The sequence below is a fragment of the Salmo trutta genome, chromosome 6 (assembly GCF_901001165.1).
Source record: "Salmo trutta chromosome 6, fSalTru1.1, whole genome shotgun sequence".
In the NCBI taxonomy this organism is placed as follows: domain Eukaryota; kingdom Metazoa; phylum Chordata; class Actinopteri; order Salmoniformes; family Salmonidae; genus Salmo; species Salmo trutta.
In genome coordinates this window covers 2,427,038-2,499,126 of record NC_042962.1, presented here as the reverse complement: position 1 = coordinate 2,499,126, position 72,089 = coordinate 2,427,038, and positions in this window count along the sequence as shown.

Sequence of the window (72,089 nt, the reverse complement as noted above, 5' to 3'; positions counted from 1 at the left end):
GGGCAATAGGTAGTAAGCTGGTGGAAGATGGAGGGAGGTCTGTTTTTAGCCACCTCGTGTGTTTCCGTCTGTGGGTTAGTGGGGTTCCGTGTGGAAGGGGGGACCTGTCCAAGTTGGAAAAATAGTTAGTTATAGTGGCCCAAGAAAAGTGTCCGATAGACCTATTCAGATCGCAGCCAATAAGACAGCTAACGATTAGCCGGCCGCAGATGGGCGATAAGGTTACGTCGCAACGGAGGGGCCAGTTGGATAACTCCTTCGGGCAGATAACGTCGGTGGTCCAGTCGTGAAGGCCCGATGGGGCTCCGCATCGGCAGTAAAAAGGGTCAGGATAGGGGATTGTAGCCCAGGAGACACTTCAGCTGGCTAGCTCAGGAAAAGCCCACGAGTGGCTGACGGAACTCTTCAGCTGGCTAGCTCCGGAATAATGTGTGTTAATTCCGGGACCGACGTTGCCAATAGTCACTCAGGTAGCAGCTAGTTAGCTGCAAGGTCCAGGTGTAAATGTCCAGAGCCTGCGGTAGAAATCGGGGAAAGGAGAGAGAATAGGTCCGGTATGCTCTGGTCTGAGTCGCACTGTACAAAAACTGGCGATAGCTTTTCGAGCTAATGGATAGCTGAGGACAGCTAACCGTGGCTAGCTGAACTCCAACGTTAGCCAATGAAAATGGCTAACCTCTGGCTAGCTTCTGTTGTGGATTTCAGATGAGGTAAATAATACTTTCTTTTTTAAATTGGTGAGGCGGGTTGCAGGAGAGGCTTTGAGGTTGAGTTTTTAGAAGAAAAAAATGTAAAAAGATAAGTGAAGAAAAATATGTATATATATATATACACGGGACACGACAAGAGGAGGGTAGAGGACGTCTGAACTGCTACGCCATCTTGTAAGGTGGGGGTTTTTGGTTATAGCTTAGATGGGTGTATTAGTTTATGTATTCCGGGGTTTTGTATTTCTTTTCTATGTTTGTGTTTCTATGGGTTTTCTATCTGTTCTGTTTCTATGTTAGTTAATTGGGGTATGGACTCTCAATTGAAGGCAGGTGTTTCTAGTTGCCTTTGATTGGGAGTCCTATATATTAGGGTGTGTTTGGTCTTGTTGTTTGTGAGTAGTTGTATGTTAGCACTGCTTTTGTTTAGCCTGCTACACTGTTCCTGTCGTGAGTTTGTGTTCTTGTTTTGTTCGTGGTGTTCACATTAAAATAAATGATGATGAGCACGCAATCCGCTGCATATTGGTCCACTTTTTCCGACAGCGATTTCAACATATCTTCAGACGAAGGAGAATATTGTGACACATAGCTTCCAGCAAATTAAATGTCTGGATCAAATTAATCAGCTCATAAATTATGACAAGAAAGACCGACATTAATTATGCTATGTGAAAACCAATAAACACATTTCCCCTCCAAAAAGACTCACACTATCCATCAAAGCAAAGACAGTGTGAGCCCAGGCATACTGAACTAGTCAATCATATCCCACTATGCACAAACTAGTTCAATCAAAGTTGTTTTAACGTCATTTATCAACTTATTGGAATCTACATTGAAAATACATTGGATTGAAAAAAATCTATGTAAACTGTTGTTTTGCGGGTGAAATTTCAACCACAGCATTATGGTCTCATTATAGCAAATTTTCAATATACACAAACCTTATATAAAATATGTTCATGTCACAACGTCCACAGAAGGTGGCGCCTCTCTCCGGTCGGGCGGCGCTCGGCAGTCGTCATTGCCGGTCTACTAGCTGCCACCGATCCATGTTTCAGTGCCTGTTGGTTATGTCTGTTTTAGTCTGCACCTGTTCCTTGTTTGTCATTAGTGGGGGGTATTTAGTTTGTTTCGTTTGGGATTCGTGCGGAATTGTTGCTTGTTACGTTTATTGTAGTGGGCAGGTTTACTGTATGTATTGGACTGCGCAACGTATTTTTGTTAGGCATTAGGGTTGCCGGGCTGCGCCCCGTCTATTTGGATTTTGGAGCTGTTCTCCTTCCTTTTGTTGATTGTGCACCCTGCCTTGTTGCTGTGTTTGCTCTTGGCTGTATTAAAAGTCTATTCAACGGACCTCAGTCTCCTGCGCCTGACTTACCCCTGCTATCTTGGAGAATGTGACAGTTCAATTTGAACTTTTGAAACAACTTCAGATCTTTAGATATTCACTATGACACTAACAACATCCTGGGCAGCACCTCCTACTGAAAAGTTGATCTATCTACAGCTATTCATACAGTCTCCCATCCTGTCACGCCCTGATCTGTTTCACCTGTCCTTGTGCTTGTCTCCGGTTCTCTCCAGGTGTCGCCCATCTTCCCCACTTATCCCCTGGGTATTTATACCTGTGTTTTCTGTCTGTCTGGGCCAGTTCGTCTTGTTTGTCAAGCTTACCAGCGTTCGTCCTGTCAGCTCCTGTCTTTTCCCAGCCTCTCTTTTTCTCGTCCTCCTGGTTTTTGACCCTTTCCTATCTTGACCCTGTACCCACTCGCCTGACCGCTCTGCCTGCTGTTTAACAGTGTCACGGGTACTTAGGGCAGGAGGAAGGTATAGAGTCAAATGCAGGAGATATCGTCCAGTAGCTCGAAGTTTATTCACACCCAAACACTAGGTGATCAAAAGGCACTGGGAGTGCACAATACCCAAAAGGGAAACAGGTAATCCACAAAGGGAAAATCACGCACGGGGTGCAGCCCGGCGAGAAAATAAATCCTCCAATATAAAAACGATAGAGAAGAGACGGCCACAGCGTAAACCCGCTGACAAACAAACAATCCCGCACAACACACAACCCCAAAGGAACAAACTAAATACCCCCCCACTAATGACAGAAATGACAACAGGTGCGGACCTAGACAGACAAAACACAATGAACACAGAAACACAGATCGGCGGCAGCTAGTAGACCGGCGACGACGACCGGCGAGCGCCACCCGGCCGAGGAGGGGCACCATTTTCTGTGGATACTGTGACAAACAGCAAATAAAATGTAACCATACTCTATAAGTCGTATATATTCGGAAAGTATTCAGACCCCTTTAACTACGTTAAAGCCTTTCTAAAATGGATTACATTGTTTTTTTTTCACGTCATCAATCTACAAGAAAAATGAATAAATAAATGGAAATATCACATTTACATAAGTATTCAGACCTTTTACTCAGTACTTTGTTGAAGCACCTTTGGCGGTGAATACAGACATGAGTCTTCTTGGGTATGACGCTAGAAGCTTTGGCACACCATTGTTCTTTGCAGAACCTCTCAAGCTCTGTCAGAATGGATGGGAAGCGTCACTGTACAGCTATTTTCAGGTCTCTCCAGAGATGTTAGATTGGGTTCATGTCCGGGATCTGGCTTGGCCACTCAAGGACAATCAGAGACTTGACCCAAAGCCACTCCTGCGTTGTCTTTGCTGTGTGCTTAGGGTCGTTGTCCTGTTGGAAGGTGAACCTTTGCCCCAGTCTGAGGTCCTGAGTGCTCCGGAGCAGGTTTTCATCAAGGATCTCTCTGTACTTTGCTCCGTTCATCCTTCCCTCGATCCTGACTAGTCTCCCAGTCCCTGCTGCTGAAAAACATTCCCACAGCATGATGCTGCCACCACCATGCTTCACCGTATGGGTGGTGTCAGGTTTCGTCCAGACGTGACGCTTGGCATTCAGGCCAAAGAGTTCAATCTTGGTTTCATCAGACCAGAGAATCTAGTTTCTCATGGTCTGAGAGTCCTTTAGGTGCCTTTTGGCAAACTCCAAGATGTCTGTCAGATGCCTTTTACTGAGGAGTGGCTTCCGTCTGTCCACTCTACCATAAAGTCCTGATTGGTGGAGTACTGCAGAGATGGTTGTCCTCCTGGAAGGTTCTCCCATCTCCACAGAGGAATTCTGGAGCTCTGTTAAAGTGACCATCAGGTTCTTGGTCACCTCCCTGACCAAGGCCCTTCTCCCCTGATTGCTCTGTTTGGCCGGGCGGTCAGCTCTAGGAAAAGTCTTGGTGGTTCCAAACTTCTTCCATTTAGGAGTGATGGAGGCCACTGTTTTCTTGGTGACCTTCAAAGCTGCACATTTTTTGGGGGACACTTCCCCAGATCTGTGCCTCGATACAATTCTGTCTCAGAGCTCTACGGACAATTCCTTCAACCTCATGGCTTTGTTTTTGTTCTGACATGCACTGTCAACTGTGTGACCTTATATAGACAGGTGAGTGCCTTTCAAAATAGTTTTATTTCAAATAAATTCCCACAGGTGGACTCCAATCAAGTTGTAGAAACATCTCAAGGATGATCAATGGAAACAGGATGTACCTGAGCTCAATTTCGAGTCTCATATCAAAGGGTCTGAGTACCTACAGTATGTAAATAAGGTTAAAAAAGTAAAACAATTATACATTTGCAAATATTTCTTAAAACCTGTTTTCACTTTATCATTATTTGGTATTGTGTGTAGATTGAAGAGATCTTAAAAAAAATGAATAAGGCTGTAATGTAACAGAATGTGGAAAAAATCAAGTGTTCTGAATACTTTTCGAATGCACTGTATCATCAATGGCCTACATAGCATTTGCAAAGTCATCAACAGCTATTGTTTTAATTCAGCCCAGGATTCAAGAGAAATAGACAATACATATAGACAATACATATAGACAATACATATAGACAATACATATAGACAATACATATTGGCCTAAGATTTCAAGCTTTGGTAAATTTAAAATGTCATCTTCAAATTAATAATTGATATGTTGCATTCACATTTCCATTTCCATTTCCATTTCAAACCAAAAACCTAAAACAAACTTTATTTAAATCAAATTAAACTTAATTTAAATTAAATCAAACTTTAAATGCACTTTAAATAAAGTTTGATTTGATTTAGTCCTATTATTTAACTTAGATTCTTGGTTGCGATGGAGACATCCATCCAGCACAAAATGGAGGCGTGGCACAAAATATACATCTCTTTCAAATGTTGATATTTAGTTGTGTTGGCAACCAAACACAATTCAAGGCCACTTTTTCATTACAATAAGTAGCCTATTAATCTGTCGACAAATTAACAAATTATATGTTAAATACACGTCTCCAACTAAACCAAAAATAAAAGTTCAAGAACAGTATTAAGCCAGTGGAACTATCAAAGCATTAGATATTCTTTAAACGTTGATGTTTGGTATGCGTTGATAGCCAAACACAATTCAATATTACTTTTGGAAAACAGTAAATTGCCTAAAGTTAACCCTTGTGTAGTGTTCATGTTTTTGTTATTCACCCAAAGTTCGCGGGTCTGATGGACCCACAACATTATTGGGTTTTTAAAACAATACAGCCGTAACAATTTACGTAAAAATACTTCATTCTTAGATGCTGACTTATGTAAATTACAAGCAATATAGACAGCATGCATGGTTAATATAGAGAGTATACAGTATACATTGTTAATATAGACAGTATACAGTATACATGGTTAATATATACAGTATACATGGTTAATATAGACAGTATACATGGTTAATATAGACAGTATACAGTATACATGGTTAATATATACAGTATACATGGTTAATATATACAGTATACATGGTTAATATAGACAGTATACAGTATACATGGTTAATATAGAGAGTATACAGTATACATGGTTAATATAGACAGTATACATGGTTAATATAGAGAGTATACAGTATACATGGTTAATATAGACAGTATACATGGTTAATATAGAGAGTATACAGTATACATGGTTAATATAGAGAGTATACAGTATGCATGGTTAATATAGACAGTATACATGGTTAATATAGACAGTATACATGGTTAACATAGACAGTACACATGGTTAATATTTGCCGTTTACCCGCTAGATCACATTAATCAATAAAAGCGCTATTCGTTTTTTTTTTATGTGATTTTTGTAAATTAGAAATCAATTATAATCAACACATGGGTGGAATAAATCCTGTTTATCTTGAACAAACATAAATGAAACCAGGCTTTCATCACTAATCATGTTTATTACTTTCAACTGAACAAAATGGAAGGAACATTTTTAAAAACAGTAATTTATGGAAATGATAAGTGATCCCAATTGAACACAAATTAAGTCCATTCCTCACACCACATGAGGTAGAGTTTTACTGTGTGTCTGTTGCAAATGTATTTCTGCCACTTTTTGCAGGTTCCCGCAAGACATTGTGTTGTTTCACACACTACAAAGGGTAAAGAGTGCAAGAAAAGCAGGAGACAGACAGACAGGCAGGGAGACAGGCAGACAGGCAGGGAGGGAGACAGACAGGCAGACAGGCAGGGAGACAGACAGGCAGACAGACAGGCAGGGAGACAAACAGGTTGTTGGTGCTATGTTGAAACAGCAGGTCCAGGGAGGAGGAAGACAGAGTGAAGGCACACATCAAACCTTTTTCTTTCAACCCAAACATCTGACATTGTTTTTCCTTTGGAATTTGGTTGAAAGCATAGTTATAACACACTGGGTAATTCAGCAAACTTCTGGCTGACTTTTTGAGTAATGATTTCTAAGGAACTGGATTTTCTAAGGAACTGGAATCAGGCCAGTCCCATAATGATTTCTAAGGAACTGAATTTTCTAAGGAACTGGAATCAGGCCAGTCCCATAATGATTTCTAAGGAATTGGAATCAGGCCAGTCCCATAGTTTGTTCTCGGTCGCATGGCGCTACAAAAGCTGGTGTGGATAACCCAGTACATCACTGGATTCTAAGGAACTCTCTCCATGATGTCTTTCCCAATGATGCTCATGTGTCTTAGTGTCGGTCATTTACTAAATGTGTTTAGTCATCTGGGTGTGATGTGTTGTTTATTGTCTGTCATCTGGGTGTGATGTGTTGTTTAGTCATCTGGGTGTGATGTGTTGTTTAGTCATCTGGTTGTGATGTGTTGTTTAGTCATCTGGATGTGATGTGTTGTTTATTGTCTGTTATCTGGGTGTGATGTGTTGTTTAGTCATCTGGGTGTGATGTGTTGTTTAGTCATCTGGGTTTGATGTGTTGTTTAGGGTGGGTGTGATGTGTTGTTTAGTTATCTGGGTGTGATGTGTTGTTTAGTCATCTGGGTGTGATGTGGTGTTCAGTCATCTGGGAGTGATGTGTTGTTTAGTCATCTGGGTGTGATGTGTTGTTTAGTCATCTGGGTGTGATGTGGTGTTCAGTCATCTGGGAGTGATGTGTTGTTTAGTCATCTGGGTGTGATGTGTTGTTTAGTCATCTGGGTGTGATGTGTTGCTCAGTGATCTGGGAGTGATGTGTTGTTTAGTCATCTGGGTGTGATGTGTTGTTTAGTCATCTGGGTGTGATGTGTTGTTTAGTTATCTGGGTGTGATGTGTTGTTTATTGTCTGTTACCTGGGTGTGATGTGTTGTTTATTGTCTGTTATCTGGGTGTGATGTGTTGTTTAGTCATCTGGGTGTGATGTGGTGTTTAGTCATCTGGGTGTGATGTGTTGTTTAGTGATCTGGGTGTGATGTGTTGTTTAGTTATCTGGGTGTGATGTGTTGTTTAGTCATCTGGGTATGATGTGTTGTTTATTGTCTGTCATCTGGGTGTGATGTGTTGTTTAGTCATCTGGGTATGATGTGTTGTTTAGTCATCTGGGTGTGATGTGTTGTTTAGTCATCTGGGTGTGATGTGTTGTTTATTGTCTGTTATCTGGGTGTGATGTGTTGTTTATTGTCTGTTATCTGGGTGTGATGTGTTGTTTAGTCATCTGGGTGTGATGTGGTGTTTAGTCATCTGGGTGTGATGTGTTGTTTAGTGATCTGGGTGTGATGTGTTGTTTAGTTATCTGGGTGTGATGTGTTGTTTAGTCATCTGGGTATGATGTGTTGTTTAGTTATCTGGGTGTAATGTGTTGTTTATTGTCTGTCATCTGGGTGTGATGTGTTGTTTAGTCATCTGGGTGTTATGTGCTGTTTAGTCATCTGGGTGTGATGTGTTGTTTAGTCATCTGGGTGTGATGTGTTGTTTAGTCATCTGGGTGTGATGTGTTGTTTATTGTCTGTCATCTGGGTGTGATGTGTTGTGTATTGTCTGTTATATGGGTGTGATTTGTTGTTTAGTTATCTGGGTGTGATGTGTTGTTTATTGTCTGTCATCTGGGTGTGATGTGCTGTTTAGTTACCTGGGTGTGATGTGTTGTTTATTGTCTGTTACCTGAGTGTGATGTGTTGTTTAGTTATCTGGGTGTGATGTGTTGTTTAGTTATCTGAGTGTGATGTGTTGTTTAGTTATCTGGGTGTGATGTGTTGTTTAGTTATCTGGGTGTGATGTGTTGTTTAGTCATCTGGATGTGATGTGTTGTTTAGTGATCTGGGTTTGATGTGTTGTTTAGTCATCTGGGTGTGATGTGTTGTTTAGGGTGGGTGTGATGTGTTGTTTAGTCATCTGGATGTGATGTGTTGTTTAGTGATCTGGGTGTGATGTGTTGTTTATTGTCTGGTGTGATGTGTTGTTTATTGTCTGTCATCTGGGTGTGATGTGTTGTTTATTGATCTGGGTGTGATGTTTTGTTTATTGTCTGGTGTGATGTGTTGTTTATTGTCTGTCATCTGGGTGTGATGTGTTGTTTATTGTCTGTCATCTGGGTGTGATGTGTTGTTTATTGTCTGTCATCTGGGTGTAATGTGCTGTTTAGTTACCTGGGTGTGATGTGTTGTTCATTCATCTGGGTGTGATGTGTTGTTTAGTCATCTGGGTGTGATGTGTTGTTTAGTTATCTGAGTGTGATGTGTTGTTTAGTCATCTGGGTGTGATGTGTTGTTTATTGTCTGTTATCTGGGTGTGATGTGTTGTTTAGTCATCTGGGTGTGATGTGGTGTTTAGTCATCTGGGTGTGATGTGTTGTTTAGTCATCTGGATGTGATGTGTTGTTTAGTGATCTGGGTGTGTTGTGTAGTTATCTGGGTGTGATGTGTTGTTTAGTCATCTGGGTATGATGTGTTGTTTAGTTATCTGGGTCTGATGTGTTGTTTATTGTCTGTCATCTGGGTGTGATGTGTTGTTTAGTCATCTGGGTGTGATGTGTTGTTTAGTGATCTGGGTGTGATGTGTTGTTTAGTCATCTGGGTGTGATGTGTTGTTTAGTCATCTGGGTGTGATGTGATGTTTAGTCATCTGGATGTGATGTGTTGTTTAGTATTCTGGGTGTGATGTGTTGTTTATTGTCTGTCATCTGGTTGTGATGTGTTGTTTATTGTCTGTTATCTGGGTGTGATATGTTGTTTATTGTCTGTTATCTGGGTGTGATGTCTTGTTTAGTCATCTGGGTGTGATGTGTTGTTTATTGTCTGTTATCTGGGTGTGATGTCTTGTTTAGTCATCTGAGTGTGATGTGTTGTTTATTGTCTGTTATCTGGGTGTGATGTCTTGTTTAGTCATCTGGGTGTGATGTGTTGTTTAGTCTTCTGGGTGTGATGTGTTGTTTATTCATCTGGGTGTGATGTGTTGTTTATTGTCTGTCATCTGGTTGTGATGTGTTGTTTAGTCATCTGGGTGTGATGTGTTGTTTATTGTCTGTTATCTGGTTGTGATGTGTTGTTTAGTCATCTGGGTGTGATGTGTTGTTTAGTCATCTGGTTGTGATGTGTTGTTTAGTGTCATAGACCCCCAGGCCGTAGCCATGCCTCTCTGGGTATCATTCCATTGAATGGCAGTTTTAATGTCACATACAGTACACAACTACAATGAAATGCCATTTTACCCAGCTTGAACCCCAACGATGCAGTAATCAATATCAATGTAATACTAAAATAACAAGGTAGAACAAAAACACCCAATAAATAAAAATAAGAAATAAGATGAACACAGAAAGTAAGAATCTATATACAGGGTCAGTTCCAGTACCATATTAACAATGTACAGAGATACTGGAGTGATGGAGGTAGATATGTATAGGGGGAAGGAGACAGGGATACTGGAGTGATGGAGGTAGATATGTATGGGGGAAGGAGACAGGGATACTGGAGTGATGGAGGTAGATATGTATAGGGGGAAGGAGACAGGGATACTGGAGTGATGGAGGTAGATATGTATAGGGGGAAGGTGACTAGGCATCAGGATATATGATAAACAGAGTAGCAGCAGATTGTATGTGAGTGGGGGTGTATGTTTGTGTGTGTGGAGTCTTTGTAAATGTACAGTATGTGCAAATTATGCGTGAGTGATGAGATGATGGAGTGAGTGTTTGTGTGAGTGTGTTGGAGTGACAGTAGGATAAGTAGGGCCCCGTGAGTGTGTTGGAGTGACAGTAGGATAAGTAGGGCCCTGTGAGTGTGTTGGAGTGACAGTAGGATAAGCAGGGCCCCGTGAGTGTGTTGGAGTGACAGTAGGATAAGTAGGGCCCTGTGAGTGTGTTGGAGTGACAGTAGGATAGGTAGGGCCCCGTGAGTGTGTTGGAGTGACAGTAGGATAAGTAGGGCCCTGTAAGTGTGTTGGAGTGACAGTAGGATAAGCAGGGCCCCGTGAGTGTGTTGGAGTGACAGTAGGATAAGTAGGGCCCTGTGAGTGTGCATAGAGACAGGGCAGAAATAATAATAAAATACAGACTTGATGCAACGGAACAACTTGTCGTGCTCGGGTCTGCCTTTCACACCACCTGGTATAGAGGTCCTGGATGGCAGGGAGCTCACACCGCCTGGTATAGAGGTCCTGGATGGCAGGGAGCTCACATCACCTGGTATAGAGGTTCTGGATGGCAGGGAGATCACACCGCCTGGTATAGAGGTCCTGGATGGCAGGGAGCTTGGCCCCAGTGATGTACTGGGCTGTCCGCACCACCCTCAGTAGTGCCAATGCAATCGAGGGCGGTGCTAATGCCATACCAAGCATTGATGCAGCCAGTCAAGATGAATAAAAATAAATCAAAATCTCCAATTTGGACTCCAGACCAAAGGACAGATTTCCACCGGTCTAACGTCCATTGCCCGTGTTTCTTGACCCAAGAAAGTTTCTTCTTCATATTGGTGTCCTTTAGTAGTGGTTTCTTTGCAGCAATTCAACCATGAAGGCCTGATTCACGCATTCTCCTCTGAACAGTTGATGTTAAAATGTGTCTGTTACTTGAACTCTGTGTAGCATATATTTGGGCTCCAATTTCTGAGGCTGGTACCTCTATTGAATTTATCCTCTCCAGCACAGGTAACTCTGGGTCTACCATTCCTGTGGCGGTTCTCATGAGAGCCAGTTTCATAGTGCTTGATGGTTTTTGAGACAGCACCTGAAGAAACTTTCAAAGTTTTTGAAATGTTCCATATTGACTGACCTTCATGTCTTAAAGTAATGATGGACTGTCATTTCTCTTTGCTTATTTGAGCTGCTATTGCCATAATATGGACTTGGTCTTTTACCAAATAGGGCTATCTTCTGTATACCCCCTTACTTTGGCTCAAACACATTAGGAAGGAAATCAATTCCACAAATTAACTTTTAAGAGGGCACACCTGTTAATTGAAATGAATTCCTGGTGACTACCTCATGAAGCTGTTTGTGAGAATGCCAAGAGCGTGCAAAGCTGTCATCGAGGCAAAGGGTGGCTATTTGAAAACACTTTTTTGTTTACTACATGATTCCAAATGTGTTATTTCATAGTTTTGATGTCTTCACTGTTATTCTATAATGTAGAAAATAGTAAAAATAATGAAAAACCCTTGAATGAGTAGGTGTTCTAAAACTTTTGACCGGTAGTGTAGGTGGGTGAGGGCAGGGTGGAGTGCAGTTGAGATTGCGTCTTCCTTGGATCTGTTGGGGCAGTATGCAAATTGAAGTGGGTCTAGGGTGTCTGGGATGATGGAGTTTATGTGTGCCATGATTACAGATGTCAGTGCTTCAGGGCGGTAGCAATTGTGGCAGGAAATCGTAGAGTTCTTGGGAACAGGAATGATGGTGGTCATCTTAAAACATGTGGGGATTACAGACAAGGACAAGGAGAGGTTGAAAATGACCGTGAATATGCCTGCCAGCTGTTCTGTGCATGCTCTGAGAATGCGCCCTGGAATCCCCTCGGGCCTTGTGGGTGTTGACCTAATTAAAGACTTTACTCACGTTGGCCTCGGAGAGCGAGATCACCCGATGATCTGGGTCGGTGGCAGCCCTCACACCCGGCACGATGTTGTTATTGTCAAAGCATGCATGAAATGCATTGAGTTGTCTGGTAAAGAGGTATCGTTGGGCAGATCACGGTTGGTTGTTCCTTTGTAATCCGTAATGGACTGTAGCCCCTGCCACACATGTGGCAGACGTCAGAGCCTGTGTTATATGATTTCACCTTATTCCAATATTGTCCTTTTGCTCGTTCGATGACTCTGCTGAGGTCATAGCGCAACTTATTTTACTGGTTCCTGTCCTCAGCCGCAGCCTCGGGGTTATGATGACTGTCAGGGGTTTTCAGGCTCTCCTTAGCCTGAAAGACCAGGCACCCTGTAGACCTATAGAGGTAGCCTAGACAGAGGAAATGGTTTATGAGTGAAATTATTTAAGCCTCCAAGGTGCCTGGTAAAATAAGAGGGAGGGAAATGGTTTATTCTCCAAGGTGCCTAGACAGAGGGGAGGGAGGGAAATGATTTAGCCTCCAAGGTGTCTGGTAAAATCCTGAGAATACATAGCTGAAGTGCAATGCCAAGACATCCATATGCTTCACTTGAACTGGGACCATGCAGTGTTTTGATTATAGCTTTAATGTAAGAGTATGAACCTCTAGAAAGGCCATAAAAGGTGTTGTCGAGGCTAGAGGAGGTGTTTTCAAGGCTAGAGGAGGTGTTGTCAAGGCTAGAGTAGGTGTTGTCAAGGCTAGAGTAGATGTTGTCGAGGCTAGAGTAGGTGTTGTCAAGGCTAGAGTAGGTGTTGTCAAGGCTAGAGTAGGTGTTGTCGAGGCTAGAGGAGGTGTTGTTGACAAGGCTAGAGGAGGTGTTGTCAAGGTTAGAGGAGGTGTTGTCAAGGCTAGAGGAGGTGTGGTCAAGGCTAGAGGAGGTGTTGTCAAGGCTAGAGTAGGTGTTGTCAAGGTTATAGGAGGTGTTTTCAAGGTTATAGGAGGTGTTGTCAAGGCTAGAGGAGGTGTTGTCAAGGCTAGAGGAGGTGTTGTCAAGGCTAGAGTAGGTGTTGTCAAGGTTATAGGAGGTGTTTTCAAGGCTAGAGTAGGTGTTGTCAAGGTTATAGGAGGTGTTTTCAAGGCTAGAGTAGGTGTTGTCAAGGTTATAGGAGGTGTTGTCAAGGCTAGATTAGGTGTTGTCAAGGTTATAGGAGGTGTTGTTAAGGCTAGAGTAGGTGATTTCGAAGTTAGAGGAGGTGTTGTCAAGGTTAGAGGAGGTGTTGACAAGGCTAGAGTAGGTGTTGTCAAGGTTATAGGAGGTGTTGTCAAGGCTAGAGTAGGTGATTTCGAAGTTAGAGGAGGTGTTGTCAAGGTTAGAGGAGGTGTGGTCAAGGTTAGAGTAGGTGTTGTCAAAATTAGAGGAGGTGTGGTCAAGGTTAGAGGAGGTGTGGTCAAGGTTAGAGGAGGTGTGGTCAAGGTTAGAGTAGGTGTGGTCAAAATTAGAGGAGGTGTGGTCAAGGTTAGAGGAGGTGTTGTCAAGGTTACAGGAGGTGTTTTCAAGGCTAGAGGAGCTGCTGTCAAGGCTAGAGGGTGTTGTCAAGGCTAGAGGAGGTGTTGTCAAGGCTAGAGGAGGTGTTGTCAAGGCTAGAGGAGGTGTTGTCAAAGTTAGAGGAGGTGTTGTCAAGGTTAGTGGAGGTGTTGTTAAGGTTAGAAAAGCTGTTGTCAAGGTTAGAGGAGGTGTTGTCAAGGCTAGAGGAGGTGTTGTCAAGGTTAGAGGAGGTGTTGTCAAAGTTAGAGGAGATGTTGCCAAGGCTAGAGGAGGTGTTGTCAAGGTTAGTGGAGCTGTTGTCAAGGTTACATTGAGGTGTTGTCGAGGTTAGAGAAGCTGTTGTCAAGGTTAGATAAGGTGTTGTCATGTTAGATGAGGTGTTGTCAAGGTTAGAGGAGCTGTTGTCAAGGTTAGAGGAGCTGTTGTCAAGGTTAGAGGAGCTGTTGTCAAGGCTAGAGGAGGTGTTGTCAAAGTTAGAGGAGGTGTTGTCAAGGTTGGATGAGGTGTTGTCGAGGTTAGAGAAGCTGTTGTCAAGGTTAGATAAGGTGTTGTCATGTTAGATGAGGTGTTGTCAAGGTTAGAGGAGCTGTTGTCAAGGTTAGTGGAGCTGTTGTCAAGGTTAGATGAGGTGTTGTCAAGGTTAGAGGAGCTGTTGTCAAAGTTAGAGGAGGTGTTGTAAAAGTTAGAGGAGGTGTTGTAAAAGTTAGAGGAGGTGTTGTCAAGGTTAGATGAGGTGTTGTCAAGGTTAGAGGAGCTGTTGTCAAAGTTAGAGGAGGTGTGGTCAAGGTTAGAGGAAGTGTTGTCAAGGTTAGAAAATATGTTTGGGAACAGACTTTTTCTCTTGGCCCAACTGTTGGAGGAAATAAAATAAAGTCATACGCTTTTGAATGCATGCTCTCAACATCAGTTGTATGGACAAGCAGACGGGTGAACAGACAAAAAGACAGACAGAAGTAGCATGTCATCATACCCGAGTGGCGCAGCGGTCTAAGGCACTGCATCTCAGTGCAAGAGGCATCACTACAGTCCTTGGTTCAAATCCAGGTGGTATCACATCCGTCCATGTTTGGGAGTGCCATAGGGCGGCGCTCGTCCAGGTTTGGCCAGGCTAGGCTGTCATTGTAAATAAGAATGTGTTGTTAACTGACTTGCCTATTCAAAATAAAATAAATATTTTAAAAAATCCTGAGGGTATGCTGACGACATGACGGTGGTGGGCCTGATCGCCGACGGTAACGAGACAGCTTAAAGGGAGGAGGTTAAAGCCCTGGCAGAGTGGTGCCAGGAAAACAACCTCTCCCTCATCGTCAGTGAGACCAAGGAGCTGATCATGGACTACAGGAAACACAGGGGAGTAGCACTCCCCTGTTGTCGTCGACGGGTCTGCAGTAGAGAGGGTCAAAAGCTTCTATTTCCTGGCCGTGTTAATTCACAGAGAACCTGACATGGTCCAATCACACCACCACCTTGGTGAAGAAGGCACATCAGCGCCTCTTTAACCTCAGGCATGGGCCCTCGGGTCCACAAGAAGTTCTACAACTGGACTATCGAGAGCATCTTGACAGGTTGCATCACCGCCTGGTACAGCAACTGCACCGCCCTCAACTGGAAGGCTCTACAGAGGGTGGTGCAGCCATACCAAAGTGAGTTCCCTGCCCTCCAGGACATCTACACCAGGCGATGTCTGAGGAATGTCCAAAAGATCGTCAAGGATTCTTTTCACCCAATCCATGGACTGTTCACTCTGTTTCCATTTAGCAAGCGGTATCGGAGCAACGGGTCTCAAACCAGCAGGCTCCGATACAGCTACTACCACCGGGATATCTGACTAATGAACAGGTAACCCTAGATGTCCCCTAGACAGACCTGCACTTCATAGACCATCTGCACCTCAGAGACCATCTGAATCCCAGAGACTATCTGCACCTCAGAGACCATCTGCAACTCAGAGACCTTCTGAGGTTCAATGACAAGGTAGCTGTTCTGGAAAGAGCCAAGAACTTGATAGAAACGTATATATCTTCCTCAAAGAGGACTATCCTGAAGCTGTGCGCCAGAAGAGGAAAGAACTGATCCCAGCCATGAAAGCTGCCAGAGCGCTTGGAGACATTTCTTACATCCGCTATGACAGGCTCATTGTCCACCCTCCCTCCCAGAGGAGATGAGAGAGCGAAGCCCACGGGTTCACAGCACATGCACACACACACACACACACCAATTGATTAATGGACTGCTGAATGTACGTATATCTTTTGTATCTTCCTTTGTTTGCTTTGAAAAGCTACCCAGGAAAGGGATGAAAATAGCCCATATTAATATATGTATCCTTAGAAGTAAGGTTCATGAAATCAATAACTTGCTAACATCAGATAACATTAATATGTTAGCCATTTCTGAGACTCACTTAGATAATTAGGTTGATGATACAGCAGTAGCAATACAAGGAAATAACATCTATAGAAGAGACAGAAATGCTTATGGGGTAGGTCTTGCTGTATATATTTAAAACCATATCCCAGTAATGCTTAGAGAAGATCTTATGTCCAGTGTTATTGAAGTGTTGTGGTTGCAGGTTCACTTGATATATCTAAAGCCTTTTCTTTTGGGGTGTTGCTATAGGCCACCAAGGTCGAACAGTCAGTATCTAAATAATATGTGTGAAATGCTTGATAGTGTATGTGATGTAAACAGAGGTCTACTTTTTTTGGGACCTGAATATTGACTGGTTTTATTCAAGCTGTCTGCCAGTGCCTGTAATCTGATTCAGGTTATTTATCAACCTACCAGGGGGATTACAAACACTTCAGGAACAATATCATCCACATGGATCACATTTTTCCTAATACTGTAGAACTTTGTTCTGAAGCTGTATCCGTACCCATTGGATGCAGTGATCACAATATAGTGGCTATATCCAGGAAAGCCAAAGTTCCAACAGCTGGGCCTAAAATAGTGTATAAGAGATCATACAAAATATTTGGCTGTGACACTTATGTTGATGGTGTTAAAAATATTTGTTGGTCTGATGTGATTAATGAGGAACATACAGACGTTGCACTTGATGAATTTATAAAATTGCTTCTTCCAATTATTGATAAACATGCACCTGTTAAGAAACTGACTGTTAGAACTGTTAAGGCCCCATGGATTGATGAGGAATTAAAAAAACTGTATGGTTGAAAGAGATGGGTCAAAAGGAGTGGCAATCTCGGATTCCTCCGGTACTGCTGCTCATTCCGTGCACCAGGTCTACGTCACCGGCCTTCTGAACTGGATCAGTACCACCAATGATTACTTCATTGGCAAAGTGCGCAAACGTAGGCAGGAAATGCCAACAACGAACAGTGACTCATCATATTCATGCATAAAAAATAAAAAAATATTGAAAGAAAAGCATCTCGAGTTTGAATCCTGTAAAGTTAGTGTGGGAGAGGTGAAAAAGTATTGTTATCAATAAATACTGACAAACATCCTGGCATTGAAAACTTAAATGGAAAGCTACTGAGGATGGTGGCTGACTCTATTGCCAATCCTATCTGTCATATCTTTAACCTGAGACTAGAGGAAAGTATTTGTCCTCAGGCCTGGAGGGAAGCCAAAGTAATTCCGCTACCCAAGAGCAGTTCTAACAGCAGACCTAGAAGCTTGCTGCCAGCTCTTAGCAAACTGTTTGACCAAATACAATGCTATTTCTCTGTAAGCAAATTAACAACAGACTTATACAGCGTGCTTATAGAGAAGGGCACTCAACATGTACTGCACTGACACAAATGACTTATGAAATAAATTGATAATAAGAAGATTGTGGGAGCTGTACTGTTAGATTTCAGTGCAGCCTTTGATATTATTGACCATAAACTGTTGTTGAAAAAACTTGTGTGTTATGGATTTTCAAACTCTGCCATTACATGGATTCAGAGCTATATATCTTATAGAAGCTTCTCTAATGTCAAACATGTAGTGTCGTGTACCACTGGGCAGCTCTCTAGGCCCCCAACTCTTTCTATTTTTACCAATGACCTGCCACTGGCATTAAACAAAGCATGTGTGTCCATGTATGCTGATGATTAAACCATATATGCATCAGCAACCACAGCTTATGAAGTCTGTCACACACTGATCTGTTTCACGTGTCTTTGTGCTTGTCTCCACCCCCCTACAGGTGTCGCCCATCTTCCCCATTATCCTCAGTGTATTTATACCTGTGTTCTCTGTTTGTCTGTTGCCAGTTCATTTTGTTTTGTCAAGCCTACCAGCGTGTTTTCCCGTTGTCATGATGTTGCCCTGTTGGTGAGGTTTATGACCCCCATAAATACATTTCCCCCTTTTCTCTCTCTACTCTACAGATTTGACTCTTGGAAAACCCCTTGTTAACATAGAGAGAGTCTGGTAACACCAAAAGTTTGGAAACTGAACCATATTTTGGTAATCCAACCAGTTGAAAATATCCGTTGGTACTTAAAGAATATGATGTCAGATCAGTTGTCGTCAAAGACATTATTATAAAGACAATAGGACGACATAAACTGTATCTTGGAAAGTTATCAGATTCACATGTTATCAGATTCACATGGAATTGTTGTGCAATTTAAATGTTTAAATATGAAACTATTTGTGAAAAGATTAAATTTAATTTTACCTTCTAAATGAGATAATTGTTTTCATAAGTGAACTATGCTCACTCAGTGGCCCCGCCCAAGTGAACAGGCATTGGTTGTAAACTATAAAACACTCCCTTCTCTCCACAACTACAAAAGCACATTTACAAAAGTCAACCTTGTGTTCCCGATGACGTGAGGACTGCTGTCCATACGTTTAAAAGGGTGAATTTCAATGTGGAGGTGACGATCGACTTGCTGGAAGGATGAATTTCGACTATACTAGCCAGAATATAGCATGAGTTTATAGTATGAGAACTTGGTATGAACTTTGAACTCTTATTCACTAAAGAAATGATACATCCTAGACGTCGAGTTAGCAACAGCAGCTGTAAACGTGGGCTAGGAAAGGAAAAACAATCTCTTCAGAAAGACAGGGTACTACTACGTATCCGTTCTACCACACGACGACGGTACTACAACATATCCGTTCTACGACAAGACATATTCTTCAAAGGACAAGGGAGATCTCTGCTGGGCAACCCAGCCTTCCATCTTCGACCAATCAAACAAAGCGCAGCTCAGAGTAAATATTTCTTGCATTTTCCTTTTCCGAATGGCCGATTATTTCGATTACATAATATTCTGTATTTACAATAGCATATCTTCATAAGGTCCGATAGAGACCTAATCCTTTTGTTCCTTAGTCTTCCTGCGCTTTCATTCAAACCCATCCCCATTTCTTTGTGTAACCAGCCTTCATATCGGTTCCGTCCGTTAGGGATGTTTTCTTGTATGACATAATTAGTTAACAATGTATGATCCATCCTGTGTATATGTAATTCTGTATGTTTGTTTAGGGATTTAGTAAATAAATAATTAAACCAAATGTTGTATTGCTGATTCAACTTGTTAGCCAGGGTTCGTGAAGATAACCAAGAATTTTAAGACGTTCAGATGAGACTGAATAATGTGACGATTAATAATTGACTGCTATTGATATAAAAGATTACCAGGTCTTTCAGAGTTTATTCGGAAGAGAACAGCTCTATAAACATTCTTCCGTGGTGCGCCGACTTCCTAGTTAATTACATTTACATGATTTGTTTAATCAGGTAATATTAATTACAGAGAAATTATTTTATAAAATAGCATGTCATATCACTTAATTCATAGCAAAGACACGACACTGTGCTGTCTTTCTCTAGTTCCTGTTTTCTAGCTTTCCCCGTTTTTGACCATTCTGCCCTGAGCCTGCCTGCCATTCTGTACCTTGTCACACCACCCTGGATGACTGACCTCTGCCTGCCCTGGCCCTGTCATTTGCCTGCCACCCTGTTTTTGTAATAAACTTTTGTTACCTCGACACTGTCTGTGTCTGGGTCTTCTCCTGAGCCTTGACAAAGTCACTGAAACCCTTAATAAAGAGTTGCAGTCAGTTTTGGAATGGGTGGCCAGTAATAAACAGGTCCTGAACATCTTTAAAACTAAGAGCGTTTTATTAGGTACAAATCATTCCCTAAGTTCTAGACCTCAGCTGAATATGGTGATAATAAGGTGAGGTGGAGATGGTCACCTCAGAGACCAATACCATCTGCACCTCAGAGACCAATACCATCTGCACCTCAGAGACCAATACCATCTGCACCTCAGAGACCAATACCATCTGCACCTCAGAGACCAATACCATCTGCACCTCAGAGACCAAGACCATCTGCACCTCAGAGACCAAGACCATCTGCACCTCAGAGACCAAGACCATCTGCACCTCAGAGACCAATACCATCTGCACCTCAGAGACCAATACCATCTGCACCTCAGAGACCAAGACCATCTGCACCTCAGAGACCAAGACCATCTGCACCTCAGAGACCAAGACCATCTGCACCTCAGAGACCAATACCATCTGCACCTCAGAGACCAATACCATCTGCACCTCAGAGACCAATACCATCTGCACCTCAGAGACCATCTGCACCTCAGAGACCAATACCATCTGCACCTCAGAGACCAATACCATCTGCACCTCAGAGACCAATACCATCTGCACCTCAGAGACCATCTGCACCTCAGAGACCATCTGCACCTCAGAGACCATCTGCACCTCAGAGACCAATACCATCTGCACCTCAGAGACCAATACCATCTGCACCTCAGAGACCAATACCATCTGCACCTCAGAGACCAATACCATCTGCACCTCAGAGACCAATACCATCTGCACCTCAGAGACCAATACCATCTGCACCTCAGAGACGAAGACCATCTGCACCTCAGAGACCAATACCATCTGCACCTCAGAGACGAAGACCATCTGCACCTCAGAGACAAAGACCATCTGCACCTCAGAGACCAAGACCATCTGCACCTCAGAGACGAAGACCATCTGCACCTCAGAGACAAAGACCATCTGCACCTCAGAGACCAAGACCATCTGCACCTCAGAGACCAAGACTATCTGCACCTCAGAGACTATCTGCACCTCAGAGACTATCTGCACCTCAGAGACCATCTGCACCTCAGAGACCATCTGCACCTCAGAGATCAAGACCATCTGCACCTCAGAGACCAAGACCATCTGCACCTCAGAGACCATCTGCAACTCAGAGACCATCTGCACCTCAGAGACCAAGACCATCTGCACATTAGAGACCATCTGCACCTCAGAGACCATCTGCACCTCGGAGACCATCTGCACCTCGGAGACCATCTGCACCTCAGAGACCATTTGCACCTCAGAGACCATCTGCACCGACTACACACACATCCAACCCTTACTTACACACACACACACACACACACACACACACACACACACACACACACACACACACACACACACACACAGTCAGAGCTGTTAAATTGGTAAATCCTGTGTAAATCCAGTCTCTTCTTCCTTTCCATATTACTCTTACTTATAGAGCCATTCCGTCTCATATTGCTCAAATAGTTGATATTACTTGATATTACTTTGCATATTACAAGCATTTTGCTACACCCGCAATAACATTTGCTAAACATGTGTATGTTTTTTTTTTTTTTTTTTTTAATCTTTATTTTAACAGGGAAAACAGACTGAGACCTGGATCTCTTTTACGGCTGTGCCTTGTGTAAACATGTTGACATGTACAGTTTTAGGCATACAGACAAGAACATTTCAAACATACAAAACAAAGACACAATTCAACAGAAACAATCACAGACAACATCATATTGATCCTCCATAACATTTTTAAAATGGGCAAGGGACACCAGAGTGTCTAACTTAAATTGGATCTGCAGTTTGTTCCATAAATAAGGTGCAAAGGAACTAAAGGCAGTCCTACCCAACTCTGTGGAGACCGCAGGAGTCTCTAATGTAATCCACATCTATGATCTGGTTTTAAAATTTGTATATCTGGTGGAAATTAATGATGATATATATGGAGGTAGTTTTAAAAGAAGCGCTTTATAAATAAACAAGAGAGCATGTTGCTCTCGCCTCACAGATAGAGAGGCCCAACCCACATGTTGATATAGGATACAGTGATGAGTTTTGTAACTATCACCCGTGATAAACCTGAGTGCACAATGGTAAATAGCATCCAGTGGTTTTAATGTGTTTGCCGATGCATGCATATAGATAATATCACCATAATCCAAAACGGACATAAAAGTAGCCTGCACAATTTGTTTTCTATTTACAAAGGACAGACAAGCCCTGTTTCTGTAAAGGAACCCTATCTTGAATTTGAGCTTTTTTCCCAATTCAGTAACATGTTTTTTAAAAGAAAGCCTATCATCTAACCATACCCCTAAATATTTATATGCAGAGACCTGTTTGATTTGAGTACCATCCAAGCTAGTGATTACAAAAGTGTTTCTAACTGAGAGTTTAGACCTAGAAAAAAACATGACATTTGTTTTCTTAGTGTTTAAAACAAGTTTAAACTGTAAAAGAGACCCCTGTAGTATCCTAAAATCAGACTCCAACTGCATTAAAGCTTGGTCCGCTGTTGGAGCAATAGAGTACATCACTGTGTCATCTGCATATAAATGGAATTTACAATATCTGACATCATCACCAATGTGACAAATACAATTTGATTTGATTTATTACTATGCATACTGCCTCTATTACTTGATATTGGTAAATCCAGTGTAAATCCAGTTTATTATTACTATGCATACTGCCTCCTTTATTACTTCCTCTCTCTCTCTGTCTCTCTCTCTGTCTCTGTCTCTGTCTCTGTCTCTGTCTCTGTCTCTGTCTCTGTCTCTGTCTCTGTCTCTGTCTCTGTCTCGGCCCAGCTAGCAGGCTCTGTTCTGTGTTGACGACACACAGACACCATACAGCCTCTCGCTCTCTCTCTCTCTCTCTGCCCAGCTAGCAGACTCTGGTCTGTGTATCATGAACACACAGACACCATACAGCCTCTCTCTCTCTCTCTCTCTCTCTGCCCAGTTAGCAGACTCTGGTCTGTGTACCATGAACACACAGTAAATCATTTTGAAAAGCAGCTAGACCTAAATGTTTAGCTTTTTTTTCTGAACATAATTCCATCCAATTGAGTTCAGAATTGTAGAGATAAAATCCATGTGAAATCAGAACATCCAGAAGTTTACTGGAAAATGGGATAAGCATTACCCAACACACACAGTAAATATCCCTTAGAAACACAGGTTTTATTGTCAATGGGCAACGAATTCACGTTCCTGGTGTTAAAGCGTAACTGCAATGAAATACAGAGTCAGAGAAGCTGAATGAAACTGTGGTTAAAGTCAACAGAAGTAACAGGCTGCTCTGTTTGGAATATTGTTATAGAGACCTAGGGAGACAAAGTGATTTTACAGGCTTTCAAAGCTTTATATTGAAGTTGAATGATTCCCGAGACCTTGTAGTTGGTTGTAATGATGTGATCTGAGAACTGGGTTGTTATGATGGTAACATGTTCACGGATTTGTCTTCATTAGAGAGATAAAACATTACAGATGTCCAACATGAGACATGTTACCACATTTCCCTGTATAAGTCAGACTTAGGTACAGGATAATAGAATGAAACATATTACCACATTTCCCTGTATAAGTCAGACTTAGTTACAGAATAATAGAATGAAACATATTACCACATTTCCCTGTATAAGTCAGACTTAGGTACAGGATAATAGAATGAAACATTTTACCACATTTCCCTGTATAAGTCAGACTAAGGTACAGGATAATAGAATGAGACATAAGTCAGACTTAGGTACAGAAAAATTGTCAAGTGAAAATGAATGAGCGACCTCACAATTAAAATAGAATACAATAGAATGGGGTTTAATGGGATGGAGTGGGGGGGTGGGGTGGGATGGAGTGGGGGGGTGGGGTGGGATGGAGTGGGGGGGTGGGGTGGAGTGGGGGGGTGGGGTGGGGTGGGGTGGGGGGGTGGGGTGGGGTGGGGGGGGTGGGGGTGGGGTGGGGGGTGGGGGGGGGGGTGGGGGGTGGGGTGGGGTGGGGGGGGTGGGGTGGAGTGGGGGGGGTGCGTCGAGGGGGCGGGGCATAAATCCAGTTGGAATAAACTCCTGATTGAGACTCTTAAATAATTGCCTCACGACTCCTTGAAAAAAATACTTTTATTTCAATTTTAAAATAGTCTTTGCTTTGATCATTCAGCTGTTAGTTGAATTACTAGTTAAAAATAAATGGAAAACCAAATCACTCCTTTTATTCTCTCTGTCAGATAGACTTCTTGGCAATTAATCTTTCCGTCATCGCTGACCAACCGCTGTTGACGTGGCTCCCTCTTACAAGGCTACAGGCCACCGTTGGCTCACCCCACCCCCCACCCCACCCCCCCACTCCACCCCACCACACCCTGAAGCAGGCACGGAGGGATTGGTACGAGGGGCAGGGGGGAGGAGGGGCGAGGAAAAAGGGGTATTGCCATCCGGATCGACAGACCAAGCCTGTGTTTAAACTAAGATCATAGGATGCCTACCGACTACAGGAAGTTCCTAATCCAGGGTGAGATGGTGGGATGATATAGGTTATGGTGAGGTGGGGTGGGGGGGTGGGATATGGGGGTGGGTGATGTAGGTTATGGTGAGGTGGGGTAGGGGTAGGGGGGGTGGGATATGGGGGTGGGTGATGTAGATTATGGTGAGGTAGGGTGGGGTAGGGTGGGATGGTGTCCGTTGGGGTAGTGGGGTGATGTAGGGTGAGGTGGGGTGATGTAGGGTGAGGTGGGGTGATGTAGGGTGAGGCGGGGTGATGTAGGGTGAGGTGGGGTAAGGTGATGTGGGGTGAGGTGGGGTGAGGTGGGGTGATGTAGGGTGAGGTGGGGTAAGGTGATATGGGGTGAGGTGGGGTGATGTAGGGTGAGGTGGGGTGATGTAGGGTGAGGTGGGGTAAGGTGATGTGGGGTGAGGTGGGGTGAGGCGGGGAGATGTAGGGCGAGGTGGGATAGGGTGATGTAGGGTGAGGCGGGGTGATGTAGGGGGAGGTGGGGTGATGTAAGGTGAGGCAGGGTGATGTAGGATTAGGTGGGGTAGGGTGATGTAGGGTGAGGTGGGGTGATGTAGGGGGAGGTGGGGTGATGTAAGGTGAGGCAGGGTGATGTAGGATTAGGTGGGGTGGGGTGATGTAAGGTGAGGCGGGGTGATGTAGGGTGAGGCGGGGAGATGTAGGGTGAGGTGGGGTAGGATGATGTAGGGTGAGGCGGGGTGATGTAGGGTGAGGTGGGGTGATGTAGGGTGAGGTGGGGTAGGGTGATGTAGGGTGAGGTGGGGTGATGTAGGGTGAGGTGGGGCGGGATGATGTAGGGTGAGGTGGGGTAGGGTGATGTAGGGTGAGGTGGGGTGATGTAGGGTGAGGTGGGGTGGGATGATGTAGGGTGAGGTGGGGTAGGATGATGTAGGGTGAGGCAGAGTGATGTAGCGTGAGGTGGGGTAGGTTGATGTAGGGTGAGGTGGGGTAGGGTGATGTAAGGTAAGGTGGGGTAGGGTGATGTAGGGTGAGGTGGGGTGATGTAGGGTAAGGTGGGGTGGGGTGATGTAGGGTGAGGTGAGGTGATGAAGGGTGAGGCGGGGTGATGTAGGGTGAGGTGGGGTAGGGTGATGTAGGGTGAGGTGGGGTGGGGTGATGTAGGGTGAGGTGGGGTGATGTAGGGTGAGGTGGGGTAGGGTGATGTAGGGTGAGGTGGGGTGGGGTGATGTAGGGTGAGGTGGGGTGATGTAGGGTGAGGCAGGGTGATGTAGGGTGAGGTGGGGTGGGGTGAGGTGGGGTGGGGTGATGTAGGGTGAGGTGGGGTGATGTAGGGTGAGGTGGGGTGATGTAGGGTGAGGTGGGGTGATGTAGGGTGAGGCAGGGTGGGGTGATGTAGGGTGAGGCAGGGTGGGGTGATGTAGGGTGAGGAGGGGTAGGGTGATGTAGGGTGAGGTGGGGTGATGTAGGGTGAGGCGGATGATGAAGGGTGGGGTGAGGTGGGGTGATGTAGGGTGAGGTGGGGTGATGTAGGGTGAGTCGGAGTGATGTAGGGTGAGGTGGTGTGATGTAGGGTGAGGTGGGGGGATGACCATATGGGAATGTTTTACTAGACAGTTATAGATGACCATATGGGAATGTTTTACTAGACAGTTATAGACAGTTATAGATGACCATATGGGCTTGTTTCTGTAACTGTTAAGCTACCTGCCGCCTTGCTAGCACTGTGCCGCTTAACGGTAGACTGTGTTGAGTAGGATAGAACTCCAGGATCAGTGAGATTCAATCTACAAGAATTATGGAGAATAATATCTCATGTATCTTTGGACTGCACATCCCATAAACCAAGTCGCATGGCCACGTGTTTACCATCCTGCCTGCACGCAAATTCACCCAGTCAGGGATGGAGGGGTGTTGGGTTACAGAAGATGGTGACCAGACCAGCTCAGACCAGCTCAGACCAGCCCAGATCAGCCCAGACCACCTCAGACCACCTCAGACCAGACCAGCCCAGACCACCTCAGACCAGACCAGCCCAGCTAAGACCAGCCCAGGCAAGCTCAGACCAGCCCAGGCAAGCTCAGACCAGCTAAGACCAGCCCAGACCAGCCCAGACCAGCCCAGACCAGCCCAGACCAGCTCAGACCAGCCCAGACCAGCCCAGACCAGCATAGACTGCTCTTAAACGCTAGTAAAACTAAATGCATGCTCTTCAACCGATCGCTGCCTGAAATAGCCTCCAACACTCTACTCAGCAAACTGAATGCAGTCTATCACACTGCCATCCGTTTTGTCACCAAAGCCCCATATACCACCCACCACTGCGACCTGTATGCTCTCGTCGGCTGGCCCTCGCTACATATTCGTCACCAGACCCAATGGCTCCAGGTCATCTATAAGTCTTTGCTAGATAAAGCTCCACCTTATCTCAGCTCACTGGTCACCATAGCAGCACCCACCCGTAGCATGCGCTCCAGCAGGTATATTTCACTGGTCATCCCCAAAGCCAACACTTTCTTTGGCCGCCTTTCCTTCCAGTTCTCTGCTGCCAATGACGGGAATGAATTGCAAAAATCACTGAAGCAGGAGACTTATATCTTCCTCTCTAACTTTAAACATCAGCTATCTGAGCACTGCACCTGTACACAGCCCATCTGTAAATAGCCCATCTGTAAATAGCCCATCTGTAAATAGCCCATCTGTACACAGCCCATCTGTAAATAGCCCATCTGTACACAGCCCATCTGTAAATAGCCCATCTGTAAATAGCCCATCTGTAAATAGCCCACCCAACTACCTCATCCCCATCTAGTTTTTATATACATATTTTGCTCTTTTGCACACTAGTATTTCTACTTGCACATCATCATCTGCACATCTATCACTCCAGTGTTCATTTTGCTAAATTGTAATTACTTCACTACTATAGCTTATTTATTGCCTTACCTCCTCACGCCATTTGCACACACTGTATATAGATTCTTCTATTGTATTATTGACTGTACTTTTGTTTATCCCATGTGTAACTCTGTGTTGTAGTATTTTTGTCGCACAGCTTTGCTTTTGTCACGACTTCCACCGAAGTCGGTTCCTCTCCTTGTTCGGGCGGCGCTCGGCGGTCGGTGTCAACGGTCTTCTAGCCATCATCGATCCACTTTTCATTTTCCATTTGTCTTGTCTTCTCACACACCTGGTCTCAATTTCCCTCATTACATGTTGTGTATTTAACCATCTTTTCCTCCCATGTCTTTGTGCGGAATTGTTTATTGTAAGTGCACGTGCACGTTTTCTCTGGTGCGCGACGGGTTTTGTACCCATTTGCTTGTGGTTCTGGTTACCGGTGGTTTTATGAATAAAACTGCTCCGTTGATTACCAAATTTTGCTCTCCTGCGCCTGACTTCCCTGCCGCCAGTTACGCACTGCCTTACAGAATTCCGCACCACTGATGGAGTCAGCAGGAGGAGGTGCCCCTTGTATAGGGGTGGAGGAGCGCGTCCTGGAGCACACGGCGATGCTCCACCATCTTGGCACCGCCATGGACTGCGTTGTCCAAACAATGGACCACTGGGAGAGACAGGGAGTTCTTCCAGCGCATCCACCAGCACAACCGGGGTCTCCACTACTCATCCCCCCTTCTCCTGGTCCCAGTGGGATTCGTCGCGCCCTTCCCCGGGAATACGACGAGACGGCTGCAGGCTGCTAGGGGTTCCTGTTGCAGCTCAATCTATACCTGGCAACCATCCACCTGGCTCCTTTGGGCTGTGAGAGGGTGTCCGCCCTCGTCTCGTGCCTCTCTGGGAAAGCCCTGGAGTCGGCCAACGCCGTGTGGGAAGAGGGAGATGCGGCATTGGACCATTTCGAGGAGTTCAGCCACCACTCCCGGGCAGTCTTCGACCACCCGCCCGAGGGTAGAGTGGCGTGTGAGCAATTCTTCCATCTGAGGCAGGGGACGAGGAGCGCCCAGGAGTTTGCCCTGGAGTTTAGGACCCTGGCTGCCGGAGCGGGATGGAACAACAGGGCCCTGATCGACCATTATCGCTGCAGTCTGCGCAAGGACGTCCGTCGGGAATTGACCTGCAGAGACACCACTCTCACCTTCGACCAGCTGGTGGACCTGTCCATCTGGCTGGATAACCTGCTGGCTACCCGCGGACGTCCAGATCGGGGTCTGTCGGTTCCATTCCCCCCATCACCTCCCCGATACCCATGGAGCTGCGAGGGGCGGTGCGCAGGGAGACCGGAGGAGGTTCCAGCTCGAGCACCATCTGTGGCCACAGAGGTCACACTGCCGGTCGGTGCCATGTTGGTTCCTCTGGGGATCGAGGCAGCAGGCAAGGCGCTCTGGCGTCACCCCAGGTGAGCCGGCACCATTCTCAGCCAGAGCCCTCTGTTGCACATATGTTTGTGTCTGTCACTTTCCCTGAGTTTTCCCTGCATTCCCAGCATAAGGCGCTCGTTGATTCAGGTGTGGCTGGGAATTTTATAGATAGAGCGTTAGCTCATAGTTTAGGGATCCCCATTGTTCCTGTGGATGTGCCCTTCCCAGTTCATGCATTACACAGTCGACCATTAGGGTCAGGGTTGATTAGGGAGTCCGCTCCCCTGGGCATGGTGACGCAGGGGGGTCACAAGGAGAGAATTAGTCTCTTCCTCATTGCGTTTCCCGTGGTGCTAGGCCTACCCTGGTTAGCTTGTCATGACCCCATTGTTTCTTGGCAACGGAGGGCTCTTACGGGGTGGCAGCGAGAGTGCTCGGGGAGGTGTTTAGGGGTTTCCGTTGGTGCTACTATGGTGGAAAGTCCAGACCAGGTCTCCACCGTGCGCATTCCCCCTGAATATGTCAATTTGGCTCTCGCCTTCTCCAAAAAGAAGGCGACTCAATTACCTCCCCATCGACGGGGCGATTGTGAGATAAATCTCCTGGTAGACGCTGCACCTCCCAGGAGTCACGTGTATCCTCTCTCACAGGCGGAGACGGCAGCTATGGAGACATATGTCTCCAAATCCCTGCATCAAGGGTACATTCGGTCCTCCACTTCACCCGTCTACACTTCACCCGCCTCCTCGAGTTTCTTTTTTGTGAAGAAGAAGGAGGGAGGTCTGCGCCCGTGTATTGACTATCGAGGCCTGAACCAGATCACTGTGAGGTATAGTTACCCGCTACCGCTCATAGCCACAGCGATTGAGTCAATGCACGGGGCGCGCTTCTTCACCAAACTAGATCTCAGGAGCGCTTACAACCTGGTGCGTATCCGGGAGGTAGACGAGTGGAAGACGGCTTTCAGTACCACCTCAGGGCACTATGAGTACCTCGTCATGCCGTACGGGTTGATGAATGCGCCATCAGTCTTCCAAGCCTTTGTAGATAAGATTTTCAGGGACCTGCACGGGCAGGGTGTAGTGGTGTATATTGATGACATTCTGTTATAATCCGCTACACGCGCCGAGCATGTGTCCCTGATTCGCAGGGTGCTTGGTCGCCTGTTGGAGCATGACCTGTATGTCAAGGCTGAGAAATGCCTGTTCTTCCAGCAGTCCGTCTCCATCCTAGGGTACCGCATTTCCCCCTCAGGGGTGGAGATGGAGAGTGACCGCATTTCAGACTCCCACCACGGAAAAGGAAGTGCAGCAGTTTCTAGGGTTTGCCAACTACTACCGGAGGTTTATACGGGGTTTTGGTCAGGTAGCGGCACCCATTACCTCACTGCTGAAGGGGGCCCTGTACGTTTGCAGTGGTTGACTGAGGCAGACTGTGCTTTTGGTCACCTGAGGGCTCTGTTTACCTCGGCTCCCATGCTGGTCCATCCGGATCCCTCTTTGGCGTTCATAGTGGAGGTGGACGCATCCGAGGCTGGGATAGGAGCTGTGCTCTCTCAGCGCTCGGGTACGCCACCGAAGCTCCGCCCCTATGCCTTCTTCTCGAAGAAGCTCAGCCCGGCGGAGCGAAACTATGACGTGGGGGACCGGGAGCTGTTGGCTGTCATCAAGGCCTTGAAGGTGTGGAGACATTGGCTTAAGGGGGCTAAACACCCTTTTCTCATTTGGACTGACCACCGCAATCTGGAGTACATCCGGGCAGCGAGGAGACTGAACCCTCGTCAGTCTGATCGAGGTCCCCAGTTCACGTCGAGGGTCTGGAAGGCGTTAATAGAACGTCTGGGGTCTCGATCACCCAGGGTCTCAGGGTTTCACCCCGAGAGTAATGGGCAGGTGGAGAGAGTAAACCAGGATGTGGGCAGGTTTCTGCGGTCTTATTGCCAGGACCGGACGGGGGAGTGGGCGGCATTCGTGCCCTGGGCCGAGATGGCACAGAACTCGCTCCGCCACTCCGCCACTCCTCCACTAACCTCTCCCCCTTCCAGTGCATACTGGGGTACCAGCCGGTTCTGGTGCCTTGACATCAGAGTCAGACCGAGGCTCCTGCGGTGGATGACTGGTTCAGGCACGTGGAGGAGACATGGGAAGCTGCCCGTGTTCACCTTCAGCGGGCCATGCTGCGCCAGAAATACAGCACCGACTGTCACCGCAGTGAGGCCCCGGTGTTCGCACCGGGGGACCGGGTCTGGCTCTCGACCCGAAACCTGCCCCTCCGCCTGCCTTGCCGGAAGCTGGGCCCGTGGTTTGTGTGGCCATTTATAGTCCTGAGGAGACTGAACGAGGTGAGTTACAGGTTACTGCTTCCCCCCGATTACCGTATTAACCCCTTGTTCCATGTGTCTCTCCTCAGGCCGGTGGTGGCTGGCCCGCTCCAGGAGTCTGAGGTGCGGGAGGTTCCTCCCCCCCTCTGGACATCGAGGGGGCCCCGGAGTACTCCGGCCGAGGGGCCTTCAGTACCTCGTGGACTGGGAGGGGTAAGGTCCGGATGAGAGGTGCTGTGTTCCGGTTGAGGACGTGTTGGACCCTTCAATGCTGCAGAAGTTCCACAGTCTCCGTCCGGATCGCCCTGCGCCTCGCCCTCCCTGTTGTCCCCGAGGCTGGTGTCGGCGCGCTGCTGGAGCCGCGCGTCAAAGGGGTCACTGTCACGACTTCCATCGAAGTCGGTTCCTCTCCTTGTTCGCCGATCTTCTAGCCATCATCGATCCACTTTTCATTTTCAATGTGTTTTGTCTTGTCTTCTCACACACCTGGTCTCAATTTCCCTTATTACATGTTGTGTATTTAACCCTCTGTCCCCCCCATGTCTTTGTGCGGAATTGTTTATTGTAAGTGCATGTGCACGTTTTCTCTGGTGCGCGACGGGTTTTGTACCCGTTTGCTTGTGGTTCTGGTTACCGGTGGTTTTATGAATAAAACTGCTACATTGATTACCAAGTTTTGCTCTCCTGTGCCTGACTTCCCTGCCGCCAGTTACGCACTCCCTTACAGCTTTATCTTGGCCAGGTCGCAGTTGTAAATGAGAACTCAACCGGCCTACCTGGTTAAATAAAGGTGAAATAAAATAAAAATGAAAAAATAAATAAAAAAAGACCAGCCCAGTCCAGAGCAGGCGAGCCCAGACCATCCAAAACCCGACCAGACCAGACCAGCTCAGACGAGAGTAGACTAACACAGAGCAAACCAGAGTATAAATAGCTGTGTTTTACGAGACTATGATTCTAGTCTGGCCGCCTTAATGATCCAAGCATTGAAACTAGCATGAACTCCTACTGATGATTTTTGGTAGTACGTTAACGAGAGGCCGGTCATAGAGCACATCCCGTGTAATCTAAAGGCTGAGGGACACTCCCATGCTGTGGTCATCTCTAACTGTCCAGTAATACATTCCCACATGGTCATCTATAACTGTCTCTAATTGTCTAGTAAAACATTCCCATATGGTCATCTATAACTGTCTATAACTGTCTAGTAAAACATTCCCATATGGTCATCTATAACTGTCTATAACTGTCTAGTAAAACATTCCCATATGGTCATCTATAAATGTCTCTAACTGTCTAGTAAAACTTTCCCATATCAACATAATTGTCCTGCCTTGTGATGCCATCTATTTTGTGAAGTGCACCAGTCCCTCCTGCAGCAAAGCACCCCCACATCATGATGCTGCCACCCCCATGCTTCACTTTTGGGATGTTGTTCTTCTCCTTGCAAGCGTCCCCCTTTTTCCTCCAAACGTAACAATGGTCATTTTGGCCAAACAGTTATATTTTTGTTTCAACAGACCATAGGATATTTCTCCAAAAAGTACTATATTTGTCCTTATGTGCAGTTGCAAACCGTAGTCTGGCTTTTTTATAGTGGTTTTGGAGCAGTGGCTTCTTCCTTGCTGAGCTGCCTTTCAGGTTATGTCGATATAGGACTCGTTTTACTGTGGATATAGATACTTTTGTACCTGTTTCCTCCAGCATCTTCACAAGGTCCTTTGCTGTTGTTCTGGGATTGATTTTCACTTTTCGCACCAAAGTACGTTCATCTCTAGGAGGCAGAGCGCGTCTCCTTCCTGAGCGGTATGATGGCTGCGTGGTCCCATGGTGTTTATACTTGTGTACTATTGTTTGTACAGATGAACATGGTACCTTGTGGAGGTCTACCATTTTCTTTCTGAGGTCTTGGCTGATTTCTTTTGATTTTTCCATGATGTCAAGCAAAGAGGCACTGAGTTTGAAGGTAGGCCTTGAAATACTTCCACAGCTACACCTCCAATTGACTCTAAAGATGTAATTTAGCCTACCAGAAGCTTCAAAAGCCATGACATAATTTTCTGGATTTTTCCAAGCTTTTTAAAGGCACTGTCAACTTAGCGTATGTAAACTTCTGACCCACTGGAATTGTGATACAGTGAATTATAAGTGAAATAATCTGTCTGTAAACAATTGTTGGAAAAATTACTTTTGTCATGCACAAAGTAGATGTCCTAACCGACTTGCCAAAACTATAGTTTGTTAACAAGAAATTTGTGGAGTGGTTAAAAAAAAAAGAGTTTTAATGACTCCAACCTAAGTGTATGTTAACTTCCCTACTTCAACTGTATGTACAGTATGTACGTCTTTTTGGAAGGGTTGGGATATAGAGGAAGTCAAATTTCTGTTGGACATTGTGTACAGTTGATTAATAAACAGCAGAATCTGTCCTCTCCTCTCCGCCCTGATTGTTTAAACTAGTTTGCTTCATCCAGCTGCATTTTCACAGATGTTGGTGGGGGCCTTTGTTTAATGCTAGACACATACTAGACATTCCTTCTATGCTGTTGTTTCCAAGGGAACCAACGCAATCACCCTTTTCCATCTAAGGAATTACAGTAACATCGATGTTGTCACTCTTGCGGAATTTAAGGGGAACATACTTGTGAACATTAGAGAAAGTTTTGCCTTAAACTGTTTCTCCGTCTCAAAAACATGCATCAGCCAATTAAAATCGTTGATTTACTTGCATGGGATAAAAGGATTACAATTGTTGACGTAGTTGCACGTGATCCTACACTTGTTCATGAAAGCCAAAGGTGTGCCCCTTCCTCTCTGTCAAAGGGTACTTAAAGGTCCAATGCAGATATTTTAACACAATATCAAATCATTTCTGGGTAACAATGAAGTACCTTATTGTGAATGTTTTCAATTACAATGGTCAAAAATAAACCAAAATAGCATCTTAATTAGGAAAGAGCAACTTCTCAAGCAAGAATTTTGCTAGGAATGTCTGGGAGTGGTTTAAATAAAGAAGCACAGCAGGATTTTCCAGTGTACAGTGCCTTTGGAAAGTATTCAGACCCCTTGACTTTTTCTACATTTTGTTAGGTTACAGCCTTAATTTAAAATTCATTAAATAGTTGTTTTCCCCTCATCAATCTACAGACAATACCCCATAATGACATCACAATACCCCATAATGACATCACAATACCCCATAATGACATCACAATACCCCATAATGACAAAGCAAAAACAGGTTATTAGAAATGTTTGCTAATTGTGTATTTTAAAAAAACTGAAATAACACATTTACATAAGTATTCAGACCCTTTACTCAGAACTTTGTTGAAGCACCTTTGACAGTGATTACAGCCTCAAGTCTTCTTGGGTATGATGCTACAAGCTTGGTACACCTGTATTTGGGGAGTTTCTCCCATTCTTCTTTGTAGATCCTCTCAAGCTCTGTCAGGTTGTTTGGGGAGCGTTGCTGCACAGATATTTTCAAGTCTCTCCAGAGAATAATAACGTGTGTGTGTGTGTGTGTGTGTGTGTGTTTCTATCAGTTACACATACATGTCAGTTCATACACACAATAATAGGACAGGAAAAAAAGCTGCAAACCTCACTTGCTTTTCAAAAAATGGCAAGAAATGTACATGTTTTGTGCTCTTGTAGGAAACAACCACTCCCCCACTGGTGACTACAAATTAGTTATAACTGGACTAATAACTCACTAACTAGCAAAGGATATGAACAAATGTACACACCTGGATACATGCAGCTCTTGCTATGATCACAAAACAAGCGCATCCACTCACGACCGCTCATGCTGTAAACACAGTCCAGTTCAAAGTGAATGGCACAGATCCATATATGGCAATAGTCTATTTGCATATAGTGATACTGCAGCTCTGATTGGCTATGGTGCACGAGTCTGTGTGGAGTATGGGCCTGAGTCGTGCCTGTCAATGCAAAGGAATCCTACTCCAATGCGTTCTGCCTAAAATCAAATCTCTTGTATAGTTAGTTTTGGTATGTTGCATTGAAAGTGGCTACTATTGCATTGATTCAATCACAATTCACACAGTCGAGGGACACATTGATAGTGTTAACTAAAGTGGGAAACAAGAAAGTTGAGTGAAGTTCAATCTCGTGCTTCTCTGTGCAGGCTGATATTTCTTACGCGCGGCAGTCTCACACCAGTGCATATGCGCAGCTTAGAGGGAACATTGATCAACAGTATCAAAAGCTTTTTGACAGGTCCACAAACCTAGCAACACAGTTCATTTTATTATCTACAGCATTGACAAGATCATTAACAACTGAAGTGGTTGCTGTAATAGGGACATGCCCAGGCCTAAACCCTGATTGGATGTCCAGACCTAAACCCTGATTGGATGTCCAGGCTTAAACCCTGATTGGTTTACATTCAAAATACATTTCTCAGATTAAAAAAAGAGCCAAGTTGTACATTTACCAGGGATTCTAGAATCTTAACTAGACAAAGGAAGCCTAGACAAGGAAGCCTAGACAAGGAAGCCTAGACAAGGAAGCCTAACAATTTACATCACTACTGTCCCCCTCCTTATGGAGTGGCAGCACAACAGCTGATTTCCATACTTATGGAATGTTTCCTGATAACAATGTTAAATAAACAATGTGTTATTTTGAGCCAATGATGATGAGCGCTGCACACTTAAGTAGACTCGGATGTAATTGATCAGCCCCTGTGGATTTACTGTTGTCAATTGCAAAGCATCCAGGACTTATGTTTCAGTAAATAGCCTAAATGAAAAGCTTTGACTATAATTTATCTGATCGTTCAGGAAGTTTCTCCTACCAGCATCCAGCCCAATATCATTGTGAACAGGCTTAGAAGTTATTTGAAAAACAGAGAGATATCCCACATAAATAAAGTGGTAATTAAATCCATCAAAGGTGGAATTTTTTTTTCCATAATGAGGTCTCTGTCTGAATTAATTTGTTGTGGCAGAGAGGAGGAAGTAGTCCTTCAGGGATTTGACAATTTTCCAGAATTTTTCCAGGGTTTCCCATTACAATCTGAAAGAGTGTTTACATAATAATCAGATGTAGCCTTTCTAATGTGTCTTACACAATGATTCCTCAGTTGTTTAACAGCTTGCAGTCTGGGCCGAAGCCTGTGTTGCTGGCCTTCACACAAGCATAATCTCTTTTTTGAAAGATTTCAGACAATGTATGTATTTATTTATTTAACCTTTATTTATCTAGGCAAGTCAGTTAAGAACAAATTTGTATTTACAATGACGGCCTACCAAAAAGGCAAAAGGCCTCTTGCAGGGATGGGGGCTAGGATAAAAAATAAATAAAATATATATATACATAGGACAAAACACACATCATGACAAGAGAGACAACACAACACTACATAAAGAGAAACCTAAGACAACAACATAGCATGGCAGCAACACATGACAACACAGCATGGTAGCAACACAACATGGTAGCAGCACAACATGGTAGGAGCATAACATGACAACAACATGGTAGCAACACAACATGGCAGCAGCACAACATGGTAGCAACACAAAGTATGGTACAAACATTATTGGGCAAAGTCAACAGCGCAAAGGGCAAGAAGGTAGAGACAACCATACATCACTCAAAGCAGTCAGTAAGAGTGTCCATGATTGAGTCTTTGAATGAAGAGATGGATATAAAACTGTCCAGTTTGAGTGTTTGTTGCAGCTCGTTCCAGTCGCTAGCTGCAGCGAACTGAAAAGATGAGCGACCCAGGGATGTGTGTGCTTTGGGGACCTTTAACAGAATGTGACTGGCAGAACGGGTGTTGTATGTGGAGGATGAGGGCTGCAGTAGATATCTCAGATAGGGAGGAGTGAACGGGTGTTGTATGTGGAGGATGAGGGCTGCAGTAGATCTCTCAGATAGGAGGGAGTGAGGCCTAAGAGGGTTTTATAAATGAGCATCAACCAGTGGGTCTAGCGATGGGTATACAGAGATGACCAGTTTACAGAGGAGTAGAGTGCAGTGATGTGTCCTATAAGGAGCATTGGTGGCAAATCTGATGGCCGAATGGTAAAGAACATCTAGCCGCTTGAGAGCAGCCTCACCTGCCAATCTATAAATTAGTCTCTCCGTAATCTAGCATGGGTAGGAAGGTCATCTGAATCAGGTTTAGTTTGGCAGCTGGGGTGAAAAAGGAGCGATTTACGATAGAGGAAACCAAGTCTAGATTTAACTTTAGCCTGCAGATTAGATATGTGCTGATTGAAGGACAGTGTACGGTCTAGCCATACTCCCAAGCTCTAAACCCTCAGAGGTAGTAGTCACACCTGTGGGGAGAGGGGCATTCGTACCAAACCACATGACCTTTGTTCTGGAGGTGTTCAGAACAAGGATAAGGGCAGAGAAAGTGTCATGACTACTACCGAAGTCGATGTCCCTCCTTGTTCGGGTGGTGTTCGGCGGTCGACGTCACCGACCTTCTAGCCATCATCGATCCGTTTTTTTCATTTTCCATTGGTTTTTGTCTTGTCTTCCTACACACCTGATTCCAATTCCATTCATTACATGTTGTGTATTTAACCCTCTTGTTTCCCCTCAGGTCCTTGTCAGTGATTGATTGTATGTTATGTACTCGTGCATTTTTGTATCGGTGTGCAACAGGTTATTTTACCCATGTTATTTTTGTACGTTGGTTTTGGAGTTCGTTTTCTTTTTTGTTTAATAAAACTACTCCAGTTTAACCAAGTTGGTTTCTCCTGCGCCTGACTTCCCTGCCACCTACATACACGATTATGACACTAGTACATTAACTAGTGGAAGCCTGTCCCACACACACGGCTATGACAGAAAGCTTGTTGGACACTAAGAAAGATTTGTTGTAGAGCAGGTATTCCCAAACTGGGCAATGCCTTCAGGTGTCTATGAGGTAATGTGATTCCGGAGTGTCTTATCAGCATCAGGTGTCTATGAGGTAATGTGATTCCGGAGTGTCTTATCAGCATCAGGTGTCTATGAGGTAATGTGATTCCGGAGTGTCTTATCAGCATCAGGTGTCTATGAGGTAATGTGATTCCGGAGTGTCTTATCAGCATCAGGTGTCTATGAGGTAATGTGATTCCGGAGTGTCTTATCAGCATCAGGTGTCTATGAGGTAATGTGATTCCGGAGTGTCTGATCAGCATCAGGTGTCTATGAGGTAATGTGATTCCGGAGTGTCTTATCAGCATCAGGTGTTAAGACACGTGATTATTATTCACATTTTTTTTTAAATACAAATTTTATTTCTTCACATTTTCAAAACAGTCCATTTATATTTTCCAACGGTGCTATACATTTGGGTGAGGTTTTTATTCTCGCCCGAGTCGCCTCGTTTCACTGCCAAAAATAAAATTAACCCATTTAGTGTTCAGCGAAATAACAACACAATGTCAAATACAGGTAGCCTAGTCAAATGATTAACATCCAATCACATGAATCGTTACTCTCTCGCGGGAAACCTTCACTCTTGCGCTGACATTTAGAAACAAAACATGACAATTTGAAAAATAAGCCACAGGAGTTTTTTGAGCCAGAATAAAGATGACTTTCGAGTCATTTGGGAACCATTGTTGTAGAGCGTTTAACACAAAATTCAGGGAGGGGCCAGGTGAGTATAAGACTATATCATCTGCATATAAATAGATGAGAGAGCTTCCTACCCCCTGAGCTATGTTGTTGATGTAAATTGAGAAGAGCTTGGGGACTAGGATTGAGCCTTGGGGTACTCCCTTGGTGACAGGCAGTGGATGAGACAGCAGATGTTCCGACTTTATACACTGCACTCTTTGATAACGCCGGAGTGTAACAGGCATTCAATCTACCTTTAACCCTTAATTTTCTGAAGAGAGAATGATTTTCCACAATAGTATTGAAGACATCTACAAAAAGGCTCAAAGCTGAAATGCAATCAAGGTCACTGAAGTAAAGAACATGTAAAAAAAAAAAACCTGGAGTTACTTTTCCAAGGAAAAAAAGCACCATAGGGCCTGAGGCCAAAGCCAATATCAATATGAGGAACTCTCAGAGTAACCAATGAAGGAATATTATAAACTGACTTACATTGGCTGTGATTGCTATTGTGCAACAGCCCCAAGCCCTCTGTGCGATTTGACAAATGAGGGTGTATTCAAGTTTATGGAATTCACATTTGAACTAAAAGCACTCTGTGAGCAGATTGCAGTGGGCTTCTCTTTTGAGCCAACAATTACAACTGACAACACCGCTGACAGTATAGACAATGGTGAGAAAATAACACTTAGAAAAGATGGAAGGTATTAACTGAGCGGGGCTTGGTCAGTATCTTAACGTTGCCTTGAATGTAAAGAAACTGTTCAGGCTCCTAGATGGTGTGGGTGGAGTCCATCATCTCTTTAGAGCATATTTTGTTTCCAAAAAAATGGCACGTTCCGATAATCAAAGCAATAACGGGTAGCTGATAAAATAAAGGAAACACCAACATATAGTGTCTAAACAGAGCATTGGGCCACCACAAGCCAGAACAGCTTCTATGCACCTTGGCATAGATGTCTGGAATTTTACTTAACCCCACAAAAATGAAATTCTAATTAGCTGCTAATGTGGCTATCATAAAGAACTACAAATACCATGATGATCTGGACGAGACTGAATCGAGACAAAGGTAATAATCTCTGGATTAACTATCTAATGTTAGCTAAATGTAGTAATTTATAAATAAACTACATTTCTTTAAATGGATAATTTTGTGAACTGTCTTGTGCAAGTTTTAAAGTGCACAATACCTGTTAGCAAAGGTGTCAGCTAGCAATGACGTGCTAGAGCTTGTAGGGATTTGTAGTTTTGCAATCATATTTTCAGGGATTTGTAGTCTACTTTGATGCTAATTGGTATTTTTGAAAGTGACAGTAAATAGAGGTGAATATATTGCTAAAAGTCACCTCGTCCTGGATGAGATTTACATGGTCATCAAAACGTCACACCAGGGTAAGACTACACAAAACACAGTCCTTATTTTATGTGTTTCTAAAATCCCTTATGGGGAAAATGAATGGTGGAAAAACAATTGGAACCATTTCCCTGTTTGACCTCTAGGTTTTATGGGAATTCTAACAGCTCCCCTGTGGGGCTCTATAGACGGCCCCATAGGGCCCTGGTCAGAAGAAGTGCACTATCTAGAGAATAGGGTGCCATTTGGGAAACAGACCACATCAGAAGTGTCCTCTGTGGTGATCAGAAGAATCAGCCCTCTCCATTCCTGACTGTTTAACTATCGTGTTTTCTCAAGCTGCGTTTATACAGATGTAGGTGGAGGCCTTTTTTTTAAACAGACTTAAAAACATACAGTGCCTTTGGAAAGTATTCAGACCCGTTGACTTTTTACACATTTTGTTACGTTACAGCGTTATTCATAAAATGGATTAAATACAAATATTTCCTCAGCAATCTACTCACAATTCCCCATAATGACAAAGTGAAAACAGGTTCATTTAGATATTTGTATAAATGTAGAGACTCAGAGCTACAAAATGGTATATCATACACTGCATTTGAGGAACAATGGGAAAGTAAATCTGCTTTGAAAGTTGATCAACTTGTAAACTCACTTTTGAGTGTTTGGGTATCTAGTGAAGAGCTCTTCTTTGTCTACACCCATTAAGCATCGTTCACACCCTCTTAAGATTTAGCCCCACCCATCTCGTTTCTCTCTCTGAGCGCACACTTGAGGCTCTGGCCGATGATTTGTTTACCTCTGGATAACATGAAAACAGCCTAACCAGCTCTGCTGGCAACACTTTCATTACACTTTTTTTACGGACGTTTACTGACACCGGCCATATTCAATGGGTGTTGTACAAACATCACCTAATGTTAGCTAACGGGCCAGCCAGCTAACGTTAGCTAGTTAAACAACAATGAACAAAGTGCCAACAATGCTTAACATTAGGCTCTAACTAGAAAATAAACAGCTCTGGAAACTAATAATAACGTCCGCTAGGGAGCCAGAAAGCTAACGTTAGCTAGCTCGCTAACAGTAAACTTTAGCTTAAGACATATAGCTTGCTAGCTAGGTAAACAATGAACCTAGCTAGATGAACAACGTTTAAGATCACACACGTCATGTAACATTAGCTAACAAGCCAGCAAGCCAGCAAGCCATTAGCTAGTTAAACAACAATGAACAAAATGGAAACAATGCCACAGTGCTGGGAGCTAAGCAACCAGGTCCAATGTTAGCTAGCTAACATTAGGCTCTAAATAGCAAAACAAACGGCTCTGGGAAACAAATAATAAAATCAGCTAGGGAGCAAGGCAGCTAACGTTAGCTAGCTAGCTAAAAGTACGCTTTAGCTTGAAATGAAACCACTTTCTGTCAAAATTAGAAATGTGTAATATCTGAAATTCTTACCTGTATACAACAACATGCATCATGAACGCGTCTCCCTGTCAGGAATGGCATACCACGGTTGCCCTTAGCTTGAAGATGTAATCCGGAGACAGGTGTTTTCACCATCTCTTTGGCTATCATACTCTAATCCCACTGATTTCAATACTTGATCCTCCAGAAAGTGGAGAGCAACACTTATGCAGCTTCACAAACAAATACATTTTAAATACAATAAATGTAAAAAAAAGCCACATTCGACAGGATTACCAACACAGACTGACAAGCTCCAATAGACAGAAGCCTTCAATATGGCAGACCAATCCGAACTCCTCTCTCGGCATGTCCAGCCCACTCATTATCTCAGACAATTATGGCTAGTGAGAAGGTTGCAAGCTTTTTCTGTGGCTTAACCAACAAGGCCCGTAATTTAACAATTTTATTCATATTTACAGATGACATACAAGTTTGTTATTAAGGCAAAAACAACTAATCTTGATAAAAAAAAAAAAAAATTACATTCAAACGGCTCTCCTGTGAAGTCGTGACTTGTAACAGAGAGATATCCCGCTGAAATAAAGTGGTAACATACGCCTAGTTTCCTGAATCGGGTCACATTTACATAAGTATTCAGTATTCAGACCCTTTGCTATGTGACTTGAAATTGAGCTCAGGTTCATCCTGTTTCCATTGATCATCCTTGAGATGTTGATGCAACTTGATTGGAGTCCACCTGTGGTAAATTCAATTGATTTGGAAAGGCACACACCTGTCTATATAAGGTCCCACAGCTGACAGTGCATGTCAGAGCAAAAACCAAGCCATGAGGTCGAAGGAATTGTCCGTAGAGCTCCGAGGCAGGATTGTGTCAAGGCACAGATCTGGGGAAGGGTACCAAAAAATGTCTGCAGTATTGAAGGTCCTCAAAAACACAATGACCTCCATCATTCTTAAATGGAAGAAGTTTGGAACCACCAAGACTCTTCCCATAAGCTGGCCGCCCATCCAAACTGAGCAAACGGGGGAGAAGGGCCATGGTCAGGGAGGTGACCAAGAACCCAATGGTCAGTCTGACAGAGACCTAGAGTTCCTCTGTGGAGATGGGAGAACCTTCTAGAAGGACAACCATCTCTGCAGCACTCCACCAAACAGGCCTTTATGATGGAGTGGCCAGACTGAAGCCACTCCTCAGTAAAAGGCACATGACAGCCCACTTGGAGTTTTCCAAAAGGCACCTAAAGACTCTCAGACCATAAGAAACAAGATTCTCTGGTCTGATGAAACCAAGATTGAACTCTTTGGCCTGAATGCCAAGCGTCACATCTGGAGGAAACCTGGCACTATCCCTACGTTGAAGCATGGTGGTAGCAGCATCATGCTGTGGGGATGTTTTTCAACGCAGGGACTGGGAAACTTGTCAAAAAGATTAACGGAGCAAAGTACAGAGAGATCCTTGATGAAAACTTGCCCCAGAACTCTTAGGACCTCAGACTGGGGCAAAGGTTCACCTTACAACAGGACAACGACCCTAAGCAAACAGCCAAGAAAACACAGGAGTGTCTTCGGGACAAGTCTCTGAATGTCCTTGAGTGCCCCAGCAAGAGCCCGGACTTGAACCCGAACGAACGTGTCTGGAGAGACCTGAAAATAGCTGTGCAGCAACACTCCCCATGCAACCTGACAGAGATTGAGAGGATCTGCAGAGAAGAATGGTAGAAACACCAAATACAGGTGTACCAAGCTTGTAGCGTCATACCCAAGAAGACTCAAGGCTGTAATCACTGCCAAATGTGCTTCAACAAAGTACTGAGCAAAGGGTCTGAATACTTATGTAAATGTATTATTTCAGTTTAAAAAAAATACAAAATTAGCAAACGTTTCTAAAAACCTGTTTTTGGTTTGTCATTATGGGGTATTGTGATGTCATTATGGGGTATTGTTTGTAGATTGATGAGGGGAAAACAACTATTTCATGAATTTTAAAACTTGTTCATGCTAAGGTCCTTTTTTTTGAATCTCCGCCTGACTGACGTGCTCAAAGTAAACTGCCTGTTACTCAGGCCCAGAAGCCAGGATATGCATATAATTGTTACAATTGAATAGAAAACACTGTTAAGTGTGTAGAAATTTTAAAATAATGTATGAGACTATAACACAATAGATATGGTAGGAGAAAATCCAAAGAAAAACCAACCCAATTTTTCTTTTTTTTTTCCGAGCCCATGCTCTTACAATGGAAGGTATAGGGTCATATCCAAATACAGCTCCCAGATTGCAATTCCTATGGCTTCCACTAGATGTCAATAAGTCTTTGTTCAAGGTTTCAGGCTTGTTTCTTCCCAAACGAGGAAGAATTTTGAGTTTTAGTACTGGGACTGAGACTTAGAAATCAGTCTGTGGGCGCTCAACGAAGAAGGTGCGCTCCTAATAATATCAATTTCCTATTGAACATACTTCTTTCCGTATGAAATATTATAGTTTAATTACATTTTAGGGTACCTGAGGATTAAATAGAAACATATTTTGTTTAACAAAAGTTTAGCAGTAGCTTTTTGTATTCCTTTGAACGAGTGGATTACTCAAATTGATGGCACCAACTAAACATTTTTGGGATATAAAGAAGGATTTTTTTCTAACAAAACGACCATGCATGTTGTAGCTGGGACCCTTCGGATGACAAATCAGAGCAAGATTTTCAAAAAGTAATTGAATATTTAATCGCTATTTGTAATTTTATGAAGCCTGTGCTGGTGGAAAAATATGTTGATGTGTGGCGCCGTCCTCAAACAATCGCATGGTATGCTTTCACTGTAAAGCCTATTGTAAATCGGACAACGCAGTTAGATTAACAAGAATTGAAGCTTTTAACCAATATAAGACACTTGTATGTTCCTAAATGTTTAAAATCCATAATTTCTATTATTATTTATTTGAATTGTGCACCCTCCAATTTCACCGAAGTTGTCGACAGGTGTCCCACTGGCGGGATGCCTAGCCCTAATAAGGCTGTAACCTAACAAAATGTGGAAAAAGTCAAGGGGACTGACTACTTTGCAAAGTCACTGTATACTGGAAAATCCTGCTATGCTTCTTTATTTAAGAGATCAACCTAGTCACCTCTCTCCATCTCCATTACAGTAACACTACATCACTTTTCTTTCTTATGCAGAACACACAATTAAGTATGTAAATATTGCTACATTCCAAATGACACCCTTCTCCCTATTTAGTGCACTACTTTTGACCCAAAACCATGTCCCTCCAGACTCTCTAACAGGGTCTGTTCCAACACCGTGTCCCTCCAGACTCTCGAACAGGCTCCATGTGTGCTCTTTCCTTCAACTCATCACTCAGTGAAAGTATACACAATGAGAAAGCCCTGGCGACCCCTGGTCCAGAAGGCTTAGCGTCATACTGTAGACATCCCAAGGAGAAACCATTTCCCAATACGGCTCAGGTCAGAAGTAGTGAACGATGTGAGAAATAGTTGTGTAGTTTCTGTCACGCGGAATGACGCTGGAGAGACGAAGCAGGTACGGGGAGTAAACATTTAATAATAACGGACAGAGACGAGACAGGAACAGCGTGAAAGACTAAAACTAAAGACATAAAAAAAATACAATGAAGCAGCAGGGAACAGAGCTAGGGAACTGACAATTATAGGGGAGGAAATGAACAGGAGATAAGTGAGTCCAGGTGAGTCCAATAATGCTGATGCGAGTGACGAGGGAAGGCAGGTGTGCGTGATAGATGGCCGGAGCGTGTGATGCAGGGTAATCTGGCGCCCTCATGCGCAAGAGGAAGGGAAGAGCGGGAGCAAACGTGACAGTACCCCTCTCTCTTGGGACGCCACCCGGCATCCCACCTGGGCAAACAGGCCGAGACATGGGCGCTGGGCAAGTCGGTTGGGGCTTGAAAGCCCGGCGAGCCAGCAGGATCGTGTGATGCAAGGTAATCTGGCGCCCTCAAGCGCAAGAGGAAGGGAAGAGCTGGAGCAGACGTGACAGTTTCACTGCCATTTCATAAGGCTCTGAGGCAGAGCATGTTAAATCCATTGTTTGTGTTTTGCATGCACCTAATGACCTCCTGACCACCTTTCAGTCGCTGCTGTCTCTAATTGTAGCCTGGGTCGTCTAAAGAGCTGCCTGAACGCAAAGATCTAACAACATTTATGAGTTTTATAAAGCTTTTATACCACCCTGATTATAAGGAGGAGGACAGGCCAGGGATGTGGGTTGTTTTACAGGAAAACACATCAAAACAAATCTCACATTACCACAACGTCTAAACTCTGCATACAGCTGTATTGTCCCAGTGTTATGGGGTCTCTCAGTTAGATAACTCAACATCCCTGTGTGTGAATGGGGTCAATATCCCTGTGTGTTATGGGGTCGACATCCCTGTGTGTTATGGGGTCTCGCAGTTAGATAAATCAACATCCCTGTGTGAATGGGGTCTCAGTTAGAGAAATCACAGTGTGTGAATGCAGTGTGGGAGTGTTGAATAGTACTCAAGCTCCCCTGCCAGAACCCAGCTGCATGGTCCCAACTCTGATCCCAGCTGCATGGGTTCAGAGTATATTTATCTGGAACATTAAGGCTATGTCCCAAATGGCAACCTATGTCCTAATAAGTGCACTATGACCAGAGGCCTAAGGGCCCTGGTTAAAAGAAGTACACTACAAAGAAAATAGGGTGCATAAAGGAGTCAGCCTGAGTAGCCAGAAGAATTCCAAACTACTTGAGGGAAAAGCAGACTGGGCCTTTCAGGGACCAACACCGGCTGTTTTCAACTAAACAAAGCATAATCCTGTAAGCAATAACTTTTTGGAAAATTAACACAGCGCTGAGGCCTGTTAGAAAGATAAACATTAGTGTGTAAGGCAACCTACAGGAAGGTAGATGTGTAAACCTACAGGAAGGTAGATCTCCAGGAACAGGGTTGGAATGAAAACCTACAGGAAGGTAGATCTCCAGGTGTAGGGAATATGACCTGAGGAGAAGAGAGATTAACCATTGTTAAGTCATGGTTTACTTCTCTGACCTGAAAGTACTTCCTCAAAGGAGAGAGTGAACCGCAGGTTCGTAAAGGTCAGGTGAATCACTGTGCCACTTAAAGGGTCAGAGGAAGTTGAAGCCAGTCTGGGGATACTAGGGTACACTCCCTCTTCCAAGACATCTCAACAAATTAGCTACAGTCCATTTGCAAAACCTGCACCAAATCCTTGAGGCAGTGATCACTGACAGACTATAACAAGTTATTATGATAAAATGAAGAGGAAGAACAGTTTTAGAATGACGTGAGTAGACAGAGACTGTTTTACACACGTTTCCCGACCAGAGGCAGAGTTAAGTCATTAACGATCCATTATCACTGATTGGCTAAGGACTGTAGTCACAGATTTACATAGAGCTTGAGATTAAACACTGTTCAGGATACAGTATGTGTCGTACTATGAGGGAATGTGTATATCTGTTTTTCATGTTCATTATATAATGTCTGCCTTACCATCTCTCAGTCAAAGGGTGTGTTAGTTAGTTAGGTATTTAGTTAGTTAGTTAGATAGTTAGTTAACGCTGTCATTGTAACAGCTCTCTCTCTCAGTCACACGGTGTGTTAGTGAGTTAGTGTTGTCATTATAACAGCTCTCTCTCTCTCAGAGTCACAAGGCTAGTTAGATAGTTCAATATTTAGATAGATAGATAGATTCTCACATAGTGGGTTCTATCTATCTCGCTCTATCTAGGTAAGAATCAAAGCTTATTTCAAACACATCTGAAAAGAGCTTTTTACTGTGACATTGTATAGCCTATCGCAATGCCGTGACCCGGATTTAATCCGGGGTTGCTGCAGCCACATAGTACTAACCACTAATCACAGCGAGCTACCAGTCCTATGGGTGCTATGGGTCCTGGTCTAAAGTAGTGCACTATATATAGGGAATAGGGTGCCATAAGGCTCTGGTCTAAAGTAGTGCACTATATAGGGAATAGGGTGCCATAGGGCTCTGTTCTAAAGTAGTGCACTATGTAGGGTTTAGGGTGCCATAAGGCTCTGGTCTAAAGTAGTGCACTATATAGGGAATAGGGTGCCATAGGGCTCTGTTCTAAAGTAGTGCACTATGTAGGGTTTAGGGTGCCATAAGGCACGTGGTCTTACTGTCTGGGTTGGCGCCCCCCCTTGGGCTGTGCCGTGGCGGAGATCTTTGTGGGCTATACTCGGCCTTGTCCCGGGATGGTATGTTGGTGGTTGGAGATATCCCTCCAGTGGTGTGGAGGCTGTGCTTTGGCAAAGTGGGTGGTGTTTTATCCTACCTGTTTGGCCCTGTCCGGGGGTTTCATCGGATGGGGCCACAGTGTCTCCTGACTCCTCCTGTCTCAGCCTCCAGTATTTATGCTGCAGTAGTTTATGTGTCGGGGGGCTAGGGTTAGTCTGTCACATCTGGAGTATTTCTCTTGTCTTTTCCGGTGTCCTGTGTGAATTTAAATATGCTCTCTCTAATTCTCTCTTTCTCTCTTTCTTTCTTTGTCTCTCTCGGAGGACCTGAGCCCTAGGACCATGCCTCAGGACTACCTGGCTTGATGACTCCTTGCTGTCCCCAGTTCACCTGGCCGTGCTGCTGCTCCAGTTCCAACTGTTCTGCCTGCAGCTATGGAACCCTGACCTGTTCACCGGACGTGCTACCTGTCCCAGACCTGCTGTTTTCAACTCTCTAGAGACAGCAGGAGCGGTAGAGATACTCTCAAAGATCGGCTATGAAAAAGCCAACTGACACTTACTCTTGTGTTACTGACTTGTTACACCCTCGACAACTACTATGATTATTATTATTTGACCATTCTGGTCATTTATGAACATTTGAACATCTAGGCCATGTGCTGTTATAATCTCCACCCGGCACAGCCAGAAGAGGACTGGCCACCCCTCATAGCCTGGTTCCTCTCTAGGTTTCTTCCAAGGTTTTGGCCTTTCTAGGGAGTTTTTCCTAGCCACCGTGCTTCTACACCTGCATTACTTGCTGTTTGGGGTTTTAGGCTGGGTTTCTGTACAGCACTTTGAGATATCAGCTGATGTAAGAAGGGCTTTATAAATACATTTGATTTGATTTGATAAGGCTCTGGTCTAAAGTAGTGCACTATATAGGGAATAGGGTGCTATTTTGGGTGCATTATGTTCTGCTCTTCAGGAGATATAATTGTCTCTTCAGCTCTGAATTGAACCAAATATTATGGATATTCTGACAAGATACACGCCACAAGCAATCGGAGTAGTTGTCCACAGAGCGGCACGGCGGTGCTGTCTATCTCTCGCTGATCCTTTCTTTGGATTGGTAGATACATCTCATTATTGTAATCTTTTTCAAAACATTCGATGAGAGTTGTTGGTGTCAACCGTCTGTATTCAATGGAGAGAGACGCTACGCTACGAGCCTCGTGAAATTAATATGCATAGACATCTCGAAACAACTCCGATATAAAGTCGTTTTTTTTTCTCAGAGTTGCCGGGATGTCACGTGTCCTACATATATCTATAAGTTTGAAAAACTTAAGCAGTACGAAATGTCCACCGGCTGGAGGGAGGCATGTTTTCTGTCGAGTTGGGCCGCTCGCCAAGGAATCACGTTGGCTCTACTCATGAACACCAGGAATCATGTTGGTTCTATTCATGAACACCAGAAATCATGTTGGTTCTATTCATGAACACCAGGAATCATGTTGGTTCTATTCATGAACACCAGAAATCATGTTGGTTCTATTCATGAACACCAGGAATCATGTTGGTTCTATTCATTAAGACCAGGAATCATGTTGGTTCTATTCATTCAGACCAGGAATCATGTTGGTTCTATTCATTCAGACCAGGAATCATGCTGGTTCTATTCATTCAGACCAGGAATCATGTTGGTTCTATTCATTCAGACCAGGAATCATGTTGGTTCTATTCATTAAGACCAGGCATCATGTTGGTTCTATTCATGAACACCAGGAATCATGTTGGTTCTATTCATTAAGACCAGGAATCATGTTGGCTCTATTTATTCAGACCAGGAATCATGTTGGTTCTATTCATTAAGACCAGGAATCATGTTGGTTCTATTCATGAAGACCAGGAATCATGTTGGTTCTATTCATTAAGACCAGGAATCATGTTGGTTCTATTCATGAAGACCAGGAATCATGTTGGTTCTATTCATTAAGACCAGGAATCATGTTGGTTCTATTCATTCAGACCAGGAATCATGTTGGTTCTATTCATGAAGACCAGGAATCATGTTGGTTATATTCATTAAGACCAGGAATCATGTTGGTTCTATTCATTAAGACCAGGAATCATGTTGGTTCTATTCATTCAGACCAGGAATCATGTTGGTTCTATTCATGAAGACCAGGAATCATGTTGGTCCTATTCATTAAGACCAGGAATCATGTTGGTTCTATTCATTAAGACCAGGAATCATGTTGGTTCTATTCATTAAGACCAGGAATCATGTTGGTTCTATTCATTAAGACCAGGAATCATGTTGGTTCTATTCATGAAGACCAGGAATCATGTTGGTTCTATTTATGAAGACCAGGAATCATGTTGGTTCTACTCATGAACACCAGGAATCATGTTGGTTCTATTCATTAAGACCAGGAATCATGTTGGTTCTATTCATGAAGACCAGGAATCATGTTGGTTCTATTCATTAAGACCAGGAATCATGTTGGTTCTATTCATTAAGACCAGGAATCATGTTGGTTCTATTCATTAAGACCAGGAATCATGTTGGTTCTATTCATGAAGACCAGGAATCATGTTGGTTCTATTCATTAAGACCAGGAATCATGTTGGTTCTATTCATTAAGACCAGGAATCATGTTGGTTCTATTCATTAAGACCAGGAATCATGTTGGTTCTATTCATGAAGACCAGGAATCATGTTGGTTCTATTCATTCAGACCAGGAATCATGTTGGTTCTATTCATTCAGACCAGGAATCATGCTGGTTCTATTCATTCAGACCAGGAATCATGTTGGTTCTATTCATTCAGACCAGGAATCATGCTGGCTCTATTCATTCAGACCAGGAATCATGCTGGCTCTATTCATTCAGACCAGGAATCATGCTGGCTCTATTCATGTAAACCAGAATGGGGGCATGCTTGGTCCTCCTTTTTTCTGTAGTCCTGTCAAGAGTGTGTGTACTGGTGGCGAAGTAAGGAGCAGGAGAGCAGAGAATTGTGAACAGGCGCACACTTTATTCAGCCTGGAGTGAACAAACAGACGGACGCAAACTGCATCAAAACCTCCAGCCAAAAGGCAAAAGTGCAAAGCGCGAAAAACACTCACCAAATCTAATGTACCAAATAAACATACAACGTGCACAAACACGGAACATGGAAATATAGCCTGGCGCGTCACAATAACCACATAACAATAAACAATTTCACACAAAGACATGGAGGGGAACAGAGAAATAAATACATGCAGTGTGATTAGGGAATGAAAACCAGGTGTGCAGGGAACAAGACAAAACAAATGGAACAATGAAAAGGTGGAGCGGCGATGGCTAGAAAGCCGGTGACGTCGACCGCCGAACGCCGCCCGAACAAGGAGAGGAGCCAACGTCGGCGGAAGTCATGAAAAGTCCACAATCATCTTCTTAGTTTTGCTCACGTTGAGAGAGAGGTTGTTGTCCTGGCACCACACGGTCAGGTCTCTGACCTCCCTATAGGCTGTCTTGTCGTTGTCGGTGATCAGGCCTACCACTGTTGTGTCGTCAGCAAACTTAATGATGTTGTTGGAGTCGTGCCTGGCCGAGCAGTCATGAGTGAACAGGGAGTACAGGAGGGGACTAAACATGCACCCCTGAGGGGCCCCTGTGTTGAGGATCAGCGTGGCAGATGTGTTGTTACCTACCCTTACCACCTGGGGGCGGCCCGTCAGGAAGTCCAGGATCCAGTTGCAGACGGAGGTGTTTAGTCCCAGGGTCCTTAGCTTAGTGATGAGCTTTGAGGGCACTATGGTGTTGAACGCTGAGCTGTTGTCAATGAATAGCATTCTCACATAGGTGTTCCTTTTGTCCAGGTGGGAAAGGGCAGTGTGGAGTGCAATAGAGATTGCATCATCTGTGGATCTGTTTGGGCGGTATGGAAATTGGAGTGGGTCTAGGGTTTCTGGGATAATGGTGTTGATGTGATATACCAATTAGCATCAAAGTAGACTACAAATCCCTGAAAATTAGATTGGAAAACTACAAATCCCTGCAAGCTCTAGCACGTCATTGTTAGCTGACACCTTTGCTAAAAGGTATTGTGCACTTTAAAACTTGCACAAGACAGTTCACAAAATTGTCCATTTAAAGAAATGTAGCTTATTTATGAATTACTACATTTAGCTAACATTAGATAGTTAATTCAGAGATTATCACCTTTGCCTCGATTCAGTCTCATCCAGGTCATCATGGTATTTGTAGTTCTTTATGATAGCCACATTAGCAGCTAATTAGCATTTCATTTTTGGGGGGAGCAAAATACAGGCGAATATATTGCTAATCGTCACCTTGTCCTAGAGAAATGTACACATTTTGTGAAAGCGTCATGGCAGGGTAGGCCTACATGAAACACAGCCCTTATTTTTTAAGTGTTTCTAATATCTCTTATGGGGAAAATGAACGATGGAAAAATGCTTGGAACCATTTCCCTTAATAATGTGGTAAATTATAACAAAGAGGTTGAATATTTCAACCAAGACCATTCAGCTTTTTATTTGTATACATTTTTTATTTATTTGTCTAAAAATGTAATTCTACTTTGATGTTATGGGGTATATTTTTAGATTTATATATTTTAATATTTTTATTTAATACATTTTAAATTAAGTGCTGTAACACAACAAAATGTGGAAAAAAGTCAAGGGCTGTGAATACTTTCTGCTCTGGCTCTATGTATATCTTCATCCTATAGCTGAATCAGGAAGTAACCATAATGCAATCATTTTTTCCCCCAATAAATGTATGCTAGTAACAGTGATTCTTACTGAGTTCTAGAAATGTTTAAACTGTAACAAATGCTAAAACCAAAAAACCGACTATTGATTGTCAGAGGCTATGAAGAATGTACATTTTAAAAATAAAAAATAAACTATTTTACACAGTGACTGGAAGACAGGCATTTAAACAAGAAATGGACAGGACAATTTTAGGCTTGAATGTTCGAGTATTCAAACTAGAGATCCTCACGGATCCAACAGAGCCGACATTCCGAGATGTGACCTGGAACCCGAGCAGGTCCAGAATCCTAAATTCGGTCTTCTGTCTCTGATCTGAGTTGTGTCTGATATAATTGCCACCGGTCTCATGTATGTCCAATTAAAATAGATTTTTTTCTGACTGGTCCCGATTAGATCTGTCCACTCTTAATTTACTGTTGGTGTGATGATAACTGCAAGAGCTTGTTTTCTGTGTCAGACAATTGCAACTCAATAGAACCGTATAGCTGGTTTCAGCTGCTCAGCTCACGTGTGCCTGCTGCTGAGGAGAGAGAGAGAGAGAGAGAGAGAGAGAGAGAGAGAGAGAGAGAGGAGAGAGAGAGAGAGAGAGAGAGAGAGAGAGAGAGAGAGAGAGAGAGAGAGAGAGACAGAGAGAGTGTAAAAAGAGCCTTGCCCCCGAGGCTACTGTTGAATAAGAAGATGGAGGGTTTTTCTTTCATTGAATTAAAACGGATGTTAGAAGAGAGGGAATATAGTGAAAAAAAGGCCACAAGGGGAATGTCCTCAGGGACAAGTTTTAATATTGTAGTGGACAAAGATGAGAAGAACATTAGTGCGGCCAAATGGACTGTGTACAACTCGCTATTCAGGTTTGATGCACTTTTCTACCTTTCATTTATTTATTTCATAGCCTATTGTATCAATTATACATTTTTTACGATTTCATTCTGTTGACCCATTTTTTTTGCTGGCCAAAATTAAGTTCTATGTTGCGTTTGCAGCAATATAATAGAATTACCAGGACTACAATCCTACTCCAACTCAAACCATGAAAAGGAAAATTCTAAAGAGGGCACGATGCAAAACTACATTTTATGGCGCAATTTAATAACCTATTCGTATTTTCCCTAGAAACAATGGCTTGACTTTATTATGAAATTACGCTAATGAAGTGAAGCAACTTCTGTGATGGTTTGGTGTTGTATGGCTATTGGTTAGGCTTAGTTACAGCAGGCCAATAAAGGCAGTTCCTCGGCCTGTGGACTATTATTAGGTTTAGATACTGCAGGCCTATGATATGAAGATAGTGACTCTGACAGGTGAACTTGAGGTGAGGTAGAGTGTTTCAGGACTACCAGAATTACTCCTTTAATCTAATAATATAAAGCTTATCTTTATTCAAAATATTCTGATGAAAAATGAACGAATTAACCTCGTTCTGTAAGTCTATATCTGTATAGCAGCCATCTGACGAGTATAAAGAAATCCATTTCGATGTCGGGAACATGGCGCCGGTATATGTCCATCTTTCTCTCTGTCTCTCTAGGGACTGAGCTTGTCTTCCTTAAGATTTATTTTAAAAATATGAATAGCCTATCATATAGTGGATGCCTAGACCTATGCCTGTATGCATGCAGTGCACTGATGCATTCAGGGCTAAACCGTGCGGTAGACAATTATTGTTTTAAGAAAGTAAAAACCAATAGACTATAACATTTTAATATGCTATACATCAAACACAATTAATATATATTTTTTTTAAATGTAATTTGTTATTGACAGTTTTTTAAGGACAGGTAGCCTAACTGTGATCATTTGGCAAATATTGCTTGTTTATTGATGAAGCTGGCAGCACCCTGTTGGAGGTTTCGTTCTCTCTCTCTTTCTACTCTCGGATCTGAACGGGTCTCTCTGATCCGTACCAGCACAGGTCTGTCAGCACAGGAGGCTGCTGAAGGGAGGACGGGTCATAATAACAGCCGGAACCGGAAGATGCTTTTGAAACCATTCCACCCATTCCGCTCCAGTCATTACCAAGAGCCCATTCTAACCAATTAAGGTCCATTCTAACCAATTAAGGTCCATTCTAACCAATTAAGGTCCATTCTAACCAACTAAGGTCCATTCTAACCAATTAAGGTCCATTCTAACCAATTAAGGTCCATTCTAACCAATTAAGGTCCATTCTAACCAATTAAGGTCCATTCTAACCAATTAAGGTCCATTCTAACCAACTAAGGTCCATTCTAACCAATTAAGGTCCATTCTAACCAATTAAGGTCCATTCTAACCAATTAAGGTCCATTCTAACCAATTAAGGTCCATTCTAACCAATTAAGGTCCATTCTAACCAATTAAGGTGCTCTCCACACTTCTGTTTGGATCCTTTTCGGGAAACAGGTCTAACTGTCCTAGGGTCCATTTTTGGAATGGGTCTCCATTTCAAAAATAAATAATTTATGCATATCTGGTCGGGTGGGAAAGCCACGAAACCATTTCAGAAGGTGTCCAACTTTTTTGAACCCGTGAAGACCTCTTGTTCAAACCCCTCTCTAAGACAGTGGGACATAGACACAAACCGCGACGTTCATGTTTCACAATGAGTGAGGAATTAATGGAGGAGAATTGCTCGTGTGAAACTAGGCTATCAAGTGATGGTGCTGGATGCAGTCCACATCGTCACACAGATAGTGGATATAACAGTTGGGTCAAAGCAATTTTTTTTCTTCTATCTGGTCCATTCTACAGAGCATTTTCCCTTCTGATCCATTTCCAGTAAGAGTGATCCAGGTGTAGGCTGATGCCTTCACCACAGGAGGGCAGTGTTGAGCTAACCTTCAGCTATCAGCCAATGGTAACGAAGCTAGAGATGTATGCAGCCTGTATAATATTTCACTATAAGCTACATTTTATTTCCTGTTTCATTTGAATGACCTACTGCAGTGGAAGCATGTGGATATTATGTAATTGATTACTGTATATACAGTATATATCATTATTATGCAGGCTGGCTAGTGAGGCTGCCTTGACCTATTTTAAATAGTGGCAATGTTTGGCTTTTTCATATCTGTGCAATGGAGGTATAGACATATATGCGTGTGTGTCTATGTCATATGTTCCTTATTTGTCTATACTTCCATTGCACAGATATGAAAAAATAACTATATATATATATATATAAATATATGTGTGTGTGTGAAATGCAATTGTATGTCCATGCTAGTGTTGGTGGAACCACGGCTATCCATTTAAAATGTAGATTTAACCTCTCAGATTTGCAACACAGTTAACAAAGTGCGGAATACCGTGAAACAATATTGACAACAACATCAAGGAAACCAGTCATTTAGTAGAGCAGCCTTCATCTAACACACTGACACAATAACTCGTTCTGTAACACCATCTGAACAAACAGACAGAACCGTGAGGGGTCTTTGTAACACACACACACACACACACACACACAGGGCCGTGAGGGGGTCTTTGAAATACACACACACACACACACACACACACACACACACACACACACACACACACACACACACACACACAGGGCCGTGAGGAGTTTTTGAAACACACACACACACACACACACACACACACACACACACACACACACACACACACAGGGCCGTGAGGGGGTCTTTGAAATACTCACACACACACACACACACACACACACACACACACACACACACACACACAGGGCCGTGAGGGGTCTTTGAAACTTCAGTCAGATTGTCTGTCTGACTCCATGATCCTAGTAACTCCCTGTGTGTGTGTGTGTGTGTGTGTGTGTGTGTGTGTGTGTGTGTGTGTGTGTGTGTGTGTGTGTGTGTGTGTGTGTGTGTTGCCAGTGTAAAGTAGGGTGTACACGTATTACTAAGACATTGTTACCAGTCCACCAGTCCAGTTATTGGGCAGAAATAGTTCTCTAGGAAGACCTGACTCATGATGTGTTATTTTACTGTGTGTGTGTGTGTGTGTGTGTGTTACCAGTCCACCAGTCCAGTTATTGGGCAGAAATAGTTCTCTAGGAAGACCTGACTCATGATGTGTTATTTTACTGTGTGTGTGTGTGTGTGTGTGTGTTACCAGTCCACCAGTCCAGTTATTGGGCAGAAATAGTTCTCTAGGAAGACCTGACTCATGATGTGTTATTTTACTGTTATGAAATTAGAACTATATTAATCATTGATTGTCTGAAGATGTGAATTCTTTTACAATAAACAAAAAAAAAAGTGAATCAACATATTTGCAAACATAAATAAGATCATGAAAAGATAGAAAATAGAATTAAAGATGAGAAGAGTGAATATTAGTAATTTAAATTTTAGTAATGTGAGGAAAGTCTTTGATCCTGTGGTCAGGACACATGGAGGAGAACAAAGGGACCAGATGGCTGTTTGTCTGTTTGTCCTTGGGTCCTTCACTTGACATTCCTCTTTTCCTCATCTCAGAATTGGGATTTCCATGTTGTAGTCCTTCTTTTGGGTGATTCTGTTGGCTATCTATTTCAGAGGATCTGATAGTCTTCTTCTTCTTCTTCTTCTTTCCTTGAAGAAAGTTAGCTGTAGAGTTCAGGCTACGCTAGCTCTTCTTCTTTCCTTGAAGAAAGTTAGCTGTAGAGTTCAGGCTCTTTTAAAGGTGAAATGCTCATCGATTCCGATTCGTGTTTCTTCCGGTGCTCATTAAGAAATTCAGTGGCCATTACTGAAGCCCAAATGAGACGTCTTGGATGGTGTTGTTCAATATGGGTGTTTCTTGGGTGTGTCTTTGCATATCAATCAAACAAACAAACAAACAAACAAGGGCAGTAGTGAGTCACTAAAAGGCGCTGGTCAATCTAACGTCTGCATTGGGCCGTGCAGCATTTACGTTGATATGGCCTCTGCAGAAGTCAGGGCATTCATACTACTTGCATTTCGCCGAGCAGCGCAGCGCAGTGCTGTTTTCAAGGAAGTGAGTTTGTGTTTATACAGGACCTCCCGCCCCCACCTACCGTCAGCCAATCATGTCAATGAGGAGCTATTTATTTTTTAATTTTTTTTATTTCACCTTTATTTAACCAGGGAGGCTGGTTGAGAACAAGTTCTCATTTACAACTGCGACCTGGCAAAGATAAAGCAAAGCAGTGCGACACAAACAACAACACAGAGTTACACATGAAATAAACAACATACAGTCAATACTACAATAGAAAAAGTCTATATACAGTGTGTGCAAATGAGGTAGGATAAGGGAGGTAAGGCAATAAATAGGCCATAGTGGCGAAATAATTACAATATAGCAATTTAACACTGGAGTGATAGATGTGCAGAGATGAATGTGCAAGTAGAGATACTGGGGTGCAAAGGAGCAAGATAAATAAATAAATAACAGTATGGGGATGAGATGGGTGGCCTATTTACAGATGGGCTATGTACAGGTGCAGTGATCTGTGAGCTGCTCTGACAGCTGGTGCTTAAAGCTAGTGAGGGAGATATGAGTCTCCAGTTTCAGTGATTTTTGCAGTTCGTTCCAGTCATTGGCAGCAGAGAACTGAAAGGAAAGGCGACCGAAGGAGGAATTGGCTTTGGGGGTGACCAGAGAGATATACGTGGTGGAGAACGTGCTACGGATGGATGCTGCTATGGTGACCAGTGAGCTGAGATAAGGCGGGGCTTTACCTAGCATAGACTTATAGATGACCTGGAGCCAGTGGGTTTGGCGAGGAATATGAAGTGAGGGCCAGCCAACGAGAGCATACAGGTCACAGTGGTGGGTAGTATAGGGGGCTTTGGTGACAAAACAGATGGCACTGTGATAGCAAATTGGATGAAGTCTGAGTAGGGTATTGGAGGCTATTTTGTAAATGACATCGCCGAAGTCAGGGATCGGTAGGATGGTCAGTTTTACGAGGGTATGTTTGGCAGCATGAGTGAAGGAGGCTTTGTTGCGAAAGAGGAAGCCGATTCTAGATTTAACTTTGGATTGGAGATGCTTAATGTGAGTCTGGAAGGAGAGTTTACAGTCTTTTTATTTATTTTTATTTATTTTACCGATATTTTACCAGGTAAGTTGACTTGTATGAGGGCCAGATTGGGAATTTAGCCAGGACACCGGGGTTAACACCCCTACTCTTATGATAAGTGCCATGGGATCTTTAATGACCTCAGAGAGTCAGGACACCAGTTTAATGTCCCATCCGAAAGACGGCACCCTACACAGGCCAGTGTCCCCAATCACCAGATACCTAGGTATTTGTGGTTGTCCACATTTTCTAAGTCAGAACCGTCCAGAGTAGTGATGCTGGACGGGCGGGCAGGTGCAGGCAGCGATCGGTTGATGAGCATGCATTTAGTTTTACTTGCATTTAAGAGCAGTTGGTGGCCACTGATAGAGAGTTGTATGGCATTGCAGCTCGTCTGGAGGGTTGTTAACACAGTGTCCAAAGAAGGGCCAGAAGTATACAGAATGGTGTCGTCTGCGTAGAGGTGGATCAGAGAATCACCAGCAGCAAGAGCAACATCCTTGATGTATACAGAGAAGAGAGTCGGCCCGAGAATTGAACCCTGTGGCTCACCCATAGAGACTGCCAGAGGTCTGGACAACAGGCCCTCCGATTTGACACACTGAACTCTGTCTGAGAAGTAGTTGGTGAACCAGGTGAGGCAATCATTTGAGAAACCAAGGCTATTGAGTCTTCCGATAAGAATACGGTGATTGACAGAGTCGAAAGCCTTGGCCAGGTCGATGAATACAGCTGCACAGTATTGTCTCTTATCGATGGTGGTTATGATATCGTTTAGGACCTTGAGCGTTGTTGAGGTGCACCCATGACCAGCTCGGAAACGAGATAGCATAGCGGAGAAGGTATAGTAGGATTCGAAATGGTCGGTGATCTGTTTGTTAACTTGACTTTCGAAGACCTTAGCAAGGCAGGGTAGGATAGATATAGGTCTGTAGCAGATTGGTTCTAGAGTGTCTCCCCCTTTGAAGAGGGGATGACCCAGCTTTCCAATCTTTGGGAATCTCAGAAGATACGAAAGAGAGGTTGAACAGGCTAGTAATAGGGGTTGCAACCCCTACAAACCAGCCGGGCTGGTTTGTAGGGGTCCAGATTTTGCAGTTTTTTCTGAACATCGGCTATCTGGATTTGGGTGAAGGAGAAATGGGGGAGGCTTGGGCAAGTTGTTGTGGGGGGTGCAGGGCTGTTGACCGGGGTAGGGGTAGCCAGATGGAAAGCATGGTCAGCTGTAGAAAAATGCTTATTGAAATTCTCAATTATCATGGATTTATCGGTGGTGACAGTGTTTCCTAGACTCAGTGCAGTGGGCAGCTGGGAGGAGGTGCATTCATTCTCCATGGACTTTACAGTGTCCCAGAGCTTTTTGGAGTTTGTGCTACAGGATGCACAGGATGCACATTTCTGTTTGAAAAAGCTAGCTTTTGTTTCCTTTTGTATATTGGTTCCTAACTTCCCTGAAAAGTTGCATATCACGGGGGCTTTTCGATGCTAATGCAGTACGCCACAGGATATTTTTGTGCTGGTCAAGGGCAGTCATTTCTGGAGTGAACCAAGGGCTATATCTGTTCCTGGTTCTAAATTCTTTGAATGGGGCATGCTTATTTAAGATGGTGAGGAAAGCACTTTTAAACAATAACCAGGCATGCTCTACTGACGGAGTGAGGTCAATATCTTTCCAGAATACCCAAGCCAGGTCGATTAAAAAGGCTTGCTCGCTGAAGTGTTTTAGGGAGCGTTTCACAGTGATGAAGGGTGGTCGTTTGACCGCAGACCCATTATGGATGCAGGAAATGAGGCAGTGATCGCTGAGATCCTGGTTGAAGACAGCAGAGATGTATTTGGAGGGCAGGTTGGTTAGGATGAAATCTATGTTTACGGATTTGGGGTTGTACCTTGTAGGTTCATTCATAATTTGTGTGAGATTGTGGGCATCAAGCTTAGATTGTAGGATGGCCGGGGTGTTAATCATGTCCCAGTTTAGGTCACCTAACAGCACAAACTCTGAAGATAGATGGGGGGCAATCAATTCATATATGCTGTCCAGGGCACAGCTGGGGGCAGAAGGTCTATAACAAGCAGCAATGGTGAGAGACCTGTTTCTGGAAAGGTGGATTTTTAAAAGTAGAAGATCAAATTGTTTGGGTACAGATCTGGATAGTAAGACAGAACTCTGTAGGCTATCTCTGCAGTAGATTGCAACTCCGCCCCCTTTGGCAGTTCTATCTTGTCGGAAAATGTTATAGTATACTTCCTAAGCCAGGATTCAGACATTGCTAGGACATCCGGGTTCGCAGAGTGTGCTAAAGCAGTGAATAAACAAACTTAGGGAGGAGGCTTCTGTTAACATGCATGAAACCAAGGCTTTTACGGTTACAGAAGTCAACAAATGAGAGCACCTGGGGAGTAGGAGTGGAGCTAGGCACTGCAGGGCCTGGGTTAACCTCCACATCACCAGAGGAAGAGAGGAGGAGTAGGATAAGGGTGCGGCTAAAGGCTATAAGAACTGGTCGTCTAGTACGTTTGGAACAGGGAGTAAAAGGAGCAGGTTTCTGGGCATGGTAGAATATATTGAAGGCATAATGTACAGACAAAGGTATGGTAGGATGTGAATACAGTGGAGGTAAACCTATGCTTTGAGTGACGATTAGAGAGATATTGTCTCTAGAAACATCATTTAAACCAGGTGAGGTCACCTCATGTGTGGGAGGTGGAACTAAAGGGTTAACTAAGGCGTATTGAGAAGGGCTAGAGGCTCTACAGTGAAATAAGGCAATAATTGCTAACCAAAACAGCAATGGACAAGGCATATTGACATTAGGGAGAGGCATGCGTAGCCGAGTGATCATAGGAGTCCATTGAGTGGCTCGGCGGGCCGGGGCTAGCAAGCTAGCAGAAGGGCCTTAGAGGGACGTCGCGATGGTAGAAGTCTGTTGTAACCCCCTCGTGCTGTTACGTCGGCAGACCAGTCGTCGTGGGTCAGCAGGGCTCCGTGTGGTAAAAGGGTCCAGGCCAGAGGACACTTATACAGCACCCTCTGCATTGTTACACAATTGAGAGGCACATGGAGATGTGGTACGGAGCTCAATTTGGCCTCTGCATGCCTCCAGCGGCTCCGCAATTGCATCACCCATCCATACAGCGCCTCCGACCATTTTCAGATCAAACATAAATTGGCTCTTAGTGACAGCGAGAAGCGAAGCTAGCTTTGCTATGAAGAAAAGATTTTTGAAGTTGAGGACTTTTTCCTCCTGACATCTCAAGATGATCTGCTAATTCAGTTCTACATGCTGCGCTGACTTTTTGTTTTGACAGCAGATAGCTAGCTAGCATAGCCTGGGGATAGCTATAACTGGTTAGCTTATCTAGCTAGCTAGCATAGCTTGCGGATAGCTATAACTGGTTAGTTTATCTAGCTAGCTAGCATAGCCTGGGGATAGCTATAACTGGTTAGCTTATCTAGCTAGCTAGCATAGCCTGGTTGATAGCTATAACTAGATAGCTTATCTAGCTAGCTAGCATAGCCTGGGGATAGCTATAACTGGTTAGTTTATCTAGCTAGCTGCTATTTCTCTGTCTAATCCCAGTTATGCCAAGATAACAAGAAGTACCAGTGTCTGGAATGTGTTTTAATGAGACCCTCGTTTTACATAGCCTTGCCACCAAAGCAAGGCATTGTCACTCACCACTTGGATTCAGTCTTATGTAGCAAAGCTTTAAATGGTGTTTGGATAAAAGTAGAAACTTAGAGCTACAAAATGGTATACTTAACCCATCCATACCCAACCCATCCATACCCAACCCATCCATACCCATCCCATCCATACCCAACCCATCCATACCCATCCCATCCATACCCAACGCATCCATAACCATCCATAACCATCCATAACCATCCATAACCATCCATAACCATCCATACCCAACCCATCCATACCCAACCATACAAAACCCAAACCATCCATTCCCAACCCAACCGTACCCAACCATACCCAGCCCATCCATACCCAATTCATCCATACCCATCCATACCCATCCACACCCATCCCATACCCATCCCACCCATCCCTACCCATCCATACCCATCCATACCCATCCATACCCAACCCATCCATACCCATCCATACCCATCCACACCCATCCCATCCATACCCATCCATACCCATCCATCCCAACCCATCCATACCCATCCATACCCATCCATACCCATCCATACCCATCCATACCCATCCCATCCATACCCATCCCCCATCCATACCCAACCCATCCATACCCAACCCATCCATACCCATCCATACCCATCCACCATCCATACCCCCCACCCATCCCATCCATACCCATCCATACCCATCCATACCCATCCCATCCCATCCCCCAACCCATCCCCCCATCCATACCCAACCCATCCATACCCATCCATACCCATCCATCCCCCCCATCCCCATCATCCCCCATCCATACCCATCCATCCCCATCCCATCCATACCCTCATACCCATCCATCCCCATCCATACCCCATCCATACCCATCCATACCCAACCCATCCATACCCATCCCATCCATACCCATCAAATCCATACCCATCCATACCCATCCATACCCATCCATACCCATCCATACCCAACCCATCCATACCCATCCCATCCATACCCATCCATACCCAACCCATCCATACCCATCCATACCCATCCATACCCATCCCCCAACCCATCCATACCCATCCATACCCATCCATCCATACCCATCCATACCCATCCATACCCATCCATACCCATCCATACCCATCCATCCATACCCATCCCATCCATACCCATCCCATCCATCCATACCCATCCCATCCATACCCAACCCATCCATCCCATCCATACCCATCCATACCCATCCATACCCATCCATACCCAACCCATCCATACCCATCCATACCCATCCATACCCATCCCATCCATACCCATCCATACCCATCCCATCCATACCCAACCCATCCATACCCCATCCATACCCATCCATACCCCATCCATACCCATCCATACCCAACCCATCCATACCCATCCATACCCATCCATACCCATCCCATCCATACCCATCCATACCCATCCCATCCATACCCATCCATACCCATCCATACCCATCCATACCCATCCCATCCATACCCAACCCATCCATACCCATCCATACCCATCCATACCCATCCATACCCAACCCATCCATACCCATCCATACCCATCCATACCCATCCCATCCATACTCATCCATACCCACCCATCCATACCCATCCATACCCATCCATACTCATCCATACCCATCCATACCCATCCATACCCATCCATACCCATCCATACCCAACCCATCCATACCCATCCATACCCATCCATACCCATCCATACCCATCCATACTCATCCATACCCATCCATACCCATCCATACCCATCCCATCCATACCCATCCATACCCATCCCATCCATACCCATCCATACCCATCCCATCCATACCCATCCATACCCATCCCATCCATACTCATCCATACCCATCCATACCCATCCATACCCATCCATACCCATCCATACCCATCCATATCCATCCATACCCAACCCATCCATACCCAACCCATCCATACCCATCGTAATGCAATCACTTCCAAGCCTTGTTTTGAATGAGTCTGACTTCATGACCTCAAATTATCCCATTTACACTTTGTAGTCAATTTTGACACTTAAGTCTTACGTCTTCTTCTGAGACAAAGGTTTCTTCTGAGAATGCTTGTGCAATTCTGTCCCAATTTCTATTCTGGATTATTAAATTCTATTCCCTAAAAGGTGTGGAAGAGGACATTTCATTTGTTGTTTTATATGGACTTAAGAAGACAGAGATTTTGTCTGTAAAGGTTACTTTGTTCCCTGATATCCAATTTTATCCTATCTGTTTTCCAACTGTTTTCTTAACTTCCCCATTCAAACAATGTTTCATGGTTCCTGCTATCCCATGATGTGTTGGGGAGTGGACATGGGACTACAATCTATGGTGATAAGCAGAAGTACCGGACCCATTTGAAGGGCATGTGAAACACCCCCTTCCATCCTCTGTCTGTATAAAAATGTCTGTGAGAATAAAGAGCGAGTTGTTATTGGTTTTCCCCTTGCATGTATGCTTGTAATAAAGCTTTTTGTGTATTGAGATCGGACTGCCTTCTGAGTGGGTTTTTCCCACCACAAAAGGTACTAACTTCCCTAATGTATTAGTTTCCAGTTCTTGGCATTAAACGCGACGGTACAGGCCCTGTGGTCTGGCTGTTGAAGATGGAGGCCATTTTCCCTTGAGTGTTCCAGAAGGATAAGGTGACGCTCTGTCCTACTGTGGGTAATCTGTCGTGTTCCTCCTAACTAGGGTGTTGTCATATTGTTCCATAATGAGGAGAGAAGAATGTAAAAACAGGTCCATTAAGTTACTCTGCTCTGCTCTGCTCTCATCTCGGTCTCCTGTTCATTAGCTTAGCAAAATATTACAATACATTACAGTCCCATACAGTACCATACAGTATGTAGCATGGCGTTAGAATACATTACAGTACCATACAGTATGTAGCATGGCGTTAGAATACATTACAGTACCCTACAGTCTGTAGCATTAAGTTACAATACATTACAGTAGCATACAGTCTGTAGCATTAAGGTAGAATACATTACAGTAGCATACAGTATGTAGTGTTAGGTTACAATACATTACAGTACCATACAGTCTGTAGTGTTAGGTTACAATACATTACAGTACCATACAGTATGTAGTGTTAGGTTACAATACATTACAGTAGCATACAGTCTGTAGTGTTAGGTTACAATACATTACAGTACCATACAGTCTGTAGTGTTAGGTTACAATACATTACAGTACCATACAGTATGTAGTGTTAGGTTACAATACATTACAGTAGCATACAGTATGTAGTGTTAGGTTACAATACATTACAGTACCATACAGTCTGTAGTGTTAGGTTACAATACATTACAGTAGCATACAGTATGTAGTGTTAGGTTACAATACATTACAGTACCATACAGTATGTAGTGTTAGGTTACAATACATTACAGTACCATACAGTATGTAGTGTTAGGTTACAATACATTACAGTACCATACAGTATGTAGTGTTAGGTTACAATACATTACAGTACCATACAGTATGTAGTGTTAGGTTACAACACATTACAGTACCATACAGTCTGTAGTGTTAGGTTACAATACATTACAGTACCATACAGTATGTAGTGTTAGGTTACAATACATTACAGTACCATACAGTCTGTAGTGTTAGGTTATAAATCATTGGGTCACAGGGTTTCATTACAGAAGTAGGAAGTAGTGTTAGTAGTGTAGTAGTAGTAGTAGTGTAGTGTTAGGTTACAATACATTACAGTACCTTACAGTCTGTAGCATTAGGTTTCAATACATTACAGTACCATACAGTATGTAGTGTTAGGTTATAAATCATTGGGGCACAGGTTTTCATCACAGAAATAGGAAGCTGAAAGATTGAACTGACATCACTTCTGTGTTTTATACTTGTAATAACACTTGAGACTTGTGATACGTTCGCCGCGAGGGGAAAAAAAAATAGTTTTCTGATTTATACACTTATTAAAGTATAAAGAACTCGTCGCCTCAAAAAGACCTGATCATTGAACTACTCGAGGAGGACAGGGTCTTAAAAGAAGATCTCTCGCTGACTAAGGAGCCTTCAAGACTGCAGGCTGTTTTTTATGCAACAATTCTAACTGATGAGGTGTATAATCCAGGGTGCTTCACGAGATTTGGGCTCCTCTGCAGTAGTTACTGAGGATACTACCTTGGACCACTTTCTCGGATGACTGACGAAAACCAGAGATTAAAAAAACAACAACATTTATTTAACTAGGCAAGTCAGTTTTAAGCAAGTCAGTTTTAAGAACAAATTCTTATTTACAATGACGGCCTACACCGGCCAAACCCGGACAACGCCGGGGCCAATTGTGCACCGCCCTATGGGACTCCCAATTACGGCCGGTTGTGATACAGATCTACTGTGTCTTGCTCTACACCAGTGGTACTGTGACGATCGTCGTAGAGAGGAGAGCAAGGTGCAGCGTGGGTAAGTGCTCATGATTACATTTTATTTATACTCAGAACACTAAACAAAATAACAAACAAAGGAAAACGAACGTCACGTTCTGCAGGCTTTCACTGAGCTGTACAAAAACAAGATCCCACACTGAAGGATGGGAAAAAGGGCTGCCTAAGTATGATTCCCAATCAGAGACAAGGATAGACAGCTGCCTCTGATTAGGAACCATACTCGGCCAAACACAAAGAAATATATGACATAGAATGCCCACCCCATATCATACCCTGACCTAACCAAACCGAGAAAAACAGATCTCTCAGGTCAGGGCGTGACAGAGAGACATCTGTAAAGAGAGACTGACGTGAACTGAGACAGAAACAGAGAAAATATACTTCTGCTAAGTGGCTGCTTTGAGAACAACAAGGTCTAGTCTACAGTTCTTAAAAATAAGGAAAGTAATTATTTGTCTCTCCTCTCCTCTCATATCCCCTCCCCTCTCCTCTCCTTTCCTCTCCTCCTCTCCCTCCACCTCCCCTACCATCCCCTCCATCCCATCCCCTCCATCCCATCCCCTCTCCTCTCCCCTCCCCTCTCCTCTCATATCCCCTCTCCTCTCCTCTCCTCTCCTCACCCCTCCCCTCTCCTCTCATATCCCCTCCCATCCCTTCCATCCCCTCCCCTCCTCTCCTCTCTTCTCCTCCCATATGACAGGTGCTCATTGCGCGGCCCGCAGCCCTTCATTTGTGGCTTGCGGTGATTTACCTATTTTCCATTCATCATACATAACAAATGATACAGTTTAGATGGCAGATAGATGGCAGTATAGCGCAGCTGTTGAACAGAAAGGCCGAAATAGAACGCAGCCGCTCAGATACAGCGACAGACACATATCGGTGTGCTAAAGCTAATTTTGCTACAACCTAATTTTGCAGTCTGGTTGACATGGATCGATTTATTGTAAAAAAATAAACGTAAATCTATTGAGAATGAAAATGAGGGGGGGGCTGGAGAACAACGTGACAGCTATGAACGAACAGGAGAACCAGGAAAATCAGGAAGATCAGGTGGTGAAACGTGGCTAACGTGGCTCCGGTGGCTAAGAGAAACGTGGCTAACGTGGCTAAGAGAAACGTGGCTAACGTGGCTCCGGTGGCTAAGAGAAACGTGGCTAACGTGGCTCCGGTGGCTAAGAGAAACGTGGCTAACGTGGCTCCGGTGGCTAAGAGAAACGTGGCTAACGTGGCTCCGGTGGCTAAGAGAAATGTGGCTAACGTGGCTCCGGTGGCTAAGAGAAACGTGGCTAACGTGGCTAAGAGAAACGTGGCTAACGTGGCTCCGGTGGCTAAGAGAAACGTGGCTAACGGGGCTCCGGTGGCTAAGAGAAATGTGGCTAACGTGGCTCCGGTGGCTAAGAGAAACGTGGCTAACGTGGCTCCGGTGGCTGAGAGAAGGATACGATTGATTCAAGAACACAGAAAGTTCCAAGAGAAATGGACAGACAAGTATGTTTTTGTACTGCATGATGGGACTAGTTCACTTTGTCTTATTTGTCAGAAGGCAGTCAATTGTTTTAAACGAGCAAAATTTAGAGTTACATGTCCAGTCACAACATGTCCACTTTGATAAAAACATATCCACCACAAAACAACCTCAGAAACATAAAAATAGCACAACTCAAAGGACATCTCAAAAGGACAACGACAACATAAATAATGGACAGATCACTGTTGCAGAGAAAACAACAGAGGCAGCATATGAGATTGCTTGGATACTCGCGAGAAACAAGAAGGCCTTCACAGACGCGGAGATTGACAATTAATGTTTTTTTGGCCTCAGCCAAAATGTTGTATGCTGATTTCACAAACAAAGGAAGCTATTTTAAAGCAAATTAAGGGACTGCAACTTTCAGACTCGACCCTAACAAGACGGATAGAAGACATCAGCGAGGACATCGGCGGGGACATCGGTAAGCAACTGATTACTGACATATCCGTGTTTTCAGTATTGCGCTTGACGAAAGCACTGATGTAAGTGACATTGTCCAATTATGTGTTTGGGTCCTCTTCCCTCAAAACGAGTCGTTCAGAAAGGAACTTTTATGTTTACTGCCCCTTCAGGGATCAACACGAGGAGAGGATATTATGAAAGCCCTTGTAAAACTTTTTGCTGAGAATAATATTGACTGGTCAAATCTGGCATCGCCCCAAACACGCCGCGGGAAGGAGAAGGAGAAGGGACTCATAGGCCTGATGAGAAAGAGAGAGGATATTCCAGAATTTGTTACGTTTCATTGTATCATTCATCAAATCAAATCAAATTTATTTATATAGCCCTTCGTACATCAGCTGATATCTCAAAGTGCTGTACAGAAACCCAGCCTAAAACCCCAAACAGCAAGCAATGCAGGTGAAAGAAGCACGGTGGCTAGGAAAAACTCCCTAGGAAAAACTCCCTAGAAAGGCAAAAACCTAGGAAGAAACCTAGAGAGGAACCAGGCTATGAGGGGTGGCCAGTCCTCATAGCAAGCAAGGGGAGAGAGGAACCAGAGCTGGATGATCCACAGTGGATAATACAACGGGCTTTTTTAACTGACATCACCTGCCACCTGAACATGGTGAATCTCCAGCTCCAAGGGAAAGCTAAAACTCCGGTCAAAATGCTGCTTGTGGTCACAGCATTTCAAACTAAAATCACCACACTGTTCATACCTGACAGACAGTTTGTTCATTTCCAAACACTCAGATCAGTCACCACATACAACCCAGACATACTGCAACATTTTAGCGATGATGCATTTGTGTGTTGGAAGAGTTGAAGTTGGAGTTTTTGAGTCAAGATTCATGGAGTTCAAGGAGTTTTTTCAACTTCATTGAGAACCCCTTTCATGTGTCACCTCTGACCCCCAGTCATCACAGCCCTCTGTCCTGACCGTGCTGGAATAGAGAGAGTGAGATAGCGGAGCTGCCGGCAAATGACACATTGCAAGGTGAACTAAGATCAGGTGTTACCCGTTTCTGGAGCCTTGTGTCAGATACAGAGTATCCACATCTGAAGCAGTGTGTGCAAAAGGTGACATCATTTTTTTTTTTGTCAGCACTTATTCATGTGAGGCAACATTTTCAACTTTGAACATTGTGAATCAAAAACAGAGAAACCGATTGACCAATGCACACCTGGATTGCTTCACAAGGATGGCAACAAGCAGACTATACATTTAGAATGAATTCAGTCAAGGAGCAGAAGGGACATTTTCGCTCATTCAACTACTGAGGTAACCCTTAATAATATGGGTCTTATACACGTGATGTAGCCCATTTGATGTGTGTATGTATATATTTGTGATGTGTTGTACATCAAATAATGTTTCTACTGCTCTGAATTTGCTGTCAACTGATAATTGATAATATAGGAATAAAAATAACAAATTAATATCTGTGAAGCCCTCTGAATGATTGTCTCAACCCAAAGCGGCTCCCTTACAAAAAATTGTGAGTAATACTGCCCAGGACATAGACATATCTGATAGTAGCAGAAAGCTTAAATTCATGTCAATCTACAGTAACTGCACTGTCCAATTTACAGTAGGTTTTACAGTGAAAGAATACCATGATATTGTTTGAGGAGAGTGCACAGTTTTTAACATGAAGTTATTAATAAACAAATTAGGCACATTTGGGCAGTCTTGATACAACGTTTTCAACATAAATACAATTGTTCATTGGCTCAGTCTAAAACTTTGTACATACACTGCTGCCATCTAGTGGCCGAAATCTAAATTGCACCTGGGCTGGAATAATACATTATGGCCTTTCTCTTGCATGTCAAAGATGATGATACAAAAAAAATATTAAAAAACAGTCGGTTTTTTCTTTGTATTATCTTTAACCAGATCTAATGTGTTATATTTTCCTACATTCTTTTAACATTTCAACAAACTTCAAAGTGTTTCCTTTCAAACGGTACCAGGAATATGCATATCCAATCATGACACAAGGCGAGACCCAGATGCAGACACAGGAGGCAGATGGTTGGAGTTTAAGATGTTTAATAATCCAAAATGGAGTAGGCAAGAGAATGGTCTTGGACAGGCAAAAGGTCAAAACCAGATCAGAGTCCAGGAGGTACAGAGCGGCAGCCAGGCTCATGGTCAAGGCAGGCAGAAAGGTCAGGCAGGCGGGTACAGAGTCCAGAACAGGCACGGGTCAAAACCGGGAGGACTAGAAAAAGGCGAATAGCAAAGGCAGGAGTACGGGGAAAAAAACGCTGCTTGACTTGGAACATACAAGACGAACTAGCACAGAGAGACAGGAAACACAGGGATAAATACATTGGGGAAAACAAGCGACACCTGGAGGGGGTGGAGACAATAGCAAGGACAGGTGAAACAGACCAGAGTGTGATTTATCCTTGCTTCAGGGCCTGAGCTACAGGCAGTTAGATTTGGGTATGTCATTTTAGGTGAAAATTTAAAAAAAGGGGCCAATCCTTAAGAGGTTTTTTAGTCTACACTGTATTTCTGATCAATTTGATGTTATTCTATTGAACAAAAAATATATGTAAAATACACCTGGGAGACAGAAATCTTTCTGATTGAGATCAAATACTTATTTCCCTCATTAAAATGCAAATCAATTTATAAACATTTTTTACATGCGTTTTTCACATTTTTTGTTGTTGTTATTCTGTCTCTCACTGTTCAAATAAACCTACCATTATAATTATAGACTGATAATTTCTTTGTCAGTGGGCAAACTTACAAAATCAGCAGGGGATCAAATACTTTTTTTCCCTCACTGTATATATATATATAAAACAAATGGGAAACCAGGTGCTGATGGTTTTAATTGAATCACACAACTTAAACCATTTTTCTCACTACTGCCAGTCTATTGCATGTTGTGTTGGCATGTGAGTACCAATCTCTTCAAGAATTTGAATTTATTATAAGAACTGTGACACGCATTACAATATGTGGGTCTCCCGAGTGGTGCAGCGGTCTAAGTCACTGCATCTCAGTGCTTGAGACGTCACTATAGACCCTGGTTCGATTCCAGGCTGTATTAAAAGCGGCCATGATTTGCAGTCCCATAGGGTGGCGCGCAATTAGCCCAGCGTCGTTAGGGTTTGGCCGTCATTGTAAATAACAATTTGTTCTTAATTGACTTGTCTAATTAAATAAATGTTTAAATTGTTTTAAAAATGGCTTGACAGAAATAATATGCCTCAAAATCTTTTTGAACATTTAGAATGTGGATTTGTTCTGTCCAGGTCTTAATGGGAATAACTTATCTTTTGCCTCTCTTACTCCAATCTTCATAACTTGGCATTCAGCTGATCAACTGCCTGTTATGAAAACAGAAAAACATAATTCTGCCCCTGAGCAAGGCAGTTAGCCCACTGTTCCCCAGGCGCTGAAGACGTGGATGCACCTCTCTTATTCAGAGGGGTTGGGTTAAATGCGGAAGACATATTTCAGCTGAATACATTCAGTTGGACAAATGACTAGGTATCCCTCTTTCCCTTTGCAAGTTAGCTAGCTATCTAACTAGCCAAAATGGCTAGCTAGCGTGCAATTTCTTTTGAAAGAAATCCCACTTTATTACAGTTAATTAACCTTAATTGTGAGCTAGTTACTAACTCTCAATGTAACAATTATCTGTTTTCTGTTGGTTATTACACAGAAATATATCTAGCTAGTTAGCTAGCTATCTGGCTAGTATAGCTATTAGCTAGGTAGCCAGCTTACTCTGGTAGCTAAGGGAGTAATGTCTGTGTTATCTAGATAGACACTAATAATAAAACTGCTTCATACCTGGATGTAGAGTGTTGTAGTAACATTTATGTTTCCATTTCCATG